Source organism: Triticum urartu, chromosome 7A (genome assembly GCF_056163025.1).
Source record: "Triticum urartu cultivar PI428250 chromosome 7A, HENAU_Tu73, whole genome shotgun sequence".
In the NCBI taxonomy this organism is placed as follows: domain Eukaryota; kingdom Viridiplantae; phylum Streptophyta; class Magnoliopsida; order Poales; family Poaceae; genus Triticum; species Triticum urartu.
Genome location: NC_141879.1, coordinates 554,170,453 through 554,242,541, shown reverse-complemented (window position 1 = coordinate 554,242,541; position 72,089 = coordinate 554,170,453). Strand labels below are relative to the sequence as shown.

The following is a 72,089-nucleotide window of genomic DNA, read 5'->3' as shown; positions in this document are numbered from 1 at the left end:
CCCCGACCGCCACTCATAAGGAAGACAATCAATAAATAAATCATGCTCCGACTTCCATCACATAACGGTTCACCATACATGCATGCTACGGGAATCACAAACTTCAACACAAGTATTCCTCAAATTCACAACTACTCCACTAGAATGACTCTAATATCACCATCTCCATATCTCAAAACAATTATCAAGTATCAAACTTCTCTTAGTATTTAACACACTCATAAGAAATTTTTATTATTAATCTTGAATGCCTAACATAATTAAAACAAGTTACCATGCTGTTTTGTAGGACTCTCAAAATAATCTAAGTGAAGCATGAGAGAACAATAGTTTCTATAAAACATATCCACCGACGTGCTCTAAAAGATATAAGTGAAGCACTAGAGCAAAACTATATAACTCAAAGGATATAAGTGAAGCACATAGAGTATTCTAACAATTTTCGAATCATGCGTGTCGCTCTCAAAAGGTGTGTGCAGCAAGGATGATTGTGGAAAACTAACAAATAAAGACTCAAATAATACAAGACGCTCCAAGCAAAACACATATCAAGTGGTAAATAAAAATATAGCTCCAAGTAAAGTTACCGATAGAAGTAGACGAAAGAGGGGATGCCTTCCGGGGCATCCCCAAGCTTTGGCTTTTAGGTGTCCTTAGATTATCTTGGGGTGCCATGGTAATACCCAAGCTTAGGCTCTTGCCACTCCTTGTTCCATAATCCATCAAATCTTTTGCCCAAAACTTGAAAACTTCACAACACAAAACTTAAAGTAGAAAATCTCATGAGTTCCGTTAGCGAAAGAAAACAAAACACCACTTGAAGGTACTGTAATGAACCCATTCTTTATTTATATTGGTGTTAATAATACTTTATTACAACTTCTAGGGTTTATAAACTATTTTACTAGCCATAGATTCATCAAAATAAGCAAACAACACACGAAAAACAGAATCTGTCAAAAAAAGAATAGTCTGTAGTAATCTGTAGCTAGCGCAAGATCTGGAACCCCCAAAATTCTAAAATAAATTGCTGGACGTGAGGAATTTACCTATTAATCATCTGCAAAAATAATTAACTAAATAGCACTTTCCAAATAAAAATGGCAGCAGTTCTCGTGAGCACTAAAGTTTCTGTTTTTTACAGCAAGATTAAAAAGACTTTCCCCAAGTCTTCCAACGGTTCTACTTGGCACAAACACTAATTAAACACAAAAACACAACCAAAACGGAGGCTAGATAAATTATTTATTACTAAACAGGAGCAAAAATCAAGGAATAAAAATAAAATTGGGTTGCCTCCCAACAAGCACTATCGTTTAATGCCCCTAGGTAGGCATAAAAGCAAGGATATATCTAGGTATTGCCATCTTTGGTAGGCAATCCATAAGTGGCTCTCATAATAGATTCATAAGGTAATTTGATTTTCTTTCTAGGTAAGTCTTCCATGCCTTTCCATAACAGAAATTGGAATCTAATATTCCCTTCCTTCATATCAATAATTGCACCAATCGTTCTAAGGAAAGGTCTACCAAGAATAATAGGACATGAAGGATTGCAATCTATGTCAAGAACAATAAAATCTACGGGAAAATAATTACTATTTGTAAAAATAAGAACATCATTAATTCTTCCCATAGTTTTCTTAATAGTGGAATCCGCAAGGTGCAAGTTTAAAGAGCAATCATTAAAATCACGGAAACCTAGCAAATCACACAAAGTCTCTGGAATCGTGGAAACACTAGCACCCAAATCACACAAAGAATAGCATTCATGATCTTTAATTTTAATTTTAATCGTAGGTTCCCACTCATCATAAAGTTTTCTAGGGATAGAAACTTCCAACTCAAGTTTTTCTTCATAAGATTGCATCCAAGCATCAACGATATGTTTAGTAAAAGCTTTATTTTGACTATAAGCATGAGGAGAATTTAGCACAGAATGCAACAAGGAAATACAATCTATCAAAGAGAAATTATCATAATTAAATTCCTTGAAATCCAAAATACGGGGTTCATTAACATTTAGAGTTTTGGCTTCTTCAATCCCACTTTTAATAATTTTAGCATCAAGATCTAAAGACTCCGAATTTTTGGAACACCTTCTAGGTAAAGGTGGATCATATTCAGTCCCATCATTATCAAGATTAATATTGCAAAACAAAGATTTAATAGGGGACACATTAATAACTTTTAGATCTTCATCTTTATTTTCATGGAAACTAGAAGAACACGCTTTTATAAAGCAATCTTTCTTAGCACACATCCTAGCGGTTCTTTCTTTGCACTTATCAATGGAAATTCTCATGGCTTTGATAGAATCATTGATATCATGCTTAGGTGGAATAGATCTAAGTTTCAAAGAATCAACATCAAGAGAAATTCTATCAATGTTCCTAGCCAACTCATCAATCTTTAGCAATTTTTCTAAAATCAAAGCATTGAAATTCTTTTGCCAAGTAATAAATTCTTTAATATTAGTTTCAAAATCAGAGGGAATCTTATTATAATTTCCATAAGAATTGTTGTAGGAATTACCATAATTAGATGAGGAATTACTAGGATACGGCCCAGGATTAAAGTTTCCTCTATATGCGTTGTTACCAAAATTATTCCTACCAACAAAATTCACATCCATAGATTCATTATTATTCTCAATAAAAGTAGACAAAGGCATATCATTAGTATTATAAGAAACACTTTTATTAGCAAATAATTTAATAAGTTCATCCATCTTTCCACTCAAAACATTAATTTCTTCTATCACATGCACTTTCTTATTAGTAGATCTTTCGGTGTGCCACTGAGAATAATTAACCATAATATTATCTAGGAGTTTAGTAGCTTCTCCTAAAGTGATTTCCATAAAAGTGCCTCCCGCGGCCGAATCTAAAAGATTTCTAGAAGCAAAATTCAATCCGGCATAAATTTTTTGTATAATCATCCACAAATTCAAACCATGCATATGGTAATTACGTATCATTAATTTCATCCTCTCCCAAGCTTGTGCAACATGTTCATGATCAAGTTGCTTAAAATTCATAATATCGTTTCTAAGAGAGATGATCTTAGCAGGAGGAAAATACTTAGAGATAAAAGCATATTTGCACTTATTCCAAGAATTAATACTATTTTTAGGCACAGACGAAAACCAAGCTTTAGCACGATCTCTAAGCGAAAACGGAAATAGCTTCAATTTAACAATATCATTATCCACATATTTCTTCTTTTGCATATCACATAAATCAACGAAGCTATTTAGATGGGTAGCGGCATCTTCACTAGGAAGGCCGGAAAACGGATCTTTCATGACAAGATTCAGCAAGGCAGCATTAATTTCACAAGATTCAGCAAGGAGCAATCGGAGTGCTAATAAAATCATTGTTGTTGGTATTGGTAAAGTCAGATAATTTGGTATTATCTTGAGCCATCATGACAAGCAAGCAATCCGACACATAAGCAAACAAGAAACGGGCAAAAAGAGGCGAATAGAGAAAGAGAGGGAGGACGGAGAGAGAGGGCGAATAAAACGGCAAGGGTGAAGTGGGGGAGAGGAAAACGAGAGGCAAATGGAAAATAATGTATTGCGGGAGATAAGGATTTGTGATGGGTACTTGGTATCTTGACTTTTTCGTAGACCTCCCCGGCAACGGCGCTAGAAATCCTTCTTGCTACCTCTTGAGCACTTGCGTTGGTTTTCCCTTGAAGAGGAAAGGGTGATGCAGCAGACTAGCGTAAGTATTTCCCATAGTTTTTGAGAACCAAAGTATCAATCCAGTAGGAGGCCACGGACGAGTCCCTCGCACTAACACAAACAAATAAATCCGCGCAACCAACGCGATAAGGGGTTGTCAATCCCTACACGGTCACTTACGAGAGTGAGATCTGATAGATATGATAAGATAAGATATTCGGTGTTTTTATGATAAAGAGAAATAAAAGATGCAAAGTAAAATAAATGGCAAAGGAAATAACTAAGTGTTGGAAGATTAATATTATGGAAGATAGACCCGGGGGCCATAGGTTTCACTAGTGGCTTCTCTCGAGAGCATAAGTATTCACGGTGGGTAAACAAATTATTGTTGATCAATTGACAGAATTGAGCATAGTTATGAGAATATCTAGGTATGATCATGTATATAGGCATCACGTCCGAGACAAGTAGACCGACTCCTGCCTGCATCTACTACTATTACTCCACACATCGACCGCTATCCAGCATGCATCTAGAGTATTAAGTTCAAGAGAACAGAGTAACGCTTTAAGCAAGATGACATGATGTAGAGGGATAAACTCATGCAATATGATATAAACCCCATCTTGTTATCCTCGATGGCAACAATACAATACGTGCCTTGCTGCCCCTACTGTCACTGGGAAAGGACACCGCAAGATTGAACCCAAAGCTAAGCACTTCTCCCATTGTAAGAAAGATCAATCTAGTATGCCAAACCAAACTGATAATTCGAAGAGACTTGCAAAGATAACCAATCATACATAAAAGAATTTAGAGAAGATTCAAATATTGTTCATAGATAAATTTGATCATAAACCCACAATTCATCGGTCTCAACAAACACACCGCAAAAGAAGATTACATCGAATAGATCTCCACAAGAGAGGGGGAGAACTTTGTATTGAGATCCAAAAAAAAGAGAAGAAGCCATCTAGCTAATAACTATGGACCCGTAGGTGTGAAGTAAACTACTCACACTTCATCGGAGAGGCTATGGAATTGATGTAGAAGCCCTCCGTGATCGATGCCCCCTCCGGCGGAGCTCCGGAAAAGGCCCCAAGATGGGATCTCGTGGATACAGAAAGTTACGGCGGTGCAATTAGGGTTTTGGATCTGTGCCTGGTAGTTTGGGGGTACGTAGGTATATATAGGAGGAAGGAGTACGTCGGTGGAGCAACAGGGGGCCCACGAGGGTGGAGGGCGCGCCTGGGAGGGTAGGTGCGCCCCCTACCTCGTGGCCTCCTGGTTGATGTCTTGACGTAGGGTCTAAGTCCTATGGATCATGTTTGTTCCGAAAATCACGTTTCCGAATGTTTCATTCCGTTTGGACTCTATTTGATATTCCTTTTCTTCAAAACCCTAAAGTAGGAAAAAAACAGCAATTCTGGGTTGGGCCTCCGGTTAATAGGTTAGTCCCAAAATAATATAAAAGTGTATAATAAAGCCTAATTATGTCCAAAACAAAATATAATATAGCATGGAACAATCAAAAATTATAGATACGTTGGAGACGTATCAGTTACCTTTTTCTTTTCTTTTCTTTTTCTTCTTTTTGTTTTTATACGACTTCTGGCTCATGTTCGGATCAACCGCACACCTGAGGGGTATACATCCTTAAATGTATATAGCCCACAATACCTGGGGGCTTCTTTTCACAAGAAGCTAATTATTTTTCGAGCATCAAGCTCACAGTATATATGTGTCGTCTACTCATATATGTCTTTTCTTCACCATTATATGCACCTTTATGACTTAAGTTTTTGCCAAGCTGGGTTGCCTGGCTCCTGTGCTTATGCCCTACGTTCCCGCTTGTTCGGCTAGGGCATAAAGGGAGCACCTCTGCGATTGTTACAGCCAAGTTATCCGGACGTGTACCTCATATGGGTGAAGCCGAAAGCTAGCACCCTTAAGGGAATAAGTGGTCGACGAGCAAAAGACAATCTGCCCTCGTTGCAATACAAAGCCCCCAGACTATAACGTGTACTGTGATTTTTAGCATCACAACATCGGTATGCGCAAAAAAACGCATGTTGGCCCATGGAAAGGAACCCTTACCGGAACTATTCTCTCCGGAAGATGTTTCTTACAATCAAATGTAATATAACATAACTCCCTGAATACAACTTGTCTGTTCAAGCAACTATGACCGTACTGCCTGGTTTCTGAACATAGTTTGGTGTTTACCTATAGCATAGTATTCGGAAACACTCCAAACCTAGGGTTTTCGGAGGTCGAAGCAGAAAGTCTGCCATGACAATCATTTTACAAATTCGGCTAGAGACAAGTTTGTCAATAAAATTACATTGCTACTTGGACTCCAAAATTTCTTCTTCCTCTAGACCCTCTAACAGGTTGTCTAGTTTACAATCCTATTGAGAAAACTTGGCGGCCATCTTCACTTGGTCATACACCAGGCTGACCGGAATTTCCTCTCCATCGGATCCTCGCGGTCTGGCCCGCACCATATGATTCGGATCAAGTTTGGTGTACCGTGTTTTCACCATGGCCCAGGCTTCCCGAGCACCTTCTCGGCAGGCTGATATCTTCCATAGCCCAAAACGGCGCAGAGTGATGACCCACAAGTGTAGGCGATCTATTGTATCCTTTTCGATAAGTAAGAGTGTCGAACCCAACGAGGAGCAAAAGGAAATGATAAGCGGTTTTCAGCAAGGTATTCTCTGCAACACTGAAATTATCGGTAACAGATAGTTTTGTGATAAGGTAATTTGTAACGGGTAACAAGTAATAAAAGTAAACAAGGTGCAGCAAGATGGACCAATCCTTTTTGTAGAAAAGGACAATCCTGGACAAACTCTTATATAAAGGAAAGCGCTCGCGAGGACACATGGGAATTATCGTCAAGCTAGTTTTCATCACGTTCATATGATTCGCGTTTGGTACTTTGATAATTTGATATGTGGGTGGACCGGTGCTTGGGTACTGCCCTTACTTGGACAAGCATCCCACTTATGATTAACACCTATTGCAAGCATCCGCAACTACAACAGAAGTATTAAGGTGAACCTAACCATAGCATGAAACACATGGATCCAAATCATCCCCTTATGAAGCAACACATAACCTAGGGTTCAAGCTTCTGTCACTCTAGCAACCCATCATCTACTTATTACTTCCCATTGCCTCCCTGTAGGCCCAAACAATGGTGAAGTGTCATGTAGTCGATGTTCACATGACACCACTAGAGGGATGACAACATACATCTCATCAAAAAATAGAACGAATACCAAATTCACATGACTACTTATAGCAAGACTTCTCCCATGTCCTCAGGAACAAACGTGACTACTCACAAATCATATTCATGTTCATAATCAGAGGGGTATTAATATGCATAATGGATCTAAACATATGATCTTCCACCAAGTAAACCAACTAGCATCAACTGCAAGGAGTAATCAACACTACTAGCAACCCACAGGTACCAATCTGAGGTTTGGATACAAAGATTGGATACAAGAGATGAACTAGGGTTTGAGATGAGATGGTGCTGGTGAAGATGTTGATGGAGATTAACCCCCTCCGGATGAGAGGATCATTGGTGATGACGATGGTGATGATTTCCCCCTCCCGGTGGGAAGTTTCCCCGGCAGAACAGCTCCGCCGGAGCCGTAGATTGGTTCCGCCAAGGTTCCGCCTCGTGGCGGCGGAGTTTCGTCCCATGAGCTTGCTTATGATTTTTTCCTCGACGAAAGACTCCATATAGCCAAAGATGGGCATCAGAGGGACACCAGGAGGCACACGAGGCAGGGGCGCGCGCCCAGGGGGGTATGGCACGCCCCCACCCTCGTGGACGGTGGGTGGGCCCCCTCTGGTACTTCTTTCGCCCAATAATTTTTATATATTCTAAAAATAATCCCTGTGGAGTTTCAGGACTTTTCGAGATGTGAAGAATAGGTCTCTAATATTTTCTCCTTTTCCAGCCTAGAATTCCAGCTGCCAGTATTCCCCCTCTTCATGTAAACGTTGTAAAATAAGAGAGAATAGGCATAAGTATTGTGACATAATGTGTAATAACAGCCCATAATGCAATAAATATCGATATAAAAGCATGATGCAAAATGGACGTATCAACTCCCCCAAGCTTAGACATCGCTTGTCCTCAAGCGAAAGCCGAAATCAAAAAAAGTCCACATGTTTAGAGATAGAGGTGTCGATAAAATAAAATACGGACATGAGGGCATCATGATCATTCTTAGAACAACAACATATATATATATATTGCCATATGATCTCTTATGCTAAAGTAACAATTCATTCACATACTCAAGTATGAATCAGAAACTCCATTGAAAACTAACAAACTATAATCTCAGTCATTGAAGCAATTGCAATTTAGCATAACACAGGGAAGAGTCAATATAAGAGCTTCTCAGCAAGTCCACATACACAACCACCATTTAGTCTTTCACAATTGCTAACACTCACGTGATATTTATGATTATGAAGTTTTAATCGGACATAGAGAAAGATAGGGGCTTATAGTTTTGCCTCCCAACTTTTTACCTCAAGGTAATGTCAACAATAATAGTTCATGAAAACTCACATCCAATTAGCTATATATACCTGGATCTTTCCAACACATTGCGCTTGCTGAAGGATAAAATGTAAAAAGGAAAGGTGAAGATCATCGTGACTCTTGCATGAAGTATAAGACAAGAATAAAAGATAGGCCCTTCGCAGAGGGAAGCAGAGGTTGTCATGTGCTTTATGGTTGGATGCACAAAATCTTAATGCGAAAAACGTCACTTTATATTGCCACTTGTGATATGGACCTTTATTATGCAGTCTGTCGCTTTTATTTCTTCCACATCACAAGATCGTATAAAGCTTATTTTCTCCACACTAATAAATCATACATATTTAGAGAGCAATTTTTATTGCTTGCAACAATGACAACTTACTTGAGGGATCTTACACAATCCATAGGTAGATATGGTGGACTCTCATGGCAAGACTGGGTTTAAGGATATTTGGAAGCACAAGTAGTATCTCTACTTGGTGCAAAGAAATTGGCTAGCATGAGAGGGAAAGGCAAGCTCAACATGTTGGATGATTCATGACAATATAATTTATCTTAGATGTAAGAAAACATAACCCATTAAGTTGTCTTCCTTGTCCAACATCAACTCTTTAGCATGCCATATTTTAATGAGTGCTCACGATCATAAAATATGTCAAAGATAGTATATTTATATGTGAAAACCTCTCTTTCTTTATTACCTCCTATTAATTGCAACGATGACCAAAACTATGTTTGTCAACTCTCAACAACTTTTATTCAGCATACTCTTTATATGTGAAATCATTACTCTCCATAAGATCCATATGATCTCCTTATTTCTTTTTATTCTTTCTCTTTTATTTTATCCCCTCAAGATCATAGCAAGATAATCAAGCCCTTGTCTCAACACTAATCTTTATTATATATAGCTCACAGACTTGATTACATAGAAGGATCATAAAGCAAAACTCAAAACTAGATCATACTAAAACTTTATTCTACTAGATCAAGATATTACCAAAAGGATCGAACTAAGAAAAATGGTAAAGATAGGAGTGTGATGGTGATACGATACCGGGGCACTCCCCCAAGCTTAGCAGTCGCCAAGGGGAGTGCCCATACCCATGTGTTTATGTCTCCTTCTTTGCTGGTGAAGAAGGTGTTGGTGATGATGGATAATCGCACATCGAGCGTAGGAGATCATCCAATTTGCGGATAATGCCCTTGAGTGCGATGATATGCTCCTTCAACAAAATATTTTCACTTGTGAGATACTTGTTTTGAATGTGAGCTAACTCAATCATCTTGAAAGCTTCAATCTCCATTGGGGTAAAGAGATTGTGATGAGGTTGAAGGATGTCTTCTTCTACTACTATCGGAACTTGATCCCCCACGGCCTTCTTGATCCCATCATCCTTGTTGATCTCTTCGGGCTCTTCTCTCTTCAGCTCTATCTTCGTTAGCCAAGCATCGTTGCCCTCATTGTTGGAAGAGGAAGGAGAAGACATGATGCTTGTCTGTGACAACCCTGACAGAAAACAACTCGAAACGAAAACAGAGGATATTTGCGTGATACGGTGGTCAAAACCTTCGGGAGATTATATAATGAATTTTTACCGACCAAAAGAAGTTTCGTGCAAGAAAATGGAGTCCAGAGAGCACACGAGGTGCCCACGAGGTAGGGGGCGCGCCCTCCACCCTCATGGAAGCCTCGTGTCCTTCCTGGGCTACTTCTTATTTTCCTATTTTCTTAAATATTCCAAAACGGAGAAAAATTGTCATTAGAACTGTTTTGGAGTCGGTTTTACTTACCGTACCACGTACCTATTACTTTTCGGGGTCTGAAATGTTCTCGAAAGTGTCCCTTATGTATTCCTCCGGGGTTACAGTTTCAATAACATTAGTTTCAACATTTATGGCATTACCTGAGATATAATGTTTGATTCTTTGACCGTTCACCACCCTCGGATTTCTGCCTTTGTAGTTGTTGATTTTTATGGCACCGGAACAATAGACCTCCTTGATGACGTAAGGACCTTCCCATTTAGAGAGGAGTTTGTCTACAAAAAATCTTAAAAGGGAGTTGTATAACAATGCATAATCACCTACATTAAACTCACATTTTGTATCCTTTTATCATGCCATATTTTAACATTTTCTTTAAATAGTTTGGCATTCTCATAGGCCTAGGTTCTCCATTCATCAAGTGAGCCAATGTTAAAAAGCCTCTTCTGACCGGAAAGTTTGAAGTCATAGTTGAGCTCTTTAATAGCCCAATATGCCTTATGTTCTAGTTCAAGAGGTAAGTGACAAGCTTTACCATAAACCATCTTATACGGAGACATGCCCATAGGATTTTTGTATGTAGTTCTATAAGCCCATGATGCATCATCAAGTTTCTTGGACCAATTCTTTCTAGATCTATTAACAGTCTTTTGCAAAATTCATTTAAGCTCTCTATTGCTAAGTTCTACTTGACCACTAGACTGTGGGTGATAAGGAGATGCAATTATATGATTAACATCATACTTAGCAAGCATTTTACGAAAGGCACCATGAATAAAATGTGAACCACCATCAGTCATTAAGTATCTAGGGACTCCAAACCTTGGAAAAATAACTTCCTTAAGCATCTTAATAGAGGTGTTATGGTTAGCACTACTAGTTGGAATAGCTTCTACCCACTTAGTAACTAATCAACAACAACTAAGATATGTGTATACCCATAAGAGGAAGGAAAAGATCCCATATAATCAAAGCCCCATACATCAAATGGTTCAATAACATGTGAATAATTCATAGGCATTTCTTGACGCCTACTAATATTACCAATTCTTTAACATTCATCACAAGACAAAACAAACTTACGGGCATCCTTGAAGAGAGTAGGCCAATAAAAACCGGATTGCAATACCTTATGTGCAGTTCTATATCCAGCATGGTGTCCTCCATAAGCCTTGGAGTGGCACTTGCGCAGGATCTGTTCCTGTTCGTTCTTAGGTACACAACGTCTAATAACACCATCTACTCCTTCTTTATAAAGATGTGGGTCATCCCAGAAGTAATGTCTTAAATCATAGAAGAACTTTTTCTTTTGCTGGTATGTGAAACTAGGTGGTATAAATTTAGCAACAATGTAATTAGCATAATCAGCATAACTAGAACAGTACGAGAAGCATTTATGACAGCTAATTGTTCATCAGGAAAGCTATCATCAATAGGTAGTGGTTCATCAAGAAAATTTTCTAACCTAGACAAGTTGTCTGCAACGGGGTTCTCAGCTCCCTTTCTATCAATAATATGCAAATCAAATTCTTGAAGCAAGAGAACCCATCTAATAAGTCTAGGTTTAGCATCTTTCTTTTCCATAAGATATTTCATAGCAGCATGATCAGTGTGAACAGTTACTTGAGAATCAACAATATAAGGTCCGAACTTATCACAAGCAAATACAACTGCTAAAAATTCTTTTTCAGTAGTAGCATAATTTCTTTGGGCACTGTCTAGAGTTTTACTAGCATATTCAATAACATTTAATTTCTTATCAACTCTTTGTCCTAGAACAGCCCCTACAGCATAATCACTGGCATCACACATAATTTCAAATGGTAAATTCCAATCAGGAGGCTGGACAATAGGTGCAGAAATCAAAGCTTTCTTAAGTATTTCAAATGCTTCTACACAATCATCGTCAAAGACAAAAGGGACATATTTTTGTAAGAGATTAGTCAGAGGCCGAGAAATTTTAGAGAAGTCCTTAATGAACCTCCTATAAAAACCGGCGTGACCAAGGAAACTTCTTATACCTTTGATGTCATTAGGACAAGGCATCTTTTCAATAGCATCAACTTTAGCTTTATCAACTTCAATACCTCTTTCAGAAATTGCGTGCCCCAAGACAATACCTTCATTAACCATAAAGTGGCACTTCTCCCAATTCAAGACAAGATTAGTTTCTTCACATCTCTGCAAAACTCGATCAAGGTTGCTTAAGCAATCATCAAAAGAAGTTTCGTAAACGGAGAAATCATCCATGAAAACCTCAACAATCTTTTCACAGAAGTCAGAGAATATAGCAGTCATACATCTTTGAAAGGTAGCAGGTGCATTACATAAACCAAAAGGCATACGTCTACAAGCAAAGGTACCGAAAGGGCAAGTAAAAGTTGTCTTTTCGTGATCCTCTTTTGACACAGGTATTTGAGAGAAACCAGAATAATCATCTAGAAAGCAAAAATGTGTATGCTTGGATAATATTTCTAGCATTTGATCAATAAAACGTAAAGGGTAATGATCCTTTTTAGTAGCTTTATTTAATTTGCGGAAATAAATTACCATTCTATAACCTGTAACAATTCTTTGTGGGGTCAATTCATCTTTATCATTAGGAACAACAGTAATACATCCCTTCTTAGGGACAAAATGGACGGGACTCACCCACTGACTATCACCAACGGGATAAATTATACCTGCCTCCAGAAGCTTTAGTATTTCTTTTCTTACCACCTCTTTCATCTTAGGATTTAACTGTCGTTGGTGATCAACAACTGGTTTAGCGTCTTTCTCCAGCTTTATTTTGTGCTGGCATAGAGTGGGACTAATGCCCTTAAGATCATCAAGAGTATCTGGTAAAGGTTTAAGCTCAAACACGGGATCACCCTTAGGTGGAGGAGGATCCCCTAGGATTTCAACAGGCAAGTTGTGTTTCAAAATAGGTCCATGTTTAAAGAATACTTCTTCTATTTCCCTTCTTTCATTCATAAACATATCATTTTCATGGTCTAGCAAATATTGTTCTAAAGGATCACTAGGAGGCACGGCAATAGAAGTAAGACCAATAATTTCATGTTTACTAGGCAATTCTTTATCATGGGGTTGTCTACGAAATTTAGCAAAATTAAACTCATGAGACATATCCCCTAAACCAACAGAAACAATATCCTTTTGCAGTATATCCTAGCATTAACAGTATTCAAGAAGGGTCTACCAAATATAATGGGACAAAAGTCATCTTGTGGGGAACCAAGAACAAGAAAATCAGCAGGATATTTAACTTTCCCACACAAGACTTCAACATCTCTAACAATCCCTACTGGTGAAATAGTATCTCTATTGGCAAGCTTAATTGTAACATCTATTTCCTCTATCTCAGCAGGTGCAATATCATGCATAATTTCTTTGTATAAGGAATGAGGTATTGCACTTGCACTAGCACCCATATCACATAAGCCATGATAGCAATGATCTCCTATTTTAACAGAAATAACATGCATGCCTACAACAGGTCTATGTTTATTTTTAGTATCAGTTCTAGCAATTCTAGCTGATTCATTGCAGAAGTAAATAACATGCCCATCAATGTTATCGGCCAAGAGATCTTTAATCATAGCAACACTAGGTTCAACTTTAATTTGCTCAGGGGGTTTGGGTGTCTTAATATTACTTTTGTTGACAACAGTTGAAGCTTTAGCATGATCCTTTATTCTGACAGGGATAGGTGGTTTCTCAATATAAGCAGTAGGAACAACAAGATCATTATAAGTGATAGTATTTTCTTCAACTTTAATAGGTGCAACTACTTTCACTTCAATGGGAGGATTATATTTAAACCACTTCTCCTTAGGGAGATCAACATGAGTAGCAAAGGATTCACAGAAAGAAGCTACTATCTCAGAGTCAAGTCCATATTTAGTGCTAAATTCACGGAAAGCATCGGTATCCATAAAATATTTAACACAATCAAACTTAGGTGTTATACCTGACTCCTTACCTTCGTCGAGGTCCCAATCTTCAGAGTTGCATTTAATTCTCTCCAATAAATCCCATTTGAATTCAATAGTCTTCATCATAAAAGATCCAGTACAAGAAGTATCGAGCATGGAGCGATTACTGAGAGAAAGCCGAGCATAAATTTTTTTAATAATCATTTCTTTTGATAGCTCTGTTGGGATCTATGGTAGGGTGCGTCGACTGCAAATTAAAATTTCCTACGCGCAGAACAACCAAGAACATGCTACGGGAGATGGATCACAGTTCATTACCACTAGATGCGCAGTGCCGTGCAGCGGAAGAAGAGTTGGGGCAGCGCGTCCACGTGGATCATCTCCTCCTCGTCCGATCTCCCTCGTACAACCGGTGGTCGGTTCCCACGTACAGGTTTGCCGGAGTGGCGCAAGTGCACCGCCTCTAACGGTATCTGCGCGTGCAGGAGGAACGTCGTGTGGCGGACTTCTAGGTCCGATCACACAACCGGCGGCGAGTGGAGGTGTCTATTCGCAAAACATGCAAACCCTAGTGACAGCGCCAAAGCGATCAGCCCATGAGTGTATCGCACCTCCACTATATATATAGGCGTCCGTCATGGGCTCAACACTTGGGCCTCGCACGGACCCTAAAGCCCATAAGTCTACTCGGCCACAATCCGAATACAGTTCGGATCACATCCGACCAGTGTCCTCGGATCCGACCTCGTAGGTTCCTTCCCTTAAGCGCGTGACCCCTTAGGTTCAAGTTGGCTTGGTCGCAGTTCGGATCACCTCCAAACTGCACAGTTGGTAGCGGCCTCTAGCATGGCATGCCGAACACCAAGCAGACTATGAAGCTGGTTAGCGAACCTGTACATCACACTTCCATTCCTTTTGCCACACGATATATGTTGCCGAGCTCAAGGCGAGTCTGTCATCCTTGTGCTAGCCCGACCACTTTCTCGTTCCAGTGATGCCGACCACAAACCGGATTATCTCATAATCCTTGTCGTATGGCCATGCTTATCCTGGTCGGATCACACGAGGGGCCCAGAGTATATCTCCCCTGATTGGAGGGGCAAATCCCATCTTGTTCGACCACGTCTTGCGGCATGGTTTTGGACAAACCCGAAACCTACCTTTATAACTACCCAGTTACAGAGTAGTGTTTGGTCGGCCCAAAGCAAGTGTGTCACCATCCCGAGTACATGCGGCAGCTCAGGTCTTAGGACATAGAACATATGTTGTACTAGAGACTCACAGATGACATATCACTGCGTCTCATAGTTGGGTCTGTCCGACTTGGACCTTATCTCGACTCGGATCCGACTACGTCGAATCCGACCAGATCCTTCCAAGTCCATATTATCCGGTTAGCATCCAATGCTCCATGGCTAGGGAGACCAAGCCATCGACCGTGTCATATGCTAGTCTAGTTGGCTGCGCGTCCACACAGCCCTTTCGACTAGGGACCTTTTAGGACATTCATCATACAATGCATAGTCCCACAAACAAGTCACGTACTTGCTGATACACATCATTGATAATGTCCAAGGACTATATTTATTCATAAACTCATAGGAAATATCATCATACATGATTGCCTCTAGGGCATATCTCCAACAAGCTCATGATTGGGGCATGAATATAACATTGACTTAAGCCTCCCCCAAGCTTGAGCGATGCTTTCTCCTTCGCGAAGCCAAAAATTATATATATAATTACGATCACGATGAACCAGATGCATAGGATAAAACTTCTGATGAAATTCCAATTTCAATCGTTGGTAGTTCCATGATCCAATATCATCACGTAGCCTAAACCATGTCAATGTGTCTCCCTTCAAATATAAAGGGAAGACCTTCTTCTTGATAACATCCTCGGGCATACCTGCAAGCTTAAATAATCCACAAACTTCATCCACATAGATTAGGTGTAAATCAGGATGTAATGTTCCATCGCCTGTGAAATGATTAGCTAGCAGTTTCTCTATCATACCCGAAGGAATTTCAAAGTAAACATTTTCAGTAGGTTCAGTAGGTTGAGGAGCAACTCTTTTCTCTACTGGTCGGGGTGAAGATACCCCGAACAAGCCCCTCAAAGGATTATGTTCCATAGTAACAAGTGACAGTAAATTTCAGCACACTATATAAATTTTTCCTTACCAAATTCCACCTACCAAAGGCGCTTCACTCCCCGGCAACGGTGCCAGAAAAGAGTCTTGATGACCCACAAGTGTAGGGGATCTATCGTAGCCTTTTCGATAAGTAAGAGTGTCGAACCCAACGAGGAGCAAAAGGAAATGATAAGCGGTTTTCAGCAAGGTATTCTCTGCAACACTGAAATTATCGGTAACAGATAGTTTTGTGATAAGGTAATTTGTAATGGGTAACAAGTAATAAAAGTAAACAAGGTGCAGCAAGATGTCCCAATCCTTTTTGTAGAAAAGGACAATCCTGGACAAACTCTTATATAAAGGAAAGCGCTCCCGAGGACACATGGAAATTATCGTCAAGCTAGTTTTCATCACGTTCATATGATTCGCGTTTGGTACTTTGATAATTTGATATGTGGGTGGACCGGTGCTTGGGTACTACCCTTACTTGGACAAGCATCCCACTTGTGATTAACACCTATTGCAAGCATCCGCAACTACAACAGAAGTATTAAGGTGAACCTAACCATAGCATGAAACACATGGATCCAAATCATCCCCTTATGAAGCAACACATAACCTAGGGTTCAAGCTTCTGTCACTCTAGCAACCCATCATCTACTTATTACTTCCCATTGCCTCCCTGTAGGCCCAAACAATGGTGAAGTGTCATGTAGTCGATGTTCACATGACACCACTAGAGGGATGACAACATACATCTCATCAAAAAATAGAACGAATACCAAATTCACATGACTACTTATAGCAAGACTTCTCTCATGTCCTCAGGAACAAACGTAACTACTCACAAATCATATTCATGTTCATAATCAGAGGGGTATTAATATGCATAATGGATCTAAACATATGATCTTTCACCAAGTAAACCAACTAGCATCAACTGCAAGGAGTAATCAACACTACTAGCAACCCACAGGTACCAATCTGAGGTTTGGATACAAAGATTGGATACAAGAGATGAACTAGGGTTTGAGATGAGATGGTGCTGGTGAAGATGTTGATGGAGATTAACCCCCTCCGGATGAGAGGATCGTTGGTGATGACGATGGTGATGATTTCCCCCTCCCGGTGGGAAGTTTCCCCGGCCCTAGATTGGTTCCACCTTGTGGCAGCAGAGTTTCGTCCCGTGAGCTTGCTTATGATTTTTTCCTCGACGAAAGACTCCATATAGCCAAAGATGGGCATCAGAGGGCCACCAGGGGGCCCACGAGGCAGGGGGCGTGCCCAGGGGGTAGGGCGCACCCCCACCCTCGTGGACGGTGGGTGGCCCCCCTCTGGTACTTCTTTCGCCCAATATTTTATATATATTCTGAAATAATCCCCATGTAGTTTCAGGACTTTTGGAGATGTGCAGAATAGGTCTCTAATATTTTCTCCTTTTCTAGCCTAGAATTCTAGCTGCCGGCATTCCCCCTCTTCATGTAAACCTTGTAAAATAAGAGAGAATAGGCATAAGTATTGTGACATAACATGTAATAACAGCCGATAATGCAATAAATCTTGATATAAAATCATGATGCAAAATGGACGTATCACCGAGCTCCCTTGAATAAATTAACGAGTTCCTCCATACGTCCTGGAGGAGAATCGGCTGGCCATAAAGCCTTAGCGATGTTCCTCATTGCCTTCCGAGCTTGCTCATGCACCTTAGACAGCTCTTGTAGCAGGTCGCCTTGAAATCCGGACACCTCTTCTTGGGGCCGCCCGGTCAGCACACCTACAGAAATAAAATTGTTAGGATTCGCATTAGCGAACTACAGGGAAGTAAGTTAAAAGGCATACTGAATATGCCGCCTCTCAGCTTTCGGTTCTCCCTCAAGGCGTCCTCCAGCTGGGCTTGCACGTCTTTTAGCTCTTCGCCTAGCTGAGTGTTGGCATCCTGCAGCTTGTTCTTATCATTCCTAGTCCGTGTCAGTACACGCTGACCAGCGGCCTCTTGCATTTTGGCATGTTGTTTAGCCACCTGCGCGGCCTTCAGTTTCTCTTCCAGCTGATCCGACGATCCTGCCATCATAAATACAACAGTGTTTACTTGAATAAACATTACTGGCACATGATAATATTTTCCGGACAGTCGCGGACACTACCAGTCGGTGCCTCCTTGGACTTCGCCAGTTTGGCGGTAACATCAGTTAGCTGGGTCCGGCATTTCTCCAGCTCCTGAGACAGCATGTTGTTCTTCTCCGTGAGTACCTGATTATGCAACGATCCTTAAATCAGTTGCGTCAACTGCTTTAAGTCCCGGGGGCTACTAACACATGATCTTACCCGCATGTCCTTGGAAAGCTGTTGAGTGGCTCCAGCGAGCCCATCCCGAGCAGCTCGGATGTATGCATCCGCTAAGCTGAAAGCATTAAATGCTTCTTCAGTAAAGGTTGGGTCATGCATGGCCGCTCTCTGGCGCCGATGGTTCATTACACTCTCCACTTCGGAGTTGGTAACTGATACATCATCTGAATCCTCAGGGAGAGGACAAACCGGCATTTATCTTGTACCAACCCCAACCCTTTGGGCGGGATCCGGGGTCCGGATGGGTGATGCATGACCGGCAAGGTCCCCGGACACAGTCTGACGTATGCTTTTCCTGAAAATGTTGCACAGCAGGAAATGTCAAAATTTGGTACCTCTGCCATGAGAGCATTAAAAAATAACCATACCATTTTGAGGGTGGGAGCTTAGCACTATCGTCGTTCGCCTTTCTTTTCGAAGACCCACCTTGTGCAGGCGTCGCCTTTTCAAGGGACGCTTCCGATGTGGTGTGGCGAGACGAGCGCCGCCCCTTTGAAAACACGATACAATACGGCAGGTGAGGCACAATAAGAAAACTCTTTTGGAGGAGATGTCTCCCGGGTACTTACGTGGGAAGAGGGAAGAAGGCCAGGGTAATCAGCTATAATGGCCACTTTTGTGCCATCGTAACTCGCTTGATAGAAAACCCCCTCCTTGAGCTCTACGGATATATCCGAATCCTCTTCAAATCCGGGATCTAGGTCCCGATTATGGTCCTCCGGCTGCAGGGCAGGGCTACAGATCTCCACGGCAACTTTCCTCCATTCCTGTTAAGAAATGGTGTGATTAAGTTCAGCTGGGTACGACTCAGGAGGAGTATTGAGTAAAATTACTAAATGAAGGCTTACCCAGCTGGGAGGGTTGTACATGGAAAAGCCATCTCGGCACTTAAGGCGAGTGAATTCTTCTTTCTCCCCCTTAAAAAGATCAGCCAGCATGGCGGCCAGGGCGGCGAAATTGTCCGAACCCTTATGTCTGCATCATGATGCGTTGTCTTCTTCGTTGTAATACCACATGGGGAGTCCTCTGGATTGGAGTGGCTGCACGCCCCGCGTTATTGAAATCACCATTACCTCAATAATAAACAGTCTGGATTGAGCGAGTATCTTTATCTTGTCCATTAGCTTCTTAACCTCCGCACTGTCTTCCTACTCGAGGCTTCGGGGGTGCCAGCTGTGGTGCTTCTTTAACGGGGCATTGGAAAACGCGGGTAGGCCTCGTTGGATTGGGTCTGGGAGAACGACATCTTCAATATAAAACCACTTCGAGGGACACTCTTCGGATGCCTTCTTCGGAGTGCCGGATAGGTATCCTGTCCCGGCTATGTGCCACACTTAGGCGCCGCCCACCTCGAATATGGATCCCTTTTGGGAGCGAGGGACGAGGCAAAAAAGCTTCCTCCATAACTCAAAATGGGCCTCGCAGCCTAGTTACAGCTCGCAAAGAGCGATGAAGCCCGCGATGTGCAGAATGAAGCCCGGTATGAGGTTGTGCAGTTGGAGGCCATAGTACTCCAGGAGACCTCAGAGGAAAGGATGGATTGGAAATCCAACGCCTCTTAATAAAAAAGAAAACAAAGCACACTCGCTCCCCTTCTGAAGGATTAGGGAAATTTTCTGCCAAGGCTTCGCCAGTAAAAGAGGTTAATCCTGCCCGAACGAGGACTAGATCCGCAGGGGGAGATATCCCTGCACCTGGAGCTTGGTCAGCTGGCCATGGGATACAGAACAGCTCTCCCGATCGCCTTTTTGCGGGCCGTGGGGTGGGAGGAAGTACTGGGAGCGCTGGCCATGCTTGCGTGGTTTCTTGTGGTAAGCTCTAAGGATTTTTCGCCTGGTGTGGAATGGCATCTGAGATTGAATCTCCTTAAATATACGCATTCCCTACATGGCCCGGGTGTTATGTGCAAAAATACTTGGACCCTTCGTATTCGTCTAACACGTGGGAGTCAGAGCAGCGATGGCGCGGAAGCCGAAGGATATAACATTTAATGTAAAGCTGAATTGTTCGAAGAGCTCATCTTACCAGGACCAAAGATGTAAAAGCCGAATACAGTAATTTGGTTCAGATACTTTGGAGTATTCGGAGGAGGAACCCGCCTTGCAATGACGTAGACAATCTGCGCACCGGATACATCTTCATTGAAGCCTAGTTCAGGGGCTACTGAGGGAGTCCGGGATAAGGGGGTCCTCGGGCATCCGGGCTATGCAACATGGGCCAGACTAATGGGCCGCGAAGATACAAGATGGAAGACTTTCCCCCGTGTCCGGATGGGACTCTCGTTTGCGTGGATGGCAAGCTTGGCGTTCGGATATGAAGATTTCTTTCTCTGCAAACCAACTTTGTACAACCCTAGCCCCCTGTCGGTGTCAAAACCGACAGATCTCGGGTAGGGGGTCCCGAACTATGTGTCTAAGGATTGATGGTAATAGGAGACAAGGGACACGATGTTTTACCCAGGTTCGGGCCCTCTTGATGGAGGTAATACCCTACGTCCTCCTTGATTGACTTTGATGAGTATAGGGGTTACAAGAGTTGATCTACCATGAGATTGTAATGGCTAAACCCTTATTGTCTAGCCTATATGATTATGATTGTCTCTACGGACTAAACCCTCCGGTTTATATAGACACCGGAGGGGGATAGGGTTGTACAGAGTTGGTTTACAGAGAAAGGAATATTCATATCCGCACGCTAAGCTTGCCTTCCATGCCAAGGAGAGTCCCATCCGGACACGGGAGGAAGTCTTTTGTCTTGTATCTTCATGGCCCATTAGTCTGGCCCACGTCACATAGCCCAGACCCGAGGACCCCTTAATCCAGGACTCCCTCGGTAGCCCCTGAACCAGGCTTCAATGATGATGTGTCCGGCGCGCAAATCGTACTCGGCATTGCAAGGAGGGTTCCTCCTCCGAATACTTCAAAGTAGTCCTCGAGCACATAAAACGTGTCCGGCTCTACAAGACGGGCTCCACACATAGCCGCAAAGAGTATAATATTTCACAAGTCCCATCTACTGACAACTTTTTGTAGGGAGACGTTACGTCCCTGCCTGGTCATTATTTCGAACCGTTTTTTAGCCCCCCGCTCCATGTTTCGAGGTGCGGTTTCATTGGCACGTCTTGTCGAAGCAGAGATTGTGTCCCCTTATCACAGGATTCTCATCAATACGGGCGTGGGTAATCCAACCGCGCCATCCGCACGACCCTTGGGGAATAGGCGAGTTTTAAGGCGAGTGGGGAGGCACTTGATATTCCCTGCCTTTATAAGAGGAAAAGGATCCACTCTTTCACCCACGCCTTCTTCCTCTCTGCCCATATGTTCTCGAGCAGCTTCCATCCTTTCCGCCTCCCAAAAGCACTCCGACCATGTCCGGGTCCAGAACGCAGGGCAAGTGGATAGCCTCCTCCGTCATGGAGGGAAACATCACGGAGCTTCGGGAAGCGGGGTACTTGTCCCAGGGAATCGCCCACCGGCTTCCGGCCAAGGGGTAGATCGTCCCCACCCCGAAGCCCAACGAGAGGGTGGTATTCATCCCCCGCTTCATTCGCGGGTCAGGATTTCCCCTCCACCCCTTCGTCCGCGGACTCATGTTCTACTACGGGCTATATTTCCATGATCTAGCCCCGAATTCTTTCCTCAATATCTCGGCATTCATTGTCGTGTGTGAGACCTTCCTCTGCATCCCACTCCACTTCAGATTATGGCTAAAGATCTTAAATGTGAAGCCGAAAGTGGTGGATGGTCAATGTGCGGAGTACGGAGGTGCCATGGTGAGCAAACTATCCAATGTCACATGGCCCACTGGCACCTTTGTGGAAATTTTCAAGGGGTGGCAGAAGTAGTGGTTCTATGTACTGAGCCTCGCGACATCACCTGGGCCACGGCTCCCGAATTCAAGTCCATGACCCCAATGCGGCTTACCTCCTAGCTAATAAAGGGCCTGGACTGGTCGTTGTCAGACGAGATATCAGCGTTGCAGGCATGCGTCAAGAGCATGGCAGACAAGAACATCAAGCTCGCCAATGTCATCCAGGTGATGCTTTTTCACCGGATCCTTCCCTGCCAAAGCCGGACTTGCCATTTGTGGGAGTTCAATCCGGCCAAGCACCAGACCTTGCGATAGTTCTTTGGCTCCACGCATGAAGGTATCTGGAAGGTGCTTTTCAAGGCCAATCAGACGTGGCTGCAGGCGTCCGAGGACCGCGGATACGACCTGACCCATCTAGCCAGTCCGGTAAGTTCTTCATACTTCAAGGTGTATCTCTTCCTGTGCATTCAAGGAAGATGTCTAAGTTTCTCCATTTGTTTTTTCAGAGCTGGATAAAGAAGGCGGAGCAGATCCAGTGTCCGGCTCCGCTGCCCGAAAACCCAGCCATCCCGCTCCTGACGAAGATGCTGGTTCCGGCACCCTACTAGGCGCCGAAGAAGAAGGCCAAGAAGAAGGGCCAGGAGATAAGAAGCGGCCTCCGCCATAAAGGCACTTTGGACGCAACATCCGAAGACGCCGAAACCCACTCCTCCCTCGCTGAAAACAACGAGGAGGAGGAGGAAAGCAATTCTCCCCCCGAGAGGGGAAGGAAGAAAAGGGTGGCCTCCACGGATCTGGAGGTAGAGGCGGAGGCGTCCAAGAAAGGGAGAGTCTCCCTTGCGGACGATTCTGAATCGGACACCGATAGCAGCCCTGAGGGGCGTCCCAGGAAGAAGCCCCTGGCCGGATCGTAAGTACTCAAGGGCACTTACACACATATATATCCAGCTCCTTTACTTCATGGCTTTAATATGTTGAATCATTCGCTGCAGTCCGGCTCTTGCCCACCTCCAGCGATCCTCATCTTCAGGGAATTCGCTGGATCCAAAGGGGATGGACAGCGGGTCGCTTCCGCCGGCCTCCTCCCCCAAGACTATGGACGACGCCGAAGTGTTGTCCCAAAGGACCCTCTCAGGCCAGGGAGAGGTACAGGAGGCTGCCGAGGGGGCGCCAGAGGGTGATACCTCGGCCGCCGGACACATGGGGGGGGCAGACCCCCTGGTGACTAGCGATAGGGGGGCCATATCCAATTTGGCCCCCAGCCGAATACTATTCCGGAGGCCCGTACGGCTCCAGAATCAGGTAAGTTTCGAAGGAGGTGCACCTATTCCGCCGATGACTTCTGTCCATCCGGAGGCACCAGACACTCTACTAGAAGCGCTCCAAGGTGCTTCCATTGTAGAAGAACACTGTATCCTAATGGGTATGGTGGTTGAGAGGGTTCGGTCCGCTAAGAGCGGACTGACCAAAGCCTGCGCTAGCCTTCTAACAGGCTTTGAGGTACGTGACACAATTATGCAAAAAGAATGCTGTAGTACAGACAGTAGCCCCTAAGACTCTATCCGGTGTTTGAAAAGAAAGGCCGGACAGAGGATCGAATAATTTTCGCAGGAGACTAATCATATATGTCCATGTGAATAAGCAGGCGTCGATGCTGGCTGCGACCTCCCATTATGCCGAAGTATCCAAACTGAAGCAGAGGCTGGAGCAGGCCGATGAAGAGCTTGGCCATGTCAAAAAACAGCTTGAGGACAAACAAGGTACGCAATGGCCTATTCAAATCTTAAAATGATAAGAATTGTTTGTGTTGATCACGTTAATATGATGCTTCATAGGAGCTGCGGCCGAGGTGGAGTCCCCCCAGAAAGCTCTGAGCGAGGCCCAGAAGAAAGCAGAGAAGGAACAAGCCGCCCGCAAGAAACACGAGTCAAGGGTCGGGGAGGTTCAGTAGGAGCTCGAGGACGCCATAAAGAAATGCGAGTCCTTGGAGCGCAAGATTGCGGAGCAAGAGTCCGAACTTGCTAAGGCCCGCCAAAGTGCACAAGAGGCCCGGGTTGAAGCTCAGGGCGCCCTCCGGGAAGTCCAGGAGGCCAAGCAAATTGCGGCCGGTAAGACCTTTATTATGCAGAGCAATTTTGTGAAGAAAAGGTACCTCTTACTGACCCAGATTTGGAGTTCTCCAGGAGCGTTTGCGGATCTACCTCGCAGTGTGGCTGATGCTGCAGAGTTCTTGCGAGCCAAAGAGGGGAGCTCATCGGAGAAGTTGTTCTGGTCGCAATACCTTGCGCAAGAGCATCCGGTGGCCCTCAGCGATCAGCTGAAAGAGCTGTCCAAACTGCATAGGGTGGCCGGATTGGCCATGAAGGATTTAATAATCCATCTATGGCCTGCTGAAGCCATGCCCAGCAACCATTTCGGGCTCATGAAGCGGCTGGTCGATGCGTGCCCTCGGCTTGATGCCATAAGGCGATCGGTCTGCATCGAAGGTGCGCGGATGGCCTTCGCCCGCGTTAAGGTACAGTGGGCGAAGATGAATGCCATCAAGCTTGCGACCGAGGGGCCACCTGAGGGCAAAGAGCACCGCACGCCCGAGCGCTATTTTGATGACGCCTTGGAAGGATCCCGCATTGTAACGGGCCAGTGTGCGAAGGACATTATTTTTGAACGAATGTATGCGTGTTTATCCACTCCTCTGTTATGGAACAAAGCCTATATGTAATATATTGCTTGTTGTTTTTCGAAAATATTTCCTCCTGTGCAGCCGTTTATTTAAATCCGAGAGTTGGGCAGTCATCGGCTTTAGCCCCCACGTAGATAGTACGGGGGTGTTCGGATTGGAACCTAAACACACTTGGACCAAGAGTTTTATCCTTGAAGGAGGTGTTTAGTGCATCGAACCAGGCAGTCGGACTATGTTGCTTTATCACCCTCACTTAGCCATAGGAGTTTGAAAAATAGGAGTGTAGGCACAGCCCCTAGTTTGTTTATCCGAACTAGGGGCTGTAAACACCTGATCGGGTGGAAGTCGATCCGTCACGTGATGCGGAAAAAATCGCAAGAGATTTTTGCCACCGGATAGCTGACCAGCTCTCGCCGCATCATGACAGTCAGTTTTCGGCTTTCTCTACTGAGGTGTTTATCCAGATGAACCAGAAACACAATCATAGTAGTTCTCCCTTTACTACCCTAGCCGATAAGACGGAACGTAAGGTAGCAAGCATAGGAGTCGGGCAACCCAACTATTGACCAAAGACATGATTCGAAGCCGATGCATATAATGCAATATTCGTGGCGCCAAATTGTACTGTAAAAAGTGTTCAGACTTGTTGCCAACATATGGAGCGCAATGGAGCCCCTGGCGAGTTAAGTCGTACCAAAGTGTGCGGGTGCAAAAAATAATTTAAATATAATAAAGGAGTAAGCCAATGCCACATATGTTGGGCCACAAACTATTTCCATTATAATCTGATTGATATGTCAAAGCGTATTTGTACAAATAATGTGATAAGCAACCGAGCTATTTAACATGTCGAGGCCAAGGGGAAGCTGCGTGCGGGTCCTGCAAACAGGCAAAGTGATCGGCAAGAAGATCATCTAGATGCTTCTGCCACACGTCTATGCTGCTTGCCTCCTTGGTATGTTTATCCTTCGAAAGGATCGATGATGAGGCCGTCGTGAGGGGCCTATGGAAAAGAAACCTAAAAAGGGATAAAAAGAAAAGGGGAAAGTATGAGTGCCCGGATATGGTCGAGCCGTATTGTGGACCATGATCGAGTTATGCCTCCGTCTTTGCCCATGGTATTTTTAGTGCGTAGTTATGTACGCGTGGTATGTACGCCGCAGTTCGGTCGAGACTGAGACGGAGCCCGGATTGCTAGTCCGACTCCTGATGAGCCAGACTATCATGCTGCGGAGTAATCCAGACTTGTTTAATAGTGTCCGGGGGCTTGGCCGCCGAATTGATGTTCTGCTTGATAAGGCCGCCGTGTGCTTCCGCTGCTAGGGCCGCGATGTGCTCCTCGGTACGAAGGGAGCGTTCCATGTTTCCATTGGCTGTTATGACACCGCGTGGCCCGGCCATCTTAAGTTTGAGATAGGCATAATGTGGCATCGCATTGAAGCGAGCAAATGCGGTTCGTCCGAGCAGTGCGTGATAGCCACTGCGGAAGGGGACGATGTTGAAGCTCAAGTCTTCGCTTCAAAAGTTGTCCGGCGATCCGAAGACGACTTCCAATGTGATTGAGGCTGTGCATCAGGCCTCTACACCTGGTATTACTCCTGTAAAGGTAGTTTTGGTGGGCTTGATCCTTGACGAATCGATGCCCATCTTGCGGACTGTGTCCTGATAGAGCAGGTTAAGGCTGCTGGCACCGTCCATGAGGACCCGCGTGAGGTGGAATCCATCAATGATTGGGTCGAGGACCAGTGCGGCTGAGCCGCCGTGACAAATACTGGTCGGATGGTCCCTACGATCAAAAGTGATCGGGCAAGATGACCATGGATTGAATTTTGGGGTGACTGGCTCTATCGCATAGACGTCCCTGAGCACGCGTTTGCGCTCCCTCTTGGGGATATGAATAAAGTATATCATGTTCACAGTTTTGACTTGGGGGGGGGATTTCTTCTGTCCCCCTGTGTTCAGTGGACGGGGCTCCTCGTCATCGTCCTCACTTGGCAACCCCTTCTCTTTGTCCTCGGTATGTAACTTACCAGCCTGTTTAAAGACCCGGCAGCTTCTGTTGGTATGATTGGCAGGTTTATCGGGGGTGTCGTGGATCTGACATGGTCGATCGAGGATTCGGTCCAAGCTGGATGAGCCCGAATTGTTTCTTTTAAATGGCTTCTTCCGCTGACCGGGCTTAGAGCCACTGAATCCGGCGTTAACTGTCATGTCATCGGTATTATCAACGTTGTTCTGATGCTTGTGCATGTTGCGTCGAGGCTTGTCGTTGCTATTTCTGGCTTCAGAAGTGCCAGGTTCGCTTGCATTGTTGCTGCTATGGGCTAGCCAACTATCTTTGCCCGCGCAAAAGAGGGTCATAAGTGTTGTGAGGGCTGCCATGGACTATGGTTTTTCTTGGCTTGTTTTCTAGGGCTTCGGCATCCGGACATTCGACGATCTAGTTCTTTTTAATTAGGAACCTAGTCCAGAATTTTCTGGCCGACTCTCTGGGCTGTTGAACTATGTAACTTAAGTCATCAGCGTCCGGAGGTCGGACATATGTACCCTGGAATTTGTCATGAAAGGAGTCTTCCAGGTCCTCCCAACTGCCAATGGAGTTTTCTGGCAGGATATTTAACCAGTGCCGAGCTGGTCCCTTGAGTTTTAGAGGGAGGTATTTGATGGCGTGAAGATCATCACCGCGGGCCATATGAATATGGAGGAGAAAGTCCTCAATCTATACTGCGGGATCCGTTGTTCCATCATATGATTTGATATTCACGGGTTTAAACCCTTCTGGGAATTCATGTTCCATTACTTCGTCAGTGAAGCAGAGGGGGTGTGCGGCGCTTCTATACCGGGCCACGTCACAACGTAGCTCAGATGGAGTCCGTGTCGGTGTCAAAATCGGCGGATCTCGGGTAGGGGGTCCCAAACTGTGCGTCTAAGGCGGATGGTAACAGGAGGCAGGGGACATGATGTTTACCCAGGTTCGGGCCCTCTTGATGGAGGTAATACCCTACGTCCTGCTTGATTGGTCTTGATGATATGAGTATTACAAGAGTTGATCTACCACGAGATCGAAGAGGCTAAACCCTAGAAGCTAGCCTATGGTATGATTGGTTGTTGTCCTACGGACTAAAACCCTCAGATATATATAGACACTGGAGGGGGCTAGGGTTACACAAAGTCGGTTACAAAGGAGGAGATATACATATCTGTATTGCCTAGCTTGCCTTCCACGCCAAGTAAAGTTCCATCCGGACACGAGACGAAGTCTTCAATCTTGTATCTTCATAGTCCAACAGTCCGGCCAAAGGATATAGTCCGGCTGTCCGGAGACCCCCTAATCCAGGACTCCCTCAGTAGCCCCCGAACTAGGCTTCAATGACGTCGAGTCCGGCGCACAGTATTGTCTTCGGCATTGCAAGGCGGGTTCTTCTTCAAATCTTGAATGTCTGTTAAGTAGTGTCCGGCCCCATAAATGTTGGACTTCTTGGCTTCTGTGCTCAATAAGGGCTATCTTCCACGCGTCGAACAAATACGAGGAGCCAGGGCATTTTTACATTCGCCCCCCTAGCCAGGTAAATAAATTGTCTATTAAAGGGATGGGGATTCTTAGATCCAATCCATACCATCCTCCCACGATGAGAATCCATCGGAGCGCGCTTCGGAAAAAATCCACTCCAACATGGCCGACCATCGCAGCTCCTCCTCCCTCCCCCATAGCCCTAAGCCCGGTGATTGGGAGAGGTGTTCAGTCCCACACGGTCGATTAGTAGAGCTGTAGATTCAGGGATTTCTCCCTCCAGCGTATATGGTCCCCATCCGAGCCGGGCTTGCCACCTATAATGGCGGGAGCAAGCGGAGAGCTTCCCCAGCCCCTCTAAGGGGGAGCGGGTGTGCCTTGTTCCTTACTTACTAAGGGGACTCGGATTTCCAATTCATCCGTTCCTCCGCGGGCTCCTGGAGTTTTACGGTCTCCAACTGCATAATTTCACCCCTGCTTCCATGAGGGAGTCCTGGATTAATGGGTCTCCGGACAGCCGGACTATATCCTTTGGCCGGACTGTTGGACTATGAAGATACAAGATTGAAGACTTCGTCCCATGTCCGGATGGGACTCTACTTGGCGTGGAAGGCGAGCTAGGCAATACGGATATGTATATCTCCTCCTTTGTAACCGACCTTGTGTAACCCTAGCCCCCTCTATATAAACCGGAGGGTTTTAGTCCGTAGGACAACATACAATCAAACCATAGGCTAGCTTCTATGATTTAGCCTCTCCGATCTCGTGGTAGATCAACTCTTGTACTACTCATATTATCAAGAATAATCAAGCAGGACGTAGGGTTTTACCTCCATCAAGGGGGCCCGAACCTGGGTAAAACATCGTGTCCCCTGCCTCCTGTTACCATCCACCTTAGGCGCACAGTTCGGGACCCCCTACCCGAGATCCGCCGGTTTTGACACTGACATTCCATATTACACATCGCCGGCTATGTTGCCCTTTGTGAGCTATTTCTGGGCTGCGAGGCTCATTTCGAGCTGTGGAAAAGGTTATTTTGCCTTGTGCCCCGCACACAGAAGGTGCCACTTTATCAAGTGGGCGGAGCCGAAATATGGTGCATCGCAGAAACTGGATACCTGTCTGGTACTCCAAAGAAGACGTCCGAAGATTGGCCTTCGGAGTGGTTTTATATGGAGGGCGTCCCCCTACCAGACCCTGTTCGGCGGGGTCTTCCTGAGTTCAACAATGCTCCTCTGAAGAAACACTGAAGCTGGCCCCACAGAGCCCCCAGGAGGAAGACAACGGAGAAGTCCTTTACCTGATGAACCGGATTAAAGCGCTGGCTCAATCAGGATTGACAATTATCGAGGTTATGTCAATATGCATAACGCGGGGAGTGCAGCCACTTCAATATCGAGGGCACCCCTTGTGGTGTTTTAACGGGGAAGATGATGCCACCCGTTGCGGGCGTAAGGGACCAGACTCCGCTGCTGCTTTAGCAAAAATTATGTCCGAGTTGTTCAAGGGAGAGGAAGAGGAATTCATCTGTATCAAGCCACGGGATGGATTCTCCATGTACAACCCTCCAAGCTGGGTGAGTTATACCTCTTTACTCCCATTCTTCCTGCATTCTTCGTCGTAGGTACTCACCTTGCCATTTCATGGCAGGAACTGCAAAAAGCTGTAAGGGAGGTCACCAGCCCATCTCCACAACCAAAGGACCCTGGTCGTGCCCTCGGTCCCGGACTGCTCCCTGCGTCGCACATAAGAAAAAACAAAACCCCAACTCCCAAAAATAGGATCCCCTTTTAGACACTTCACCTATCGTACAAAACGGTGTTTTACAGGGAAGGCATTCAGGACACCGTGCCGAACCCGCAACAACTCGCCAACAAGAGGCACCGAAGCCGGGTAGGCCGAAAAGGAAGGCGGTCAGGGCGGAGACGCCGGCGCAGAGGTATGACCAAACCTCGCTATGTGGTTGTCGTCTTTCTCAAAATGCAATGACGTCCATGCTTCTTTAATAGAAAAACCGCCCGCCGAAGTATATCCAGAGAGGCTGCCGATCACGCTTCCACCAGTCGGGCTCCAGGGTCGGACATAGAGGCGGAGGCCAACATGGGGCGGACGCTGGATGCTCCTCCTACAGAGGATGCGGATAGACTATCTGCTATAAATTCAGAAGTGGAGAGCGCCATGAATCATAGGCGTCGCCGGACCGTACTCCGTGACGCTTGCTTCTCACCAGAGGCATTTGATGCCTTCAATTCTGGAGGCGCGTACCTCCATGCTTCTCAAAATGGTCTAGCCAGAGCCATGGATCAGTATGTAAGGGATATACGGGTAAGCAAATCTGACGATTATATGTATCAATAGCCCCTGAGACTTGAAACAGTTGATGCAACTGATTTAAGGATCATTATTTGTGCAGGTTCTTATGGAGAAGAATTCCCAACTGTCTCAAGAGCTGGACGAATGCAAGGCCCAGCTGGAAGCCGCTGTTGCCGCATTGAAGGAGTCCAAAAAGGGGCCCCCTGGTAACTTTTTTGTCTATTGCAAAGAATATCGGTACCAAGTAGTATGCGGCATGTATGCACACCTAACAATAGATGTTGCAGGTGACCCGGAGTGAATCCGGAGGCCGTGGAGGCAGACACGACTCGTGATGATCGACAGCGAAATGCTGGCGAGCGTGTGCTGACGAGAGTCAGGCAGGAGAAAAATGATCTCCAAGGTGCCAATATCCGGCTAGGCGTGGAACTGAAGGATGTCCAAGCCCAACTTGCGGACTCCGTGAAGGAGAATAAACGGCTTCGGTGCGGCATTTTTAGTAAGTGCTTGAACGGACTTTTTAAAGGAGTTTGGCGGAGAAGCCTGCTAACAGCGTTATATCTGCAAGTATGCTGACGGGTCACCCCGCGGAGGAGATGCCCGGGTCTTTGGGTGATCTTCTACCAGAGCTCTCACAACTGCATGAGCAAGTTCGACAGGTGCTGTAGAGTATTGCTCAAGCCTTGTGGCCATCCGCGTCCCCGCCAGGAGGCATGGGGGAGCTTATAGAGAAGCTCAAGGGAGTGTGGCGGCGCTTCTGATTATGGAAAATATCAGCCTGCCGACAAGGTGCGAAGGAAGCCTGGGCTATGGTGAAGACACGATATACCAAGGCTAACCCAAACCACATGGCCGAGGTCGGACCTGTGGGGCCTGATGGGAAAGAGATCCCCGTCAGTTTAGTGTATGATAAAGTAGAATTAGCCGCAAAGTATTCCCAACAGGATTGTAGGCTAGACAGCCTGTTGGAGGGTATAGAAGAAGAATTTAATCAGCCTTAGTGACTGTGTACTTCAAGTGACATATGTAATGTCCCTAGCCGGATTGTAAATCATTTGTCATGGCGGACCTTTTCGCTTCAACCTCTGGACCCGATAGTCCGGAGTGTATCCGAATACCCACTCGGTTATATAAAAACCGGGATATGCATGGAAACCAGGCGTAGGGGTCATAAGTGCTTGAATAGACAAGTACCCAACTAGCTATGTTATATTACATGGATAGTAAGAAACATCTTCCACGGAGAATAGTTCCGTTAAGGGTTCCTTTCCCTGGGTACGCATGCCCTAATGTGCATGTCCGAACTGTGAGACGCAGGTTAAAAACATCGGGGGCGTGTAGTAATTTAAATGAAAGTCATCTTTTGTTCATCGACCGAATATTCCCTTAACAATGCTAGCTTTCGGCTTCACCCAGTCTGAGGTACACATCCGGCTGACCCGGCAGTAACAATCACAGAGGTGCTCCCCTTATGCCCTAGCCGAATTAACGGGAACGTAGGGCATAAATACAAGAGCCAGGCAACCCAGCTTGGCCAAAACTTAAGTCATATCGATGCATATAATGGCGAAAAAGGTACATGCGGAAGAATAACACATGTGCGGGGCATAAAGCCCGGAAAGGTAATTAGATTAAGCTTCTGTATAGGAAGCCCCCAGGTATATTGAGCGCGGTTAGTGCGTCAAGAATGTGTAACCAAGACATAAATGTAGCCCCTTAGGGCCTTGAAGAGAAAAGAGGGAAAGAAAGAGAGAAAAAATAGGTGTGCAAAAAATTCATGGAGGTAAGGAGACGAACATAGAGTCCAGCGGTAGGTGTAGAATCTTCGGAGTCTGGCTGCGTTCCATGGGTTTGGCTCGAGTCGATTATTCGATGGATCCCGCAGACGGTACGCTCCACCGGTCAGAACCTGGTCGATAATGAAGGGACCTTCCCATTTGGGCTTGAGCTTGTTCTTTTTCTTCTCCGGCAGGCGTAGAACTAGTTCGCCAACGTTATAGGTTTTGGCCCGCACTTCTCTGCTTTGATACCTTCGAACCTGTTGCTGATAGAATGCGGAACGAGCTTTTGCCACGTCGCGCTCCTCCTCCAGGGCATCCAAACTGTCCTGCCAATCGAGCTCGACATCTCTTTCTTCGTACATGCGCACTCGAGGTGAGTCATGAATTATGTCGCAAGGCAGCACCGCCTCAGCGTCGTACACCATAAAAAGGGTGTGTATCCGGTAGTGCGATTCAGCGTGGTCTGCAGCCCCCATAGTACGGAGTCGAGCTCCTCTACCCAATGAGTGTATGATTCCTTTAAAGATCGGACTAATATGGGTTTAATGCCGCTCATGATAAGACCACTCGCTCGTTCAACTTGATCGTTAGTTTGCGGATGATACACAGAAGCATAATCGAGCTTGATGCCCATGTTGCTGCACCAAAGTTTCACCTCGTCACCTGTAAAGTTCGTGTCATTGTCAGTGATGATCCTGTGGGGGACGCCATAACGGTGTACGACCCCGGATATGAAGTCTATCACCGGTCCGGATTCAGCCGTTTTGACAGGTTTGGCTTCTATCCATTTGGTGAATTTATCCACCATGACCAGTAAGTATTTCCTCTTATGGGTTCCCCCTTTGAGGGGTCCGACCATATCGAGCCCCCAGACTGCAAAGGGCCAAGTAATGGGGATTGTTTGGAGGGCAGTAGGTGGCATGTGGCTTTGGTTTGCAAAAAGCAGGCAACCGACACAATGCTGTACCAGATGTTGTGCATCTACCCGGGCCGTCGGCCAATAAAAACCTGTACGGAAGGCCTTGCTTACAAGGGCCCGGGCTGCGGCGTGGTGGCCTCCGAGTCCGGCATGAATTTCTACCAAAAGCTTCCGCCCTTCCTCTTCGGAGATGCACCTTTGAAGGACTCCGGTTGTGCTTTTCTTATAAAGCTCTCCCTCATGGACCTTGTAGGCTTTAGATCGCCGCACTATGCAGCGGGCCTCGTTTTGGTCCTCGGGTAATTCCTGCCTGGTTAGGTAGGCCAGGAACGGTTCTATCCACGGGGCGATGACGCCCATTATCACATGGGCTGAAGGTGTTATTTCGGTGGCAGAGCCTCCAATTGTGTCAGAGTGTTCGGCATCTGGGGTTGTGGCTGGGTCCAGACTATTTTTGCCGGTGTCCCCTTCCCATACCACGGATGGTTTAAACAGTCTTTCCAGGAAGATGTTCGGGGGGACAAGGTTGCGTTTAGCGCCGAGATGGGCTAGGATGTCCACCGCCTGGTTGTCTTCCCGAGCCACAAGATGGAATTCAAGCCCCTCGAACCGAGCTGACATTTTGAGGACGGCGTTGTGATATGCCGCCATTTTCGGATCCTTGGCATCAAAGTCTCCATTTATTTGGGATATTGCGAGGTTCGAGTCCCCACGCACCTCTAGGCGTTGGATGCCCATGGAGACTACCATCCGGAGGCCGTGTAGTAGGGCCTCGTATTCGGCTGCTTTGTTGGAGTCTGTATATAGTATTTGGAGCACGTATTGCACTGTATCTCCGGTGGAGGATGTCAGGACGATGCCAGCCCCTAGACCAGCCAGCATTTTAGAGCCGTCGAAGTGCATGATCCAATTGGAGTATGCGTCGTACTCTTTAGGGAGTTCGGCTTCTGTCCATTCGGCTACGAAATCGGCCAGTACTTGCGACTTAATGGCTCGTCGTGGCTTATATGTTATGTCAAACGGGAGGAGCTCGATGGCCCATTTGGCAATCCGGCCCGTGGCATCGCGGTTGTTTATTATATCATTGAGTAGTACTTCCACTACTAGGGAAAAGCCTATACACAGAATCTTATCAGCAGCGTGCTTTAAAATAAGGCGCTGCTGCTAATTAGCAGTAGCGAGCTCAAGAATAACTCGCTGCTGAAATAAATATAGCAGTAGCGCGCCCGCTCAAAGATGCACTACTGCTATAATTCCCATGATGCCGCCGCGAGGCTAGTTATAGCAGCAATGCGTTATAACGACGGGCGCTACTACTACGTAGCATAGTAGCAGCGCATTTCGCCAATAAGCGCTACTGCTAAGTTTACTACAAAAATTTAGTCCCACCTCGCTCCGTGAAGAGAGTTTCTACCACCTTAAATATGTTACTTCTCAAACTTTGACAAGCACTTGGTCTTCATTGAACTCTATGTGTAGAATTTGTGGCTGCAATATGAGTGTTCACCTGTTCCTAAACCGGTGAGGACTCATATTGACAAATCAGATTGTACACAAAAAGATTGTTGATGATCAATGTATTTTTGATACATTGAACTAAGTCTATTTTTACATGCTGACACATAGCAGTAGCTTTTCTTTGTGAAAGGCGCTGATGCTAGGTAGTTTAGCAGTAGCGTCTTTCTCTATAGCGCGCTACTGCTAAGCCATTCCATCTCCCACCCCCATCTCCTCTATCCGATCCACTCACAGTCACACACTCACTGAATCCCCTCTCAATCCCCCGCGCCGGTCCTCCCCCGTCGCCCCTCCTCCCTCTGCGCCGCTGTCACCTCCTCCTCCTTGCTGGACTCGGTACCGGCCTCCTCCTCCGTCCTCCCTCTCCACTCGCCGCTGGCCGGCCCCTCCTCGCTCCGCCTTCCTCCTCCGTCCTTCCTCCACTGGCCGCCGGCCGGCCCCTCCTCGCTCTGCCTTCCGCCTCCGTCCTACTCTCTTCTCCCTCCTCGAGTCGCCCCTCCTTCTCCCTCCTGCCTGATGTTGACAACAGATTTTGGCATGGTCACGAATCCGGGTTCGTATGCAAAAGTTAGAGGCAACACTTCGCGGGCCGGCCCTGAGTGAGAAAGTATTCGGCCTTTGCCGGCTGAATGAAACCTTGCCGGGATAAAACCTTGCCGGTGTGAGGGCTTGCCGACGTGGAAAGCTTGCTGGCGGAGAAGCTTGCCGGCATGGAAAGCTTGCCGGCAGAGAAGCTTGCCGAGGAGGAACTCTTGCCGAGGGAGAAACCTTGCCGAGGAGGAACTCTTGCCGGGGTAGAAACCTTGCCGAGGAGGAACTCTTGCCGGTGTAAAAACCTTGACGGGGTGAAACCTTGTCGGTGCGGAAATCTTACCCGGGTGGAAGGCCTGCCGGGGTGGAGGTTGTGATAGTCAAGCCGACGAGAAGTTGAAGATGGGCTCAGAAGCTAATTCAGGTGATCTTGGATGGAGAAATGTCCTACACGGGTTGTCTTCACCTCGTCGAAACGATCGATTTTGATATAAAAATCGTTCAAATCCGAGTTCGTATGCAAAAGTTAGAGCAATCGGAGTGCAGCCCTGTCACGAGGCAAGATGTGGCGCGCCCCACCAGACACATGTCTGACGGGTAGCGCGAGGAAATAGCCTGTGTTGCGAGACCGATCTGACCCTCAAGATGATCTCTGATCAAAAAACCTTCAACATGAAAGTTGTTCGTCTCGTCGATACGGTCAAGATTGCTTTTGGGCTTGTTTTCATCCGAGATCGTTTACCACCGCAAAAAAGACCCGCAAGGTGCAGCCAGTTTAAACCGAACAGTTTTGGAAAGTTCGGATAAAATCAGTCCGAATTTGACTAGGGTTTTGGATGTGAATTGATGTAATTTTCTTGTAAGGAAAGCCTAGATAAATCCTTTGCCTGTACGGGAAATCCAGCCGCCTCTTATATATGTTGGGGGTGACGGCCGATTGAAACAACACACAATCGAACAAATCAATATACTACTTTTTCATCTACGTTTTATCTCTCCGCCGTTTTTCTATCTCGTTCTTCGCTGTTCTTCGTGTTTGAGAGCTCGAATCCCGAGGCTCTAGGGGCGAGCGAATCGACCTAGGGTAGCCCATAGCCGCCGCAATCCCTGACGGGGTCCCTCCCGGGTGCGCGGGGTTTCGGGTCTGCAAAAGCGCCCGCCGACTGTCTTGTGTATCGCGCTGTCGGTCGGGTCTCCTTCGACGTGAGCTGCGGTGCATCACCCCCAGCGTCGAGGGTACACGTGACGTGTTTGTGTGTCAACACACTTTTTGGCGACTCCACTGGGGAACGAAGATCAATCGTCATCATCCACCATGTCTGATATTCCCAAGCCATCTGAGGTAGACGCCGATAACATCATTAAGCCCAGTCTTGATGAGATATCGGCCGATCATCGCCAAGTTTATGAGGAGTACAAGAAGGCGCGCGAGGAGAAGGACTTCCAGGAGTTCCTTGCAAATTTGAAGAAGGGTCTCCAAGGCAACATCACTCCGATTGAAGAAATCAAGTTCCCTCCTCTTCAAGCCGAGCAGGTTAAACCCTCTGTAAGTACTGCCTTTTCTCCTGAGCAGTGGGCTGAGATTGAAAGTCGTATTGCTGATGGTAACAATCTCGTCTACCAAACTTTCATAGAAAATACTAATGCTCAGAAGAATACATCTCAATCATCTAGTGGTAATGATGGTGTAGCTGCTAGTGTGCAAAACCCTAATCTGGCTTTACCTATTGCATCGGCGCCTCCCGTGCCGATGGCTTATTATCCTACCCAAACAAATCAGATTGTGATTGCACCCATCAACCCTATTATGAGCATGCCAGGTTCGGTGGCAACGCCGAACCAAACCCTACCTACAGCTACAACCACTCGACCACTACCAAATTATGGGTCGACATACATGCCACAATTCTTACCTACAGCTAGTAACCCTACTCCTCCTATGCCACTGCCACAAGCTTCATCGTCCACTATGGATGATGGTCTAGCTAATCTTAGAGAGGAGATGGCTAAGATGCTTCGAGAGAATTTTGGAGTTGAGTTACCTCGGAATCGGATTTACCAAAAGCCGTACCCCGAGTACTTTGATGCCATCCAGTGCCCTCCAGGATATAAAATTCCAGATTTTGTTAAGTTTAATGGAGAAGGCACAAAAACCACATGGGAGCATGTTAGTCAGTATTTAGCACAATTGGGTGAGGCGGGCTCATTGAATGAATTGAAAGTGCATTTATTTCCTTTATCATTAACTGGTACCGCATTTTCATGGTTTTCTTCTTTACCCCATGGTTCTATTCGGGTTTGGTCGCAGCTAGAGCAGAAGTTTCATGATCACTTTTATAGCAGCGACAATGAACTCAAGTTGTCACATCTAACATCGGTTAAACAGAAGCATGATGAATCGGTCTCCGATTACGTCAAGAGATTCAGAGAAACAAATAACCAGTGTTTTAGTTTGGTGATAACCGAGAGGGACTTGGCAGACCTAGTGCTGAGTGGTTTGAGAACTCCCATTAGAGAAAAGCTAGAAGGCTACGAGTTCTTAAATATCAACCAAGTCTTACAAAGGGCTTTGGCTCAGGAAAGTCGAAGCAAAGACCTCAGAGAAGTGCATAGATACAAAGCCAATCGTCCAAAGATGAATATGGTGGAATATGATAGTGATCACTCGGACGATGAGGGTGATGTTTTTTCTACTGAATTTGTTTGGCCATCTAAGGCCAAACCCTTTACTTGCAATGATCTGAAACCGATTCATAAGAATCGTGATGAAGAGATGAAGTTTACTTTTAACATTGCTAAGTGTGATAAAATATTTGATGCTTTGCTACAGGATAAGATTATTAGAATATCTCATACTTTACCCCCGTTTGAAGAGCTGAAACGGCGCGCTTATTGCAAATATCATAATTCTTTTTCTCATGCTACTAACGATTGCAATGTTTTTCGACGGCAGATACAATCGGCCATTAATGACGGACAATTGAACTTTTCTGAGATGCAAGTTGATAAACAGCCTTTTCCAATGAATACCATGGATTTGGAGGGAAAGAAGCTACTCATTCAGCCGGAGGTTGCCGAATCTGCTAATAAAGCTAATGTCATTGTTGGTGAGCCCAGGAAAGACAAGGAGGGCGACAAGGTCTTGGGGAGAAAGGTTGTGCTTGACAAGCAACCCTGTGGCAAGGAGACAATCAAAATCACCATCAAGAATCCTACACTCGGGGGGCAACCGCAAGCGCAAGAAAATACTCGTGTTAAATTTGTCAAGCCCAAAAGTCCGGAAGTTGGCAAGTGGAAGACGAATGAAGCTAAAGTGCAGCGCAAGAAAATCAAGCCAACTTTTGATATGTTGTTGTCCAAGTATGCCAATCACGCAGCCGGTTCTAGCTCTAACCGGTCACCAAATTTGAAGCGCTCAAGGTCACCTCCTCGGGAAGAATTTCAGCATCATGCAAGGCCATATGGGTCATGGGCGCCGGGACCATGGGTACCGTCTCTCCCCTATGTACCATATTACATGGGAGACTTCAATGGAGGATGGTGGCAGCCCCCAATGGCCCCTTATGCTTTTCATCCGGGTTGGGCAGAACAAAGGAGGCCCGTTTGTGAGAGACTTTCTTATCCCACACAAGGCCGTTTGAACAATGGTGTCAATCGGCCAGTGCAAGATAATCAAAAAAGGGTCAGAAAGCAAGAGTGGCGTGTTAAATCGCCAAGTGCTGCAATGGTCGAGTCAAGCAAAGGCAAGGAAAAAACTGATACCGACTCACTCATCTTGGGCTCCGAAACATTTGCCATACAACAGCCGATTATGCATAACGATCCGACTGAGCCGATACTTGCTATCACGCCAAAGTACTCGGCTAATGACCTTGAAGGAAACACCAGCCAAGTAAAGATGAGAGATCCTAAATACACTCAGCCAAAGTGGTGTCCTCCAGGGCTGACAAATACACAAAAGAGGAAACTACAGAGGTTAAGGAGTCAAGAGATGACAAAACGAGAAGCCGAGAAGCAAAGGGATAAGTTGTTCAATGACACTCGGCCCATGGTGCCTACAAAACAAGTGTGGAGGCCTAAGCAAATACAAGATGCAGTTGCTTCTACACCTATCACAGCAGCACCTGCGCCACCAAAGGAGGACGATGCGACAGCTATTACATCGTCTGCGACACTTCTTACTTCTCCTTCGCTTGGACAAATTTCAGAATCGGTGGATGCACTTGAAGAAGAGGATGATATGTTGGACTATGAGTCTACGCCGGTTCATGAAGGTATGGATATCAGTATGGTATATTACTTACCTGCTGAGTTTCATGCTGTCAATGAGGAAGGGGAGGTGGCTCAGCTGGATTTTGGCCCTAAAAATGCAATATTCGAGAAGCCAAAAGACCCAGTAATGCATCTAAAACCGTTGTATCTCAGAGGTCATATCAATGGATCACCGCTCACTCGGATGCTTGTTGATGGTGGTGCTGTGGTGAATCTTATGCCGTATTCGGTCTTTAAAAAATTGGGGCTGCATGATGAAGAGTTGATAAAGACCAACATGGTGCTCAATGGATTTGAAGGCAAAGAGAAAACTGAAGCCAAAGGTGTGATGTATGTGGAGCTCACGGTGGGAAGTAAAACTTTGGCTACCGCATTCTTTGTCGCTGAGGTGCAAGGTAACTACAATGTCATACTAGGCCGTGATTGGGTTCATGCAAACGAGTGCGTGCCATCCACTATGCACCAGTTTTTGATCCAGTGGGTTGATGATGAAGTGGAAGTCATTCGTGCGGATAACTCGGCCTGTGTTGCTTTGGCCGAGGCATCGGTGGATTGGCAACACCCAAATGCTACTTGCTTGACGGGACGTGACTTGTCGGAATTCGATTTTCTCAGCGCAACCAAGAATGGTTTCGTGCCCGTCTCTTTAAAGCTGACTGAATGCAATCGGCTCCAAGGTATGATATGTTTAAATGGATCCTAACTCAGAGTGGTTACAAAAGCGACTTGTAGAATATCGGTCCAATGAGAACGATATGTATGAGTCCATAGAAGAGTTAGATGATATGGATAAATTAGGACAAGGTTTTACATCGGCCGATCCATTAGAAGAGATAGATATAGGAGATGGTTCAACTCCTAGGCCGACATTTGTAAATGCAAATTTAAGAGCCAATCATAAAGCTAAGTTGATCGAGTTGTTGAAAGAATATGTCTGTTGCTTTGCGTGGGAATATCATGAGATGCCAGGTTTAAGCCGAGAGCTAGTGGAGCATCGGTTACCTATAAAGGCTGGTTTTAGACCATATAAACAATCGGCCAGAAAGTTTAATCCAAAAACATATGACCGGATCAAGGAAGAGATCGGTCGTTTGCTTAAAGCTAATCTTATTAGACCTTGCAGGTATGCCGAGTGGATTTCTAACATTGTCCCAGTAGAAAAGAAAGGATTCGGCAAGTTGAGGGTGTGCATTGACTTCAGAGATCTGAATAGGGCTACACCCAAAGATGAGTATCCCATGCCAATAGCCGATATGCTTATTAATGATGCTTCTGGACATAAAGTTATTAGCTTTCTAGATGGTAATGCCAGATACAATCAAATTTTTATGGCCGAAGAGGACATGTCCAAGATAGCTTTTTGTTGCCCTGGTTTTCTTGGTTTATTCGAATGGACAGTGATGACATTCGGATTAAAAAATGCTGGCGCCACGTATCAAAGGGCTGTGAATTTGATTTTTCATGATTTACTCGGTGTCATAATTGAAGTCTATATTGATGATATTGTTGTCAAATCGGACGCTTTTGAATCTCACTTGGCCGATTTGCGTTTAGCTTTTGAAAGAATGAAAAACTATGGACTAAAGATGAATCCTTTGAAGTGTGCATTCGGTGTGTCAGCTGGTAAGTTTTTGGGCTTCATTATCCATGAAGATGGCATAGAGATTGATCCCAAAAAGATAAAGGCCATACAGAAAGTGGAAGCTCCAACATGCAAGAGAGATATGCAAAAGTTCCTTGGCAAGGTCAATTATTTGAGGAGGTTCATAGCTAATCTATCAGGGAAGGTTGATGTGTTTACTTCTATCCTTCGGTTAAAGAATGATGTTGATTTCACTTGGGGGGCAAAACAGCAAGAAGCATTTGATATGATCAAGAATTATCTGTGCACTCCTCCGGTGATGAAAGCACCCAAGCATAGGGAACCATTCAGGCTTTACATTGCAGCAGAGGAAGGAGTTATTGGTGCTGTTTTGACTCAAGAAACCGAAAGAAAAGAGCATGCTATTACATATTTGAGCAGGCGCTTATTGGACGCCGAGACAAGGTATACATTTATTGAGAAACTATGTCTATGCTTATATTATGCTTGCACAAAATTGAGACATTATTTAGTGCCGAGTGCTTGTATAGTAGCTTGTCAAACCGATGTCATTAAATACATGTTGCATAGGCCAATTCTTAGTGGTAGAATTGGCAAGTGGGCTTATGCTTTGATTGAATATGATTTGGCTTATGAATCTCTAAAAACCATGAAAGGCCAAATCGTTGCTAAATTTATTGTTGAACATCAGATTGATGACAAGTATGACATTGATATAAACCTTGTCTCATTAGTACCGTGGAGATTATATTTTGATGGTTCAGTTTGTAGCGATGGCCAAGGTGTTGGTATTGTTTACATATCTCCTCATGGTGCTGTTTTTGAAGCCTCATGCCGCTTAGAATATTTTTGCACAAATAATCAAGCCGAATATGAAGCATTGTTATTCGGTTTAGAGATGTTGCTTGCTATAGGTGTTACACATATTGAGGCTTATGCTGATTCATTACTAGTGGTGCAGCAAATATCCAAAGTCTTTCAGTGTTTGGACGAATCACTTAATGTTTATCTTAATAAATGTCTAGATATTCTACTTTGGATTGTTTTAGCATTGCTCATATATCTAGACATGACAATTGGAAAGCAAATGAGTTGGCACAACAGGCATCCGGCTACCATGTTGATCATGGCGTGTTTCATATTTCTGAAAAGCCGATGTCTAGTCTTGCCGACGTAGGGGAGGCCGAACCGGAGCCCACCGTTTGGGCCACCAATGAAATATTCAATGCAGGAGAAAGTCAAGACTGGAGGAAACCCATTGTTGATTATTTGTGTGATCCTAGTAGAAGGGTGGACAGGGCTGTTCGGCGGATGGCTTTCAAGTATACAATGAGAGATGATGATCTCTATCGCCGAACGGTTGATGATGTTCTTTTAAAGTGCTTGGACGAGGACCAAGCGAGAGTTGCCATGGGGGAGGTCCATGAAGGTATTTGTGGCACTCATCAATCGGCTCCCAAGATGAAATGGTTGCTACGACGTGCTGGATTTTATTGGCCGACTATGATTAATGATTGCTTCAGATATTACAAAGGGTGTGAAGCTTGTCAAAAATTTGGTGATATTCAGTTGGCTCCTGCTGCTATGTTACATCCCATTATCAAGCCGTGGCCTTTCAGAGGATGGGGTTTAGACTTTATTGGACAAATTCATCCGTCTTCCTCGAAGGGGCATCGGTTCGTATTGGTGGCAACCGATTATTTCACTAAATGGTCTGAAGCAGTACCTCTCAAGAACATGACACATACGGAGGTGATTAAATTCATAACCGAGCACATTATTCATAGATTCGGCATTCCTCAAACATTGACTACAGAACAAGGCTCCTCTTTCATGTCACACCAAGTTAGAGAATTTTCCGAATCTTATAATATAAAATTGCTCAATTCCTCTCCATATTATGCCCAAGCCAATGGACAAGCTGAGTCTAGCAATAAAATTTTAATCAAGCTCATCAAGAAGAAGATTGAGGATAATCCAAGGAGATGGCATGAGTTGTTGTCTGAAGCTTTGTGGGAACATAGGATCTCAAGACATGGTGCTACGAAGGTGACTCCATATGAGCTAGTATACGGTCAAGAGGCTGTTTTATCGGTGGAAGTGAATTTGAATGCTTTGAGAATAGCCAAACAAAATGATTAATCGCCCAAGTGTGTGGCAAGAAGCCTAAGTGGGCAATGGCCGATATATGACTATCGCCCTTAGAACAAACATGGCCTATACCAGATTATCGTCCTGAGGAAAATAAATGGCCGATGGAGTGTTGACATCGTCCTTAGAACAAACACAATACAAGTTATTTTTCGGCACACAAGCTTTGCCGAAAAACAGGGGGGCATGTGTTGACACCAGATTTTGGCATGGTCACGAATCCGGGTTCGTATGCAAAAGTTAGAGGCAACACTTCGTGGGCCGGCCCTGAGTGAGAAAGTATTCAGCCTTTGCTGGCTGAATGAAACCTTGCCGGGATAAAACCTTAAAGATGTGAGGGCTTGCCGACGTGGAAAGCTTGCTGGCGGAGAAGCTTGCCGGCGTGGAAAGCTTGCCGGCAGAGAAGCTTGCCGAGGAGGAACTCTTGCCGAGGGAGAAACCTTGCCGAGGAGGAACTCTTGCCGGGGTAGAAACCTTGCCGAGGAGGAACTCTTGCCGGTGTAAAAACCTTGCCGGGGTGAAACCTTGTCGGTGCGGAAAGCTTACCCGGGTGGAAGGCCTGCCGGGGTGGAGGTTGTGATAGTCAAGCCGACGAGAAGTTGAAGATGGGCTCAGAAGCTAATTCAGGTGATCTTGGATGGAGAAATGTCCTACACAGGTTGTCTTCACCTCGTCAAAACGATCGATTTTGATATAAAAATCGTTCAAATCCGAGTTCGTATGCAAAAGTTAGAGCAATCGGAGTGCAGCCCTGTCACGAGGCGAGATGTGGCGCGCCCCACCAGACACATGTCTGATGGGTAGCGCGAGGAAATAGCCTGTGTTGCGAGACCGATCTGACCCTCAAGATGATCTCTGATCAAAAAACCTTCAACATGAAAGTTGTTCGTCTCGTCGAAGCGGTCAAGATTGCTTTTGGGCTTGTTTTCATCCGAGATTGTTTACCACCGCAAAAAAGACCCGCAAGGTGCAGCCAGTTTAAACCGAACAGTTTTGGAAAGTTCGGATAAAACCAGTCCGAATTTGACTAGGGTTTTGGATGTGAATTGATGTAATTTTCTTGTAAGGAAAGCCTAGATAAATCCTTTGCTTGTACAGGAAGTCCAGCCGCCTCTTATATATGTTGGGGGTGACGGCCGATTGAAACAACACACAATCGAACAAATTAATATACTACTTTTTCATCTACATTTTATCTCTCCGCCGTTTTTCTATCTCGTTCTTCGCTCTTCTTCGTGTTTGAGAGCTGCGAATCCCGAGGCTCTAGGGGTGAGCGAATCGACCTAGGGCAGCCCATAGCCGCCGCAATCCCTGACGGGGTCCCTCCCGAGTGCGCGGGGTTTCGGGTCTGCAAAAGCGCCCGCCGACTGTCTTGCGTATCGCGCTGTCGGTCGGGTCTCCTTCGACGTGAGCTGCGGTGCATCACCCCCGGCGTCGAGGGTACACGTGACGTGTTCGTGTGTCAACACCTGCTACATTTTTATTTAGTAGGCTAGTTCATATGCAACATTTTGATTTAGTTGATATGATTTAGTTGATTTAGTAGGCTAGTTGATTTAGTTGATTTAGTAGGCTAGTTGATTTAGTTGATTTAGAACATTTTGATTTAGTTGATTTAGTAGGCTAGTTGATTTAGAACATTTTGATTTAGTTGATTTAGTAGGCTAGTTGATTTAGAACATTTTGATTTAGTTGATTTAGTAGGCTAGTTGATTTAGTTGATTTAGTAGGCTAGTTGATTTAGTTGATTTAGTAGGCTAGTTCATTTAGTTGATTTAGAACATTTTGATTTAGTAGGCTAGTTCATTTAGTTGATTTAGTATGCACCATTTTATTGTTATTTTTTCTGTACATGGATAGGTACGTAGTTGCTTTTGTTCTTTTAATAAGTTACTTTTTGGCAAAATGTAGGTGATACCTTGTCATCTAATATGTTACTAGATCTTAGGATTATAATTGTCCATCAAATTGCTTCTCGCGGAAGAACCAAAAATGGCGCCACCACCACCACTATGTCGACTGTGCAAGTCAAGGTGCGCCAGGAGCCTTGCAACTGGCAAGCTGTTCGGCATCTACTTCCAGCCGAGTTTTCGTCATGCGGCGGTAAGAAATTAGATGAAATGTAATAACTATTTTATTTTTAGTGTTGGCATTACTGCATTGTGTCATTTTGCTTATTTTACACAGATCGTCCCATGCAATGTGAGGTTGAAATTCAACAAGCTGACAGGAGACACTGTGACATTTGAGGCTCCTGGGGGGCCATACACTATGGAGGTCGAGAAAGGACGCAATATGTCGCAGATTGGAGGAGATGGATGGGCCCGTTTCGTCGCTCGCATGCGTCTTACTAGTGGTGAGTTGATTAGCTTCTCCTTCAGAGCAGAAATACCCAAGCTGGCTGTCATTTATCTCAACCTGGTGGAAGATGATGAAGATGACGAAGATGATGAAGATAATGAGGACCCACTCGATGAAGATGATGAGGACCCACTAGATGAAGCCATCGTAGCTCAAAGAACAAGGCTGAGCGAGGAGGAGGTGTCCAACATGTGGGACATAATTCCGCCACGTGCTGACTTTGTCAGGGTGCCATTCGTGACCCGCCTGACAAATACCATGGTTGATCGACATGATATGGTATGTTATACTTACGAATGCAAATTATCCGATGAAATACTTAGTGTACAGTCCAATCGTATGGTATGTTGTGTAGAATCTAGTCGATGATATGTTTTAGTGTAGAGTTCGATCACATGCTTATTAGTGTAGAATCTAAGGAAACTATTAATAGTGTAGATAATCCATATGTACTTATTTGCGAGGCTATTTATTAATTGAAATGTTTTTCTTATTCAGAAATTGGCAAAGAGCATATCTGTGAGTTATGGTATCGAGCCTGATGAAGAAGGCTCAGCTGGACTACGCCTTACTACAAGGGGCTCCGTCACAACCTGTACTTACCGCGTGGACACGGACGGTCGCACACACTTAAACTCGGTTGGGTGGAAGAAATTCCTCGATGGCAAGAATCTTCGTGTTGGACAGGCCATCCTAATTACTATCAGGAACACCAACCGCCCAGGCTTGAGGATGATGATTGTCTTCGATATCATCTAGAACTACATATGTGTGTGTGTCTATATCATCTAGAACTACATATGTGTGTGTGGCTATATCATCTAGAACTACATATGTGTGTGTGGCTATATCATCTAGAACTACATATGATGATCATCGTCAATATCATCTAGAACTACATATGATGATCGCTGTTGATATGACCTTGTACTGCTTGAGGATGCATGTTGACTATGCATGAAATTGTTATCTAGTACTCCCCTCGTTCCAAATTACTCGTCGTGGTTTGAACTAAAACCACGACGAGTAATTTGGAACGAAGGGAGTACTACCCAGTAATGGTTTATGAATTTGATATCTACTAGCAATACCTAGTATCTAGTATCTGAAAGGGAAACTGAAAGGGAAAGGGGTACAGGGGAAAAATGATGAAAGATATAGTAGTAGCGAGGGACTACGAAATCGCTACAGCTAAGTAATAGTAGCGCGTTCATAAAAAGTGCTGCTGATATCGTCAACAGTAGTAGCGCGGGTACGGACCGCGCTACTATTATAAGTTAGCTGTAGCGCCTTATTAGTAGCGCGGCCACCCGCGCTGCTGCTAGCCTCAAAACCCGCGCTACTACTAGGGTTTTCCCTAGTAGTGTTCGGAGGCCACCGTAATCGAACACTCTTGAAAGTAGTGTCGTAATTTCCGGGATGCCATAAATACCGCGTATGCTATCTTTTGGTAATGTGGGTACCGTGATTTGCATGGAGTGAGGACGGTGGATACATAATATACCGGCTTTTGAAGTGGGAATTTATGTCCGTCCATCTCTCGTTCGACGACGAGCACTGTGCTTACAACTTGGTGAGTTGCCGCTATATATAATAGCATTGGTTCGCCAATAGTTGGCGCGGCCAGGATTGGGTTGGTGGCCAGGATGGCTTTTATTTCTTCCAGTCCGGTCATGGCTGCGTCCGTCCACTCTAAGTGTTCGGTGCGCCGAAGAATGCAATAAAGAGGAAGTGCCTTTTCTCCTAGTCGGGAGATAAAGCGGCTTAAAGCCGCCACGCATCCAGTCAATTTCTGGATTTGCTTGAGGTCAGTTGGGATAGCCAACTATGACAGAGCTCAGATTTTAGCCGGATTTGCTTCAATTCCTCTACTAGAGACGATGAAGCCCAGGAGCTTTCCGACGGGAACGCCGAAAATGCATTTTTCCGAATTGAGCTTAATGTCGTATGTTTGGAGATTGGTGAACGTGCTCCTCAAGTTGTCTATTAAAGAGTCGACGTGTCTGGTTTTGATAACCACATCGTCTACATATGCCTCCACAGTCTTACCGATCTGCTTTTCCAGACATGTCTGGATCATGCGCTGATATGTTGCGCCGGCGTTTTTGAGCCCAAAGGGCATTGTGTTAAAGCAGAAGGGGTCGTATGGCGTTATAAATGCCGTTGCGGCTTGATCAGACTCCGCCATCTTAATCTGGTGGTAACCGGAGTATGCGTCGAGGAAGCACAATGATTCGTGTCCTGCGGTAGCATCGATGATTTGATCGATGCGAGGGAGTGGGAAGGGATCCTTTGGGCAAGCCTTATTAAGGTCTTTGAAGTTGACACACAGGCGCCAGGATTTGTCCTTCTTTGGTACCATCACCGGGTTTGCTAGCCAATCTGGATGTTTTATTTCTTTAATGAATCTGGCTTCCAGTAGCTTGGCCAGCTCCTCTCCCATGGCTTGTCACTTAGGTTCAGGGAAACGCCAAAGAGTCTACTTGACTGGCTTGAATCCTTTTAGAATATTAAGGCTATGCTCGGCCAATCTGCGTGGGGTTCCTGGCATGTCTGAAGGATGCCAGGCGAATATATCCCAATTCTCGCGCAGAAACTTCTGTAGTGCGGCGTCTACAGCGGGGTCTAACTATGCCCCAATGGATGTTGTTTTTGTAGGGTCCATTGGATGGACTTGGAATTTAACTATTTCGTCTGCTGGTTTAAAGGAGGTGGACTTGGATCTTTTGTCTAGTATCACGTCGTCCCTGTCCACCGTGGAGCGCAGCGCGGTTAACTCCTCCGCCACAAGGGCTTCGGATAATGCCTCGAGGGCTAGTACGGCTGTTTTGTTCTCGGCGCGAAGTGCTATGTCCGGATCACTAGCTAGAGTGATAATTCCCTTGGGTCCGGGCATTTTGAGATTCATGTACCCGTAATGGGGTATGGCTTGAAAAATCGTGAATGCCTCCCGCCCTAGAAGGGCATGGTATCCGCTACTAAACGGGGCCACTTGGAATGTAATTTCTTTGGACCTGTAATTTTCCGGAGTGCCGAATACCACATCAAGTGTGATTTTCCTAGCGCAACGGACCTCCCGACTAGGGATGATTCCTCGGAAGGTCGTACTGCTTTTCTCAATACGGTTGATGTCTATTTCCATTTTGTGGAGAGTTTCCTCATAAATGAGGTTTAATCCGTTGTCGCCGTCCATGAGCACCTTAGTGAGCCGAAAGCCGTCCACAATTGGACTGAGGACCAAAGCGGCTAGTGTTCAGGCTGTTCAGAATTTAGGTTCGTCACTGGCATTGAAGGTGATAGCTGTGTCACTCCATGGATTTATTGCTGCTATGTGGCAGACTTCGGCAAGGCTGCGGAGTGCTCGCTTACGCCTATTATTTGAGGCGAAGGTCTCGAAGACCGTTAATACTGTGTTGTTATCTGTGGGAAGGTGCTCTGAGGTATTTTGGGCGAGAAGATCCTCACCGCTTTTGGCCACCTACCGGAGTACCCAACATGCTCTAAGGCTGTGTGTCGATATGGTATCCGCTGTACTATGGATTTTGCAGGGCCGTTGAGCCATCCCTCCAATACAGTTCCACGCCCTGTAGTGGGCTTTTGCTTCTTTGTAATTGAGTCGGGCTACTTATGAGAGTGCACCCATTTAGTTCGGACTGGGGGTTTTGTCAGAGCCGGATTATCCAAAAATTGTGTTTGGATTTTCCAAGCACTTTCCATCGCACAGTATTTCCATACTATGGCCACCAAGTCAGTGAAGTGTGCAATGTCACGGAGACTTATGGCGTTTTGGACTCCCTTGTACGTGCAATTGTTGCAAAAGAACAAAATTGCATCTTCCTCGAGACAGTCCTTGACCTTGTTCATTACAAGGAGGAATCTGGCCCAATAGTGATGTATTGTCTCTTGGGGCGCTTGCCTAATGTGAGAAAGATAGTTTGTATGTGGGTGGGTGGGTGGGTGGATTTAAGTCCAGACCATGACCCAATCTGTGATCCAGGGGCAGGGGAGTTTCCGATCTTGGAAGTTCGGGCTCCGGGATGTTGCCTTGTGGGTTCGGTATGTGGCTTGATTCTGGATTCAGGGTTAGGGCGGTGTCCTCCAGTGAGCGAGTATCCTGTTCCGAGGGCTCGGGAATCCGGACATAGTTCGTCCTCAGGATAGAGGGAGAATCGCCGCATTGCTCCTCCACCACCGCTATCTGATGGGTGACCGGCGGAGAGTTAATCTCCCTTTGGTCGGGTTTAAGCCTGATCCGATCGTAGTCTGTAGTGACTCCCAGAGCGGCAATGCGATCCAAGAGCTCATTCAAAGAGGAGAGCTCCCATTGGATCCATCTGCTCGGCAAATTTTGAGCCGATCTGGAGACTATTTTCGATGACCCAAGAGGTCATTGTCGGCGCAGCGGCCGAGCGGGCAGTCATGACGAAGCCGCCTAGTCGGAGAGTTTGGCCTACAGCCAGTGCTCCCCCAGAGGTGATGTTGTCCTTGACAACGAGGCAAGCCATCTTCCTTACGATGACGACACAGTGGAACTCTCAATGAAAGCACCAATGTCGGTGTCAAAACCAACGGATCTTGGGTAGGGGGTCCCGAACTGTGCGTCTAAGGTGGATGGTAACAGGAGGCAGGAGACACGATGTTTACCCAGGTTCGGGCCCTCTTGATGGAGGTAATACCTTACGTCCTGCTTGATTGTTCTTGATGATATGAGTATTACAAGAGTTGATCTACCACGAGATCGAAGAGGCTAAACCCTAGAAGCTAGCCTATGGTATGATTGTTTGTTGTCCTACGGACTAAAACCCTCTAGTTTATATAGACACCGGAGGGGGCTAGGGTTACACAAAGTCGGTTACAAAGGAGGAGATATACATATCCGTATTGCCTAGCTTGCCTTCCACACCAAGTAAAGTCCCATCCGAACACAAGACGAAGTCTTCAATCTTGTATCTTCATAGTCCAACAATCCGACCAAAGGATATAGTCCGGCTGTCCGGAGACCCCCTAATCCAGGACTCCCTCAGTCTGCCTGCGGTTTTCGGCCCGGGCATGGTTATGGCTGTCGTGCCCGGCTAGATAGACGTCCTCGCGCGTCGGAGCACGCCCCCGTGATCCGTAGATCGATCTGGTCTGGCCCGCTTTGTTTTCCAAATCCTGCCGCAGGTCGTAAGTATATTTCCGAGCTGTTGTGTCTCTACCATTACGGAGAGGTAGTACAGGCTGGTATTCGGCTTGAGCTGCCGTTTTGTCATGGCCATGTGGTGGTCGGTCGGCTGCGTTACGGGCTGATGGTACAGGCACCAGCGCCCCGTCGTCGAATTGAGGTAGCAGCTTACGCTTTGGTTAACTCTTGGTTGGGCGCTCGAGGCCATATTCCTCGGCTGCCAGGACGTTAGTCCACCTGCCGTTGAGCAGATCTTGGTCAGCTTGAAGCTACTGCTACTTCTTTTTCGTGCTCCTTGCAGTGGCTATTAGCCGGCGCCTAAAGCGTTCCTACTCAAGGGGTTCCTCAGGCACGATAAAGTCTTTGTCGCCAACGCTCACCTCCTCCTCGGAGAGTGGAAGATAATTACTATCCTCCGAGTCTTCGTTTATAGCCTCTTCATCGAGGCTAATTTGCCCATCTTCCCGATCGTCCTGTTCGGAGGCTGGCTCGATGGGGTCTTCTTGGTCTTCGGCGTCGTCCGGAGTATTGATGTCTCTGGTGCCGGTATTGCTATCTTTTCCACGACATGACTTAGAGCAGCGCCACTGACGTTGGTGCTTTGGTTGTATCTCAGGAGGTGTATCCTCAACTGGATTTTTCTCGTTATCGCCGTTACCCTCTTTGGGTGTATCCACCATGTACATGTCATACGAAGAGGTGGTCGTCCAGCGTCCGGTAAACGACGGGTTTTGGGCCTGTTCTTCTCCGGCATCGTCGTCCATACGGTCCATGTCTTCGGAGCCGTAATCGAGCATGTCAGTTAAGTCCTCGACAGTGGCTATGAAGTGAGTGGTGGGTGGGACATAAAATTCCCCGCTCTCAGCCCCTAGTTCGGGTTGGGCGTAGTTCGGACGTTGCCCCTCTGTAATGATGAGGGATCACATTAAGTCCAGAGCCTCGCTTAGAGGCAAGGTTCCGCCAGGAAGAAGGGAGTTCGTGGAGTACGACGGGGAGGAAACTCCTTGGCCGAGCTCATACAATGTTGACTCTGAGGGTTCAGGGTAAGTCTTCGAAGAAGAGTTTGGCTTCATGATGATTGCCGGTGACGCTGCTTCCTCCGACTCTCCTGTACTAGGCTTAATAGTCCCAGAGAGTCCGTCGGGCTCGGGAATCCCATCTTCAGACCTGGAGGGGCGCTCTGGATCTAAGGCCAGAGTGGAGGTTGGGGCAGTGAACCCTTGGAAAATGAAGTCTCCTCGGATATCAGCAACGTAATGCAGATTTCCAAAACTAATCTCGTGGCCTGGGGCATAGCTGTCGATCTGCTCTAGATGGCCAAGCGAGTTGGCCCGTAGTGCAAAGCTGCCGAACACAAAGATCTGGTCGGGGAGAAAGACCTCCCTCAAGACAGCATTGTTGTAGATGACTGACGAAGCCATCGAACCTTCTAGCAACGACACAACGGAACTCTCAATGAAAGCATCAATGTCAGTGTCAAAATCGGCAGATCTCGGGTAGGGGGTCCCGAACTGTGCGTCTAAGGATTGATGGTAACAGGAGATAAGGGACACGATGTTTTACCCAGGTTCGGGCCCTCTTGATGGAGGTAATACCCTACGTCCTTCTTGATTGACTTTGATGAGTATAGGGGTTACAAGAGTTGATCTACCACGAGATCGTAATGGCTAAACCCTAATTGTCTAGCCTATATGATTATGATTGTCTCTACGGACTAAGCCCTCTGGTTTATATAGACAATGGAGGGGGCTAGGGTTGTACAGAGTCAGTTTACAGAGAAAGGAATATTCATATCCGCACGCTAAGCTTGCCTTCCACGCCAAGGAGAGTCCCATCCGGACACGGGAGGAAGTCTTCTATCTTGTATCTTCATGGCCCATTAGTCCGGCCCACATCACATAGCCCGAACGCCCGAGGACCCCTTAATCCAGGACTCCCTCACCCCCTCTGGTGTCTATATAAACCGGAGGGTTTAGTCCATAGAGGCAACCATAATCATACAGGCTAGACATCTAGGGTTTAGCCATTACGATCTCGAGGTAGATCAACTCTTGTAACCCCTATACTCATCAAAGTCAATCAAGCAGGATGTAGGGTATTACCTCCATCAAGAGGGCCTGAACCTGGGTAAACATTGTGTCCCCTGCCTCATGTTCCCCTTGATCCTTAGACGCACAGTTCGGGACCCACTACCCGAGATATGCCGGTTTTGACACCGACACCTCGTGCTTGGAATGTCGATCTACTCCGTAGATTCTTTGCTTAAAGTAATATTTGATGTTGTAATCTTGTTAAAAACTTTGCCGAATGAATTTCAATGAATGGAAATCTTTCTTTCATGCATTTTATTTGATCTATCAAGAACCATGCTCCACTCGGGCAATGTAGAACACTCGGGGGCTACGCCCGAAGGTTATACTAAACTCAAGGGTTGCATTCCACTCAGACATTGCATCACACTCGGGGGCTATGCCCAAGAAGTATGCTACACTTGGGGACTGCACCCCAGTCGGATGCTAAAAACACCCCAAGTTGGTGTAAAACCTATTCCGAGTGAGAGCATACCTCTTGCCTCAAGGCTTAGTTGCAAACCAGTTTTGCCTAAGTGTAAAACCTATCCGAGTTGGAGCATCCCTCTTGTCTTGAAGACTTAGTTGCAAACCAGTTTTCCCTAAGTACAATACCTATCCGAGTGAGAGCATACCTCTCACTTCGAAGACTTAGTGGAAAACAAGATACACACTAAGTAAAATATTGGAAGTCAAAACATCCAAATGTATTTGGCCAATTCTAACTGTCAAAGTAAACAGACAAGTCTTAAGCAACATAAGTGCACGAGCTCCAAGATCGATCAAGTTTAACGATTACACAATAACTTGGCATCCCGAGGCAAATTTATTCGGACACCAAGTTTTCAAGCTTTCCCACTACCATCTCCAGCATCCTTCGCAAGGGTGGCTAGATCGATAAAAGTGTTTAAATCGATGACCTCTACAATCTGAGTGGGGCATCAATTAATGAGCGTCACTAGGAAGTCCTAAAACTTGAGGTTCTTCATGTTGGCAACCTTGAGGGACTTCAACTTTTCATCGTCAACATCCTTGAAGTGGACACGAACAAGTGAGAGAGCCACGAGGTACATATTTCTTCTAGGAATCCACTCAGCTGGGAACTTATTTCAGTCAGTCAAGTTGAGACTCCACATCCTCCTCAAGATCTTCCCCCAGGAACAACGTGTTTTTGACCTTCGGTTTTTTGGTCTTGACGCCGATCATTACGCCAGGATGTCAACGTCGGGTTTTTCGGTCTTTGAAACCCTAAGTGATTTTGGGGCTACGATTCTCTCGCCAGAATAGATCGGAAGACCTACTTGAGAACCGCTACTCAGAACATATTTACAATAAAACCAAGTGGTTTGCCACATCTTTATAGTGTCGGGAAAGCTAATGGCCGAAAAGACACTTTTTCCCTTAAGATGGATGCCTAACCTGCCGCATAACTGGATGACATTAGTCCTCTCCTCATCCGGGGAAGACTTTTTTCATGGTTTGGTAGCTACAGGAGAAAATGTGCTTAAACAAGGCCTAGTGATGGTGACACCCAATGAAATTCTAGCACAGGGAGACAAATGTCGACAAATACACTACGTCATTCGTGGGGAAGATGATGCAGCTGCGCCCTAAAGTAGTTCGAAAAACCATGAAAGAAAGGGTATGATGGCATGGAAAAACCTCGACGGGCGTTCATGAGATGAGGAGCATGCGCTCTTCATGATTCGGCATAAGCTCAATTTCGCCCGGCTCAGGAAGCCTCCACCCCTGCTCCGGAATGAGCCAGTTGGTGACAAGCTCGAGCACCTGCTGCTCGGTCAGCTTTGACGGCAGCGAATTGCCTTGAATCTAGCCAGGCGGAGGGGCGGAGCTCGAAGTCGAGCCCTTCCGCGCTTCCTTATGATTCTCCAACTTAGAGGTCCTCTCCTTCCCCATCCTTTCAAGCAGTTCAGGCGTCGAGTGGAGAATGGGAGGTGAGTTCGATGAAATGACTGGAAAGGGAAAAGGGGATCTGAAAAATTAACCTAGCCTCCCTCTGTTTTATACCCTCGAGTAAATCTGCCCACGCAAGCCATGACCGTCGATCCAAGCATCCGACGACGCCTGCAAACTTCGCCGCACAGAGAAATTGGGACAGTTGGTGCAATTTCGTGCGAAAATCGAGGCGTCACGCCCACCTACCCCATGATCCGCGGAGTTTACTCAGGGGCGTGCTCGCGAAATCCTGATCATGAGAATTTTGCCAATGATTAATTTGATTGATACTTGAAGGATATATTTCTAAAGATACACACTCGGTCCGCCCGAGATCTGTTGGGACGTCCTCGCTCACTCAGACAGACGTTCAAAAATTTCAACTGTAGTCATCTTAAGGACTGCTATAGGATGAGATCAACGCACCTCTACAGATTAATTGGCCCTTCTTCTAGGCTCCAAGGCATAAATTTCATGAACTTGGACATGGAGCCAGCATGTGTCGGCATTCCTCTAGGATGACGAGTGGCATCTTGTCGAAGAGTCATACCACACACTAGCATCGCTGCTCGGGTTTTCATGGCACGTTCACACTCGGACCACTAGTCGGTCTCCTCCAGGAGATGTACGAGTGCCACCAAGTTTTCCCTCATGGTCACATATCCTCGATTAGTCGGGAAGCACCTAGTCTAGAATCCGTTGTAGTTCTTTTTAGATCTCAGCTGACTAAAGCTTGACGATGGAGCTCGAGTACCTATTTAGTAATCGGGACAAATCAAGTCTTTAGTGAATTTCTTCTACAAAACTTTGAACAATTCGACGGCTAATATTGGGGTCACCTACTATGGGTAGGGTCATAGTACATGCATCTTGGATCTTACATCGGGCCCCACATCAACAAGCATTAAGACCTCCAGGCCACAAGCACATTCAAATGATCATCAAGCTCATTCCATTCGGATGTCATTCATCCACTCAGACATAATTCGTCCACTCAGATGCTGGCTATCCATTCGGAGACCGTTCCATCAACTTGGCTACCCCACCAGCACTCGGACAAGGGAGATGAACAACCAACATGGAATCTGGAGCATCCACAGGCGCGCGTCTATGAGTGTTACTAGCAATCAATGTTTCAGTTAGCAATAGTAATGCTTGTAATAACCTTGACTCATCAATCCCCCTATAACATAGCAAGACAAAGGGGAAGCACACTCTATATAAGCTACCCTGTAGCACTTTGACAGGGGTTCGCATTCTCTGTAATCTTCCATATGCAAGGAAAAAACAGGTCCACAACTCGAGACGTAGGGTCCTTAACTCCACCGTGAGGGGCCTGAACTCATAAACTCTTGTATAACATCTTTGCCGTAGCAAGACCACACTCCTTTACCCTACCCCTCTTCTACTGTTAGAATCGTTCCCACGGCAGCTGTGTTGCTGGACAGGGTGGCCATGCGTATGAGGTGGTTGTACGGTATATGGTTTAGGATTTTTTTTTTGTTTTTAGTTAAACGATCGAAATGTCGACCTTTTTATGTAAATTATGACCTAATTTTAATGAAATCCGCCATGTTTGCATGATTTTTGTCCGGTTAGTTTAAATAGTTATTGAAATGTATGCAGACAACATTGGATGGCTGGCTCCCGTATCGTTGTCCGCGGACTGGTCCCCTTGTTTGCGGACAGATGCCAGATCAAATTTGTGGGTCAACAATGAAGATGCCCAGTGTGTTCTGTTGTGAAATGCAGCTACCTCGGGTATATCCCTCGGTTTTTCTTGGACTGGCGTCATGCCAACCTCCTCTCTTTCTTTCACTTTCCAGTCTCTTCTCCAATTTTAATCTATCTCAATCCCATCTTGTTTTCCCTTCTCCTTCTCTTCCTTCCCAATCCCTGTGAGCTCCTCCTGTTTCTCTCCATCTGCCAACATGGATGGCACTAACAGTCAAGATAAGGGGCAGTTAGAAGAAACGGCAGATCGGATTACGCTCCCCCAAAATCTGCAGCCTTCTGCGGGGTTGCTGGAATGGCAAGTCAGATCCACAGCGGTTCCTTCTCTGGAGTTCAACATGCAGGCTCTGTCTATCAAAGAGCCAGAAATTCTTCAAGTGCAGGCAGAGCAGGAGATGCAAGAACTAGGGGAAGATGCAGAGTATAATATTCTTATGACTCTTGCGTCTACAGGAGGCCCTCCCAGAGTTCTGTCATTGCAAGCAGTGCAACAATCCATGGCTAGAGCGTGGAAGAACAACTACTACGGGATTTCTTAGTTTTCAAGGTATATCCTTGTGGCTCATTTCCGTTCTCTAGATGCTGCGATGTTTGTTATTACTAGACAACCGTGGAGCATGGGATCAGATAATTTTCTGTTGGAATGGATGGATCCAGAGGATGAAATAAAAAGTATTGAGGATTACCAGTTTAGCTCAATATATGTTACTGTCAGAGTTTATGGGATACCCAGAAGGTTCAGATCCAAAGCTTTGCTTGGTTCCATTCTGGAAAGTCTAGGTGAATTGTCTGAATTCCATCCAATAAATCAAGCGATGTTATTTGCTAGACAAGAGTACATTTGGGGTACAATCAAATTTTAGATTCAAAGATCAGTTGGAGATAAGGTGTGGGTCACATTCAACAAAGATTTAGCTGGTTGGGCTTATCTTTTCTATGAGAGAATTGGCAGAATCTGTACTTTTTGTGGAGTGATGTTTCACAGTGTGCAACATTGCAAGATCAGAAACAATATTCTCATGTCAAGGTGTAGAATTAAGTTAACAGCAGAGGAAGTAGAGCCTAATAGATATGGAGAATGGATGACTAATGCGGAATTTATTCCACAGAACTCGAAGCAAAAATATGAACTGTAATGCTGACAATTTCTCTTCTTTTAGGAGTCCGCAGCTGGCAAGGTTACAGCGACAGTTTATTGAGGATCCAAAACAGATAGGAAAGAAGGCAGAGCAAACATACCCTCTCTCAAAGAAACATAATGACATGTCTGGAGGGAAGATCAACGAACAAATTATGAGACTTGAAGCAAGGCCATCAGCTCAATCTATCCCTGTACCACTCCATTACAGCCTGCAAGATGACGTTGGTCAACAGTTGCCACAGAAGGATCAGCTTGCTACAAATATATTTAAGGATAATGCTAGTAACACAACACTGATGGCCTCTCATGTTCCTATGTCTGCATCCTCTGTCTCACTTTGTCAGCAAGCTCTTCCTAAAGGAATTTCTCATCCAGAAATCCCCAGTTCTAATAATGTCTCGCCTCCTTCTAAATCCTGTCCTAAGAGAGCTTGCGACTCAATTCTTGGATCGTCTCCTCCTCCAGCAAAGAGGCAGCCCATTTTAGGACAGGAAATTGATGGATCGACTTAGGCTCCATCGAGTGATGTTAGAGTTGTTCTTGTTACTGTGCCCCAGGTTAACCCTTGTCCAAGTCTGCTTGGAGCTCCACCTGCTAGTCAGCTTATACACCGTCTTCAAGATGTACCTGCTGCTACCGTTCCTGCTACCAATCAGACTCTTGCTGATGGAATAGCTTCTTCTGATGGTGATGTGGTGCCCAAATATAGCAGTCAACATAGATCTAAAAGCAGCCGCTGGGATGTTCCTCCCTCAAGGGGGTCTGGAGATACGCGATGACATCATCATGTGCCTCTTCGCTCTTGCACTGGGACTGATGTGGAGAAATGGCACCGTGTTGTTACTCATGTTGGTAGCGGCCTTTACTTGGGTAAAAACAGGGCAGACACTCAACTTGGTGGTTCTTCTCAACCATATGCCAATAAGGATGGAGAGACCTATGATCCATGGCCCATTCGCACACCATCACCGATAAGCAGTGCAGACACAATCAGCTCTCTTCGGGGCAGTTTCTCTCCTCCTGTCCTGGATCACAACTACTATATAGGTGTGGATACTGATTCTCACACTGATGCTAAAATAGCTCAGACTACAATAGGAACTCTAACTGAGATTAGCACCCTTCGCCAATGTAGTACAATGAAACTCGGGCAGGATCATACTAGTCAGAGCATGGGTGTTGATTTAACAAATTGGGCAGCGGCGCATGGCCCTAACGCGCCTCGGGCGCCATGAAAGCCATTGCCTGGAACTGTCGAGGCATGGGCCGGAGCCTCGGCAATGATCGTATGATGTTTCTGGCCAATCTCATCCGTTCCACTAAAGCTTAGGTAATTTTTGAATCTAAAATTAAATCCTCTAAAGTTCGTCCTTGTGATCTTGTTAATCGTTTTGACATTGATGATAGTATTGTAGTTCCTTCAAGAGGATCGTCATGGGGGCTTTGGCTGATGTGGACAGATGAGCTTAAGGTTACTGTTTATAGCACGTCGTTTCACTCCATCCTAGCTAACATTGTTCATGTAGCTTCAGGTGTACAGTTTTGTCTTGTGTGTATCTATGGAGATCCTTATCATCGTCAAACTAGTACTATATGGAATCAGGTTGCCTCTTTTGTGTATGATAACTTAGGAAAGCCAATGATCTGTATGGGTGACATGAATGACATCCTGTATGATATGGACAAGTGCGATGATAATGTTAATCAGTATAGGATGTCTGCTTTTCGTGCTTTAATTAAAAATTGTGGCTTCTTTGACATTGGCTATAGCGGTCCGGCCTACACTTGGCGCAATAGGCAACACACTGCAAATCCTATTTATCAACGTTTAGATCGATGTTTGGTTAATCCGGATTGGTGTGCTTGCTATCCAAATACGAAAGTGCTTAATTTACCTATCATTCTTAGTGATCACGCGCCTATCTTGATTTCCACTGAGGGCCGATTTTATAAACCTAAGCAATCCTTTAAATTTGAGAATTGGTGGCTGCTTGAGAAAAATTTCCATGCTTATGCTAAGGCAGCCCAGAATAGTACCAGGTCGGCCTCTTTTTCTGCCAGGACTTACTCTCTTGCAGGATCATTAAAGAGATGGTGCAGGAAGAAAAAACCTATTCATCGGGAGTTAAAAGACATTGAGGGACAAATCAATCAGATTCAATTAAAGCCTCTTCCCAACAAGATCATACTCAAGAGAGCGCACTCACAATCAGGTATGAGCAGAATCTCTCTAAGCTAAATCAGTTTTATAAACAAAGAGCAAAGAAACCTTGGGCTAAGGATGGAGATAGAAATACCAGATTTTTTCTATCAATCTATTCTTAAGAGAAGAAAAAAGAACACTATTGTTTCCATTAAGAATGAAAATGATTTTATACATTTTAAGCCAAGTCAAATTGCTAACACTTTTGTGAACTATTTCAGATACATCTTTTCTTCTCCTAACAGCAATATGGGCAGACCTTTTCTTGCAACTCAGCCTCTAATACAATCAGATGATTTCACTTATTCCATACCAGATAAGCAGGAAATCTTGCAGATTCTCAAGGATATGAAGCTAAATGCATCACCTGGCCCTGATGGTTTCAATGTGGAGTTTTACCTTGCAACCTAGGATTGGATTGGGGATGACGTTGCTGCCTTGGTTACCATGTTCTATCGTATAGGTATCTTACCCCCACATATTAGTGACACGAATATTGTTCTCATTCCTAAAAAGCCGGTTCCTCAAGTTCCTACTGACTATAGACCCATTAGCCTTTGTAATGTCATCTATAAAATTATTGCTAAATCTTTGTCTAATAGGCTCAAACCTCACTTGCCTGATTATATTGATCCCTCGCAGCAAGCTTTTATCGAAGGGCGTAGAATTAGTGATAACATTATAATTGTGCAAGAAATCACTCATTCATTTGCCCTTAACTCTTGGAAACAACAGGCCTTCATGCTTAAAATTGATCTTGCTAAAGCTTTTGATCGTATTGAATGGAATTTCATCGTTTCGGCTCTCTCACGTAAAGGGTTGCATGCTCACTTCATTAATCTTATCTATGCATGCATTTCTACTCCAATTTTTTCTGTCATCGTTAATGGCCAAGCCACTCAGAGACTCAAAAGTGATAGGGGTATAAGACAGGGTTGTCCTCTTTCTCCCTATCTTTTTGTGCTTGCCATCAATGAACTTTCTCTGGCTCTTAATGATGCTATGGCTGCTAACAACCTTGAAGGCATCATGCTTGGACGAAATTGCCCTCCAGTCCACTCCTTACTTTTTGCAGATGATCTATTGGTGTGTGGAAAAGCTAGCTTGCAGGAAGCTCGTATCATGGCTCATATCATTCACCATTTCTGCACTTCTTCGGGTCAGACTCCAAAGTGGTCCAAGTCTTCTATACTTTTTAGTGCTCAGGTTAACCAGTGTGTTGTCTCAGATATTAAAAGCATCTTTCCTACTCCTGCCATGGATGAGAACTTCACCCACCTAGGACACCCTTTGATTCTCCCTGCCAAGAATAGAACTATTGCTTACAATTTTGTTCTGGATAAATTTATGGCTAAGCTTCCTTGCTATAAAGCTAATATGCTTTCTCATGCGGCTAGATTGGAGCTCATTAGATCTGTTTTTTCGGCCATTCCGGTTTATTATATGTCTAATATTTTGTTCACCAAGAAATTTATTGCCAAACTTTCTGCTATCATTAGAACCTTTTGGTGGACAGGAATCAGAGAAGATAATCCCACTAGAAGTCTTTGTCTGAGGGCCTGGAAAGACATCTGCACGTCAAAAAAAGAGGGTGGCTTGGGAATAAGAAACCTTCAAGCCATGAATCAAGGTCTTATCCTAGCCTCTAGCTTGGAGAATTGCCAACTCTCCCAGCTCACATCTACATCTTGTTCTTAAGTCCAAATATTTTTGGGACTCTTCTTTTTGGACTGCCACCTCTAGCGCTCCAAAATCGGCCTTCTGGTCCTCCATTCTCAAGATGCTCCCTAAACTCAAAGCTCACTCCTTCTATCAGATCACTCAAGGAAAAATTTCCATTTGGAGTACTCCCTGGTGCCCAGCTTGGACTGATATCTACAATCATCTCATTATTCAACCTACAAACTTTACTTATCCTGCTCAAGTCAAAGATCTTCGGCTGCAAGGACAGAAAGCCTAGAACAATGTTCTCATCTATTCTCTTTTTCAAGAACCCACAACCTATGTTATTACTCAAACCAAGATCATTCAAGATGACTGTGATGATATTCTTTGCTGGGATCTCACTCCTAATGGTAAGTGTAACACCAAAAGTACTTACAAACTGTGCTTGCAGGACATTCAAATCCAACCAAGAAATCAGCCTACACAGATTTTTCACCTTGTGAAAGATTTGCTTAATCAAGTCTGCAAGCAAAAGCATATGGTGCCAAGGGTCCAAACATTTCCATGGAGACTTCTTAGAAAAGCCCTTCCTACAGGTTGCAGAGCTAGCCGTTTTTCTAGGCATATTACTAAAGCATGTTGTCGTTGTTTGCAAGCTGAGGATGAAATGCATCTTTTTTTCCTATGTCCGTTTGTGAGAGCATCTTGGTTTGCTCATCCTTGGTATCTTAGGACAGATCTTCTTACAGAGAATCATCATTCTATGCAAAATATTATTTATGCTTTGCTCAGTATGAATCACCCTTATGCATCGATCCCAAACGTTTTCAACTTCTTATGGTGCATTTGGAAATCAAGAAATGATTGTCTTTTTGCTAGGAAATGTACTTTCCCTCATCAGGTACATCTTGTTGCGCTGGCCATGCGTGAATGCAACACTGTCCAAGAGGCTCCTCCTGACAATCCTAATTCTACTACCCATGCTCATATTAACAGGGACAACAGTTTGGTGCTACAAGAAGGCTGCACCATTAGGTCTGATCTTCTAATCTCAGGAGCCAAAATATTCTCTGACGCTTCTTTCAAATGTTCAAAAATTCCAAGTTTATCAAATGGAGATGCAGCTACGGGCATTGGAGTTTTTCTCAATTTTTTGCAGGACAATAGAAGTATCCAAGTTCAGATTCAAGCATCCGCACCACTAACTTCGTCACCTCTACAAGCAGAAGCACAAGCTCTTCTTCTTGCTGCCAAAGCAGCGCAAATCTTACAAGTCGAGCAGCCGACGTTTCTCACCGACAATCTTTCTCTTGCCAAGGCGGCGGCGAACAGGAATGTAACAGCAGATTCCACTCCTTGGTGATTAGAGAATCTCTTGCTGATTTCTACAGGACTACCCAAAATCTACACCCGCATGTGTTCCATATATCTAGAGAAATAAATGGAATTGCACACAATGTAGCTCATCAGGTTCTTAGTCGCTCTTTGGAACTTGTCTATAGTTGTTTCGGTTTAGCTCACAGGAACAAAATATGCCCTGTCATTTCTAGTCTTTCTACCTTAAATTTACAGGGTTTTGTACTCCATGCTATACACTATTTTTGAGTTGAATGAATTTGGCGCTGAGGGCGCCTTTCCCCGTTCAAAAAAAACCCGTAACGTTGGTGCTCAGGTTGGTAACGAGGTATCCACCAGAGAGAACTCAACATCGATCGAAGAGGACTGTTGTTCCCAGAGCCAGTAACGGCACCGGCGGCCCCCTTCCTCGCCACCCGCCACTCCGTCACCAATGGCCCCCTCCCTGCTGTGCTTGATGGCTAGCCACCTTCTCTTCACGGGCTCGTCCTCGAGCTCCTCCTCAGCCGCCCCCCCTTTGGATCTGACTCCGACCGCTCATCTCCTCCCCCCTTGTCTGTCTCACCTGAGATCCATGGTGGTGTTGGTTGTGGGCTTGACTTTCGATCCCCTTGGGCAGGGCGCTCCAGTTGGACCATGTGTGTCGAGTGTAGCCGACGGCGGCTAGCCATGGCAAACGAAGCGGAACAGGAGCACTCTACATTGGGCCGGTGCCGTGTCCCCTCCGCTTCGCGCCCTGTGGTGCACATCCTTCCCCACCTTCTGGCCATTGGCGTCTCGCATCCACGCCTGGATCCATGGCTACTGCTACAATTGCAGTGACCGTGAGCACACCCGCCGCCTCTGCACTGACGAGACGCTCCGCGTCCTATCTGATGCGGCGTGGCGAGCCACCACTTCAGGGACTGCAAGCAGCTGCAAAGTCCCACTTCGTAGGGCGCGTCGCCTCGTCTGCCGCCTACCATCTGTCGGTAGTTGACCATGACCGAGATGCGCGTTCGCCATCGCAAAAATTCCAAGCATTTAGGCTTGGGCTCAAGGAGTCTGAGTGGCTCGCCAAGGAGAAGGCCGCCATTTTATTCTTTCTTTTATTTTTTTCTTCTTCCGAGAAAAAACACGGTGAAAGCCGAGCGGCTTGGCTAGGAGCAGGCTCGTGCCTCCCGGAATCTGGCCAGGTTCCCCTCCTTGCCCTTATTTGACGGTGGCACCACTACCGATGATGACGACGCACCTCTAGCTGCAGATGCATACGCCGAGGAGTACTACCGACCGCACCTCGATGGACGCCAAGGGGAAGGGCCCGACGAGGAAGTCGTAAACTCCGACACCTTCCTAATCGTATTTATCATAGACCGTAGCTAGTTTATCAAACTATCTAATCTAATGTGAACATGTTTTATGTCCGGCTGTACTGAACTTGCTATTCCGATGCTATCGTGTGTGTTAAATTTAGCTATGTTGTGTTGATGTACGTTGCATGGATTTGATAGTTTCATATGAGCAAAGCGGCTGAGGATACAGACAAATGAGGGATAGCCGGGAGCAGTTCGCGAGCGGGACGCGTCCCCAAACAAATGGGCGCTCGTATCAGGCAATTCCGGTTGTAGATGTTGTTAGTGTAAGTACAAAAGGATTGCAAGAACTCCAATCACCGCAAGTCAAATATACACGGATCTCTCGCCTCTTGTATCTTCTTAATACTGCTGCTAGCTAGTAGGTTACTGACCTTCCTCGGTTAGTCAACCGCCCTTCCTTTTCTTTCTTGGAATCAGTTAGAGAAAGGCAACAGCACCAACTGCTCCAAGCCCCAACTCACTCGTGTCCAAAACCATGCACCACAAGGTCCACATCTGATCAGCACGTACCCGCAACCGTTGTGTTCCCCTCAAGATTAAGAGAGTTCTTTATTTGGCCCATTCTTAAAATTTAGTTTCCTTTTTGACTCAGCAAATTGTTTTCTTTCCTATTTAACACTCAAGCTTCACTTTTGTGCATTATGTGACACTTTCATCATTTTTCCTATTCAGACGTGTTAACTGGCACGTGCAAAGACAATTTTGCCTCCAGTGATAGTATGCCATTAGAAAAAAGTATAAAGGAGGGGCGTGAATAAACAAAAAATATGACGAAGTACACCTGTGTTGTGTCCGGTCAGACACATGTGTACATGTGTACGTTCGTGCGGCCATCAAACCAGCTACTCCCTCCGATTCATATTACTTGTCGCTCGAACAGATGTATCTAGACGTATTTCAATGCTTAAATATATCTGTTTAAGCGACAACTAATATAAACCAAAGGGAGTAGCTTTTATTTTTGTTTTTTCAGGGTATCAAACCAACACCACGCGGTAAGTGTGGCAAAAGCAATTTCAAATTGACCCAAAGATGGCATCAAACCAGCTAGCTATTGCGTGTGTTTCCTGTGTGTGCAGCTAGCCGGATCGATCAAGCAAGGGATTTTTTTTCAAAACTATGACGCATTTTATAGCAAATTCGGAAATTATAGCAAATAATGGAGAAAAATCAAAACTAGTACCCCATTGGCCACGCGTAAGCCAAAAAGGGTATTTTCGGCCTCCCTTCGACCGAAATGGACTTTTCGGCCTTGCCTTGGTCGAAAAGATGCATACTTGGGCCGAAAAGACCTTTTTGTCAGGAGTAGGCCGAAAAGTCCTTTTTGATCAGGAGTAGGCCGAAAAGTCCCTTGGGCCCATCTTTTCACGTTAATGGTTGACCGAAGTAGCAGGACTCCACTCTTTGGCTTACGTTAGGCCGAAGCGATTTTTTTTAAATTTTGGTTTATAAATACTATGCAATCATTGCCCATCTTAGACATTGAAAAAATATATTTTCGCGCAACCCTTTTCCCTCAATATTTTCCCGCCACCCGTTTCCCGCCAACTCCTTCCCGTCATATGTTCCTGCCACCCGTTTCCCGCCAACCCCTTCCTGCCATATATTCCCGCCAACCCTTTCCCGCCATACCACAGTATACCATTAAATAAATTCTTCATATTTAAAAAAATCATGTTTCTCAAAATCTTTTCCCTTTTTTTAAATGTATATAAAAATTAATTTTTTATATAAATACATTAGCCAGATGCTATCCTATTTGGTTGGTAACACATATACCCAGCGTGAGGTTAGGTTTTTGACTCCATCGCTTGCGCTTTTATCCCATTTTTTAATATGAAGAATTTATTTAATGATATACTGTGGTATGGCGGGAAAGTGTTGGCGGGAAGGGGTTGGCGGGAAACGGATGGCGGGAAGGGGTTGGCGGGAAATGGATGGCGGGAAAGAGTTGACGGGGAAATATTGAGGGGAAAGGGTTGCGCGAAAATATATTTTTTCAGTGTTTAAGATGGACAATGGTTGCATAGTATTTACATACCAAAATTAAAAAAAATCGCTTCGGCCTAACGTAAGCCGAAGAATGGAGCCATGCAACTTCGGTCAACCTTTAGCGTGAAAAGGTGGGCCCAAGGGACTTTTCGGCCTACTCCTGACCAAAAAAGACTTTTCGGCCTACTCCTGACCAAAACGGTTTTTTCGGTCCATGTACGCACCTTTTCGGCCAAGGCAAGACCGAAAAGTCCATTTCAGCCAAAGAGAGGCCGAAAACACCCTTTTTGGCCCACGCGTGGCCGACGGGCTGCTAGTTTTGATTTTTCTCCACTCTTTGCTATAGTTTCCGAATTTGCTATAAAATACGTCATAGTTTTAAAAAAATCCAAGCAAGGGTCGATTAGTCCGCTGTTTTATACGTGCGTGAGATGCTTCTGTCTATGGCCAGTGTACGTACGTGTGTGGCGTACGTAGCTAGCTTTGCTAGTCTCGGTCGGAAGTCTGTTGCTTCGTCCGTTATCGTTATGGCGAAATCACTAATTAAGAAGTACTCGTTGCAAAGAACACTTCACTTTCTCTGATCACGACAAGTGGCGCATATGCAGCGCGCCATTTGTCGCAACCTATGAGTTTTCTCTTTTTTCGTAGATTCGTTTATTTAAAATATTTTATCTCTTAAACCGTGCGTTCAAATCTCGAACTATTTTCACCATTGGATTCCTCGCGTCAAGATCTTCAAAACTAGATCCCATGTTGATAGGTTTTGACGAACTTTTTTTTCATGAAAAAACTGGACGAACAAAACCGAGCGAAAAAACCAAACCGGGAGCATGGTTTTTTTCCTTTTCGAAAGAGGCATGCCCGTGCCTCTCGCAAAATCACAACCGTGCCTCTCGTTGAAGCAAAACCGTGACTCTCGTGTAAGGAAAAAAAACAGAAAACACGTTTTTTTCCGTTTCCGAGAGGCATGACCGTGACTCTCGCGAAAGCACAACCGTGCCTCTCGCGAAAGTAAAACCGTGACTCTCGCGAAAGAAAAAAAAAACAGAAAACGCGTATTTTTCCCCCTTTCCGAGAGGCACGGCCGTGACTTTCGCGTAAGCACAATCGTGCCTCTCGCGGAAGCAAAACCGTGACTCTCACGAACGAAAATAAACAGAAAACGTGTTTTGTTTTTCCCTTTCCGAGAGGCACGGCCGTGACTCTCGCGAAAGCACAACCGTGCCTCTCGTGAAAGCAAAACCGTGACTCTCGCAAAAAAATAGAAAACACGTATTTTTTTCCGTTTCCGAGAGGCACGGCCGTGACTCTCGCTAAAGCACAACGTGCCTCTCGCGGAAGAAAAACCGTGACTTTCACGAAAGAAAAAAAAAGAAAACGTGTTTTTCGCAAATTTTTTATTTTGATCGAAAAGCTAAGAAATACCGAGAGAAAACCAAAACGTCGAAAAAACCCGAAAAAAAACCGTTTAAAAAGCCAAAAACTCGTGCAGAAAAATAAAAAAACAAAATTCGAAGGAAGCGTCCAGAACGCAACATGTATCAAATGGCTGAGAGCGCGCCAAATGGCGTTGATCGTTGCGAGGCTCCCGAAGGAGGGCTCGTTAACTAGTTGCTTCCTTGTCATGGTCGCGCGCTGCCGTAGCTGAAGTACTCGCGTAATCTGTACTGGGCCAACACAACCCACCACGTATTGCAGCTTGATCCCTGAGAGCCCATCTGTATCGCAATGGCATGTGCGTGTGCAGCACTTGGGGCATGAACACATATATGCGACATGACCTATTGACATGCCGCGTTCTAACTTATCATACGCTAGATTAATGTGTACAAATTTATATGCTATAGTAGAGGCTAAATGGGTCGTCACTGTTCCACACATCATATTATTATTATTATTAGTCATATAAATAATATTTTTTTTACTTATTCAAACATGACAAAATATTTCACATTACCTTTGTGTTTGCATGTAAATAATCTGTTCACATACTGCATTAAAGGTAAAATAATCATTTTAGATCAGACTTAACACCGTTACTAGCCAAAACGGACGAAAGTGTGAACAAAATAAAGTTTGGGTGTAAAAAGGAGAGAAAACAAAATTCTGGATCAAAAAGGGAACCAAACTTTAAAAAGGGTCAAATAAAGAATTCTCTCCAAGATTAAGAGTGAGCAATACGGCAATACCAGTAGATCGACTTGGTCCGTACGTTCCGCAGAAACTGCGTCGATCTCTAGACGTAGTCCATGCAATGACACAAGTGGCTGCGAGACCGCGAAGGTTCTTTATGAGTAGTAGCTGGTGACTGTTCACCAGCTAGTAGCGCTGCAAAATAATTTAACCCTAGCGCTGGAGGTGTCAGTTAAACCGCCGACAAATCATGCGTAGTCTAGGGCAACCACGACTGCATGTGCACCTGCTACATTGCACTGGCTAGTTGTGGCGCCGTGGTTCAGGGACGATGGCTATGATAGTAGAATCGTTGACATTGCAGAGAGAGAGAGAGTTGATGTGATTGTAATTAAACCTAAGTATGCTTGAATAATAATTAAGATGCTTGCAAGCTGTTGCTAGACATTGGACGTTTTAACCAAACCATATAATTAGGAAATATTGCAACCCACTCTTTGGCGTGGTCCAGAACTTCATACCGACACTGAAACTTGCCGGTGAATTCACCTGTAGTATTTTATTTTTCAAAACGAATGCAAAAGATTTACCTCATCTGTTAAAGTACAGGGGAATAGAGTTTTGTAGAGTTACACCAGGCCGAAGTACGGCATGACAATTACTCGCGCGATACAATTTTCCCTAATTGGTTAGCCCCTGCAGTAACCCATAGGTTGGCCTCATCTCTATCTCTACTACTAAAAAGAACGTAAGGTTCCCATTTCACATCTCTTTCGTCTAACTTTTCATATATACGTCCCACTTTTTCCTTATCCTCTTTGATTTTTTCCTCCCATATTTGATTTTTCTCCCATCCATTCAATTGTCTCATATTTATTATCTTACCAAAATAAACACATATTTTGTTGGCAACTCATTAAATTCTTACCAAATAAGTGCTTAACAATAAAATCGCAGATAAATCATGGCGATTGCATACAAAGATTTGGTAAAATTTTAGCGTATCAATATAATAATATACATGGCTTCTCAAAAACATTAATACAATAATAGACGTGCAGTCAGAGGCTAATCTACTAGAATGTTTATACTCCCGTTGCAACGCACGGGCAATTTTCTAGTCTATAATAAGCTTGAGAAGGATTGGCGGTGGCGCCCCTTTGTGACGGAAGACTCTAGTGTTCCTTTCTGGACCCTTCTGACTGGCACCTTGAGGATTCCCTCCTCTCTTGGTGGGACAAGCGCACCAATTCGAGCATCCCAGATCGCCGAGCGATGGCCTCCCTTACCATGCTCGTATCCTGGACAATCTGTAGTATTTCTCAATAGCATCTACAACTGGGCGTCTCAAACCCTTTTTATATGTTTGGACGACGGTCCGTTACTGACCGGTCAAAAGAAAAAACAGACCCAGGTGGGCTCCTATATCAACTCCAAATGCCCGGACTGATCAGCACTCTTCATATCCACGCCAAATATAGGGCAGATTCGGGAGGCCCGTTACGTCGGATTAGGCCCACACTGGCCCACCCGACCCCGCATACATTCGTCCTTCTCCACTTGCCAGAACAAACCCTAGCCATTCTACTCCACTGTGATGCTCCCTTCCGGTGATCTCCGGCCTTCTCCGACATGACAGGCAGCGGATCCGAGTCCTCCTCACCCGATCTGCGAACCGGGACCTCATCCCAGTCGGGTCCAAGGAGGAGATGGTCGTTAGATTGCGCTCCGCCGCGCCCGCGAGGAGAACGCCCAAAAACGGTTGGACTTGATCCGGCGGGAATCCAAGGCGTTTGTCCAAATGGCGCTTGGATCCGGCACAAGACACGTCGCCACTGCCTCACTGGAGGCAGTGCGCTCCATCTAGCGTCCGAACACTGTAGAGGTGCAGCTCCTTCGTTGGCGCAACGACGAGAAGACCTTCTGTGGCCTGTCCACTGAGGCTATGGGGTAGCGTGCCTGCCGTGCGATGAAGAGGGTGTGGGGGACCGCGGCAGCCCTCGCGGTGGACGTCGGGAGGCGGAGTCGCACTCTCCAGCACCGATAGAGGAGGCTGGCAACCCTAGGCACCACAACTACGTCGTGGTGGACGTGTCAACCTTCGACCACGACCACGACGGATCCATTGTCGACCCCACCTCGACCGCGACAGGCTCTGACAAGGAAGAGTAGGGCAAGGGGACGGCGGTGCCTGGAGTCCCATAAGCCAATGTGTGTCTCATGTCCTACTCCATCTCGCCGACGACCGCACCGACACTCCAAGGGGCGCGTCTAGCCGATGGACATGGGCATGACGGAGCCGGACGAGCTCCGCTTAACATTACATTTCATGTGCATGTAATTGTATATGGATTTGCAGATTCGTAATTGTTGAGGTATCAGGTTGTGAAAACGATAATTTAAGATATAATCGATCACTGTGTGCAAACGCATCCGGATGCGTCTGTAGCGTTTAAGGGGTCAAATTTGGTGTATCTGATTGTAGTATATGATCTTACCGTCTCAGAGTCACGATATAGGCCGTTTTAACCTTGGCACATAAACATTTTGACCACGGCCATCTATGAGAACATGTTATTTCAAATAATATGAAGAATCTCTCGCAGAATAAATAAATAATAGGAAAAATAAATTGCAAGAGTATACTTCACTCTAGATATAAATAACAATATTGACCGAGGCTGCTGGTAACTTTCTCTATGTACATGTCTAACGTAAGCCCGAAACTATGGCGCTTGGTCGTTGACTGTCTTTGGATTTGCTGAGAATATTCTAGAAATGCAAACTACAAGAGGTACAATCAGTGGCAGAGCTTGACAGTAATCTCGGGGGGACCAAAACAAAAATATAAACAACTAAGAGGGAAAAGAATTGATTTTTTTCAAATCTAAACCATGCATAGTAATTTTTCTTCATTGTATTGTCTTGGGGGGCATGGCCCCTCAACTACTAAGCTCCGCCACTGAGTATTCACATCGAACGAAGCACAATAACTTGATGGTCACGATTGAAAATACCGATGTAGTACCGAGCAGCAGTTGCTCCTCTTGTCGATAAGAGCATGGCCCCTCAACTACTAAGCTCCGCCACTGAGTATTCACATCGAACGAAGCACAATAACTTGATGGTCACGATTGAAAATACCGATGTAGTACCGAGCAGCAGTTGCTCCTCTTGTCGATAAGAGCATGGTTAAGCCAATAATCGGCTAAGAAAGCCAATAGCGGACTTGTATAACTGTAAGTATAAGAAAAATCTTTATTTTTAATGGAGCAGTTGGTAGTCTCGCTTTCAGGGTTTTTTTCGTCCCACCACTTTCGTCTGGATTTTTTTCGTAGGTTAACCGTCGTAGATTTTTTTTTCCGCCTCCCCCACTTCATCGGTTTATTTTCACTTCACCCTCTC

General features: G+C 45.4%; 1 protein-coding gene and 1 pseudogene across 1 annotated transcript; both read left to right on the top strand.

Annotated features, from left to right (window-relative positions):
* Window positions 1-23,924: 23,924 nt before the first annotated feature.
* On the top strand, window positions 23,925-57,341 carry LOC147960410 (uncharacterized). Its single transcript, XM_087533335.1, has 4 exons — window positions 23,925-24,033; window positions 24,109-24,220; window positions 38,041-38,886; window positions 57,290-57,341. The coding sequence occupies exons 1-4, from the start codon at window positions 23,925-23,927 to the stop codon at window positions 57,339-57,341; spliced, it is 1,119 nt and encodes a 372-aa protein (XP_087389461.1).
* An 82-nt stretch (window positions 57,342-57,423) lies between these two features.
* Window positions 57,424-58,489, top strand: LOC147960409 (uncharacterized; annotated as a pseudogene).
* Window positions 58,490-72,089: the final 13,600 nt, after the last annotated feature.

Coding starts and splice junctions, on each gene's coding strand:
- LOC147960410 (XM_087533335.1), top strand. CDS start 23,925: ATGCTGGCTGCGACCTCCCATTATGCCGAAGTATCCAAACTGAAGCAG. Junction 24,034..24,108: donor ACAGCTTGAGGACAAACAAG/GTACGCAATGGC, acceptor GATGCTTCATAG/GAGCTGCGGCCGAGGTGGAG. Junction 24,221..38,040: donor TCAAGGGTCGGGGAGGTTCA/GTAGGAGCTCGA, acceptor AACTCCCATTAG/AGAAAAGCTAGAAGGCTACG.